Here is a 72,089-nt window from a genome sequence, read left to right as displayed (position 1 = left end):
TTCTGTCTAATAAGCTTTTAAAATTTATTGTTGTGGGGGAGGGGCACACATCCGTATCTGCCAGGATGTGTGAAGGTCTGAGGACAACTCTATGGAGTTAGTCTTCTCCTTCCTCCTTTCCTGGGGTCTGGGAATCAAATTCAGTTCATCAGGTTTGCGAAACACAACTTTACCTACTGAGCCATTCACTAGCCCTACTTCAAGATTTTTGTTCTTTGACCACCATCTCCCCAACTTTCTTCCATCTCTATCTCAGATCTCTGATGATGACTCTCTCTCTCTCCTCCCTGTTCCTGTGAGTTCCATTTTACTAGGCACCATATATAAGTAAGGTCATGTGCCTCCTCGTGCAGAGGAAGGGTTTCTGTTCCCCCTAGAGACAGTGAACCGCTCACAAGCCCACAGAGGCCATTACCCTTGTGTTTTGATTATTTCCAACATGCATTTTCTAGGACAATGATCATTTCGTCCAAAAGGTTTACCAAGATGGGTAGTAACTGAACATTCCTGTTGCTGTTTCCAGCCAAGGCTCACAGGAAGAGCACACTCCAGGTGAGAAGAAGCTGCCAGTTCCAGGCCTATCCCAGCCAATAACCAGCTGTGCAGTGAAAAGCAAGAGAAAATGTGTTGGAACCCCAAGTGTCTTTGTATGTACAGAAAAACAACTATGGCATCTGTCAGATAAATTCAACCAAGCAAAAAAAACATAAAGACTCACAAAAGATTACCAAATACTGGAAATTTTAGACCAGTCAACAGCCCAATTCTCCTATAAACTTGAGCATTATGATTCACTGGAAGAGGGAAAAAAATCTCTTTGTAATGTTCTCCGATTTGTAGAGCAGAAGCTGTGATCATTCTTTGAACAGTGAGGAAAAAGAAACCAAAATAAATATAGGAAGATGAGGGAAACACTGAAAGGAAGCAGTGAGAGTTACCCCGAGGGGTAGGGAAGAGAGGCAAAACTTGGAGACATTGCTTCTTGAAGCAGAGGTTGTAAAAATAAACATCACAGAAACTCAGAAAAAAATCAACAAAAGCACAATGAGGGACACAGCACTACCATAGATCTCTCAATGCCTTTTCATTTCTTAACAGGCAAAAACCAGCTTGACACATGCACAGAGGGCTCAGATCTGCCATGTTTCTTTTGTACCTACAGACAAGAGTTTAAGATTTTATATAGGTCCCCGATGCTTGGCCATTCTCAGGATATTACCATTAAGCTTCTCCCCCATACCCCCTCGAAACAAAATTCCGCGTTATAATATTGCAAGGATAAGCTTGGAGCCTTGATGCTTGACTAAAATAAATAAATAGTTTTATTTATAAGAAAACAGGTAACCGTGCAGCTTATGAAGACACTGTATCATTCCCAGGCTCCATGTGTATGGAAAAATGAAAACGATAAATTGAGGAGTATCAGGAGACAGACAAATGCAAAAACCAGTGAATGATCAATATTTCAGAAGGCAGCAGAAGTACAAGAAGGCTTAAAGGACACAGGGCTTTGAAATTCAACAAGTGGTCACAGACTGAGGAATGACGACGTAGACAGCCTGCAGCTGCTTTGGATTCATGTGCTTTTAAAGACTTCATATAGTGACATCGCCTGAACACGGAACCCACAACCTCTGGGACAAATCAAATCATAAAGGCCTTGTGTATGTCCATACCTTCCTCTCTCTTATTTCCTTAACCAAAGAAAGTTGCCTGAAATACTATTATTTCAGTGTCTTTGGCTCAAAATTTATATGCTTTTTAGAATACACAAATTACACAGAAAGCTATATTCTAGAAAGTCTAGCTAATATAATTCTTTCAACTCAGTTTCTTGTAAAATAAATAAAAGCAAAACATGGGACCGTTCTGGCAGAGGGGTTGGGAGGAAGTTGCAGCAAGCCATGCGAGTTTGGTGTTCAGGCAGCCAGAGGAATGGGACTGAAATAGAGTTCGAGGAAGGCATGTGTAAACTGTTATGAGTTCTGTGAATGGGGACGTCTGCAGGGAAGCTGTGTACAAAGGCTCATTGATGGAACAGACCGCTGCAGACCACTGTGGAGAGGTCAGAAAGTTGCAGGCCTAGAATCTAAGCACATTTGATCTTGGGCCATCTTTGGCTCCATAAATAGCCATCCCTTCCTTCCATCTGTGTCAGACCTAATAGCCTCTGGCTGACACTGGCAGATGACAGGAGACACATATCAGATATGCTATATATTACATATTTATGTTACAATTCATAACAGGAGGAGAATTACAGTTATGAATTAGCAATTAAATAATTTTGTGGTTGGGGGTCACCACACCATGAGGAACTGTATTAAATGGTCACAGCATTAGGAAGGTTAAGAACTACTGAGTTAACCGATAAAAACCTCTTGGAAGGGCTGGAGATGGTTCAGTGATCAAGAGTACTTGCTGTTCTTGCAAAGGATGCAGGTTCAATTCCCGACACCCACACAATTGTTAATATCCATCTATAGCTCTAAGTTACAGGGAATCCAACATGCTCTTCTGGTCTCTGTGGACCCAGGCATGCATGGTGTGTGTATACATACACACAGAAAAAAATATGAAAATTTTTAATTAAAAAAAAACCTTTAACCCAAACTTCCACCAACCCAAAATCTAAAACCGTCAAGATGGCATCTGAGGCCTATAGCTGAGACTTCTCTACTTTGCTGTAACCAGCCTCTCTGATGTCTCTACTACTGTTTTTAAAATGTGTCTTGACTTATGACTTTGTTATATTACTGTAAAACTTTTCATGAAACTGCTTCCATAGTGGAATATAGAATTTGGGGTAACTTTTAAGTCGCTTCAGAATAAACTCTCTCTTATACCCTTTGAGGAGAGGGTTGTGATTTTTCATCCCCAGCTCTATAAGGATTGTTAGATGCGACAATGAGTCTACAAAGACAGGGTTCTGAAAGAAGGTGGAAGGTGTGTCGAAGCCTAACTTCCTGGAGGTCATAATTCCTCTACAGTCAAGGCTTAGTGGTCACACAGCACTGAGAAATTGAAACACGATACCAACCGGTATGCAGTACTCATCACTTGGGGTTAACAGATGGAATATAGTTGGATTTGAACAGACAGTCAGAATTAAGAAAACACATGTGATAAATCATCGGCTTCTAACCAGAAAACAATAAAATAAGATAAAATGGCATTGTGCGCTAATGTATTCATTTCTAAAGCAGGGTGTGGGGCCCGGAGGAGACAGAATAAGTGTGGCTAACATTCTCCCTCAGTCTTGAGCCCATTATCAAAAATGATTTCTTGTAAGAAAAGAAAAAGGTAAGTGGGGGGAGAGAGAGAGAGAGAGAGAGAGAGAGAGAGAGAGAGACTCAGTTGAAATTAGGAACAGCAGAGCTAGTGGAGAGGGGAGGTGTCTAGAAACCAGGTCAGAAGACCATTTAGCACACTGATTACATGCAGTGGCCAAGTGTGATCTAATGATTCTGGCAACTTCCACTAAAGCTATGAAAGTCCTCTCAGGACTGTGCTTTTTCTCCCACAGCCAGTTTATCTCCAAGCTTTCCTCCTTTGTAAGGAAGTACAGTTCCTCAATGGCAAAGGGATAAGACAGGATCTGCATAGACTGTGTGTTTGGAAATGAGATCACAAAGTCATTAACCTTGGGAAATTCTGAGGGGTGAGGTTAAGGCTTGTGGGTGCAGCCTGAAATCCCCAGAAAGGCTTCTGTCGTTCATGATATAGGAAGACTGTAAGTGTACTCTGCTTGCAAAGGAAATAGTGGCATGAGTGAGGGAATTGGATTGCCAACTTGACAGTTCTATGAAGAATTTGATAAGCACGTTTTAAAGCAATTTTCAAGCTTTCTCAGACTAATTTCTTGAAACTAATAACTTCATTCTCCATTTCTGTATGCAAATTCATTCTCTGACTATCTTAGAAAGAACATGTATATGAAAGTGCCTGTTCACCCTCAGATATTACAGCTTTGGGAAAACAAAGGGAAGAAAAACTTTATATAATCCTCATCACAGGGCTGGATTTCCACAAAGGAGGAAGTATGAACTAATGTGTGCCTGTTACTTTACACATCTTAAGCTTGACATTTGGTGTTCTGAGACTCGTTTCCCAGCCCACTGGAACAAATGCATTAAAAAAAATAAATCGTGGTATCTCCTTTCTCTGGCTTATAAATAACATTCCACTTAGTCTATTCAAATAGGGAAACAAACTTCTAATGGCATCCATTTGCACTGTTGCTAACGACGACTCCCAAACTTTTAAGAACATACAGGCTTGTGTATATTTAAACAAACTTAATATGCTCCAGAGAATCCCTAAGGCATTTCTGTATTTGGAACTCTTCATTACTTAGCCGTCATAAAATTATAATTTCTCTTTTTATTTTTTTTCTGCCTCTCAAGTTGTCTCCCATAGCACTTTTCACCAGAGCATCTCTGTTAGCTATGAACTTTGGAAGGTTTATTTTTAACCCCTGCACTTGTACCCTCCTGCATTTATAGACCAAAAAAGCATCCTATATAACAAACCCATTCTTTTAGTTTCATGCCGGCATTTCAGACTGCGGCCAGTTGGACAAACACTTCATTCAGTCACTGACAGTTCATTCTGGCCAGACTAGTGCAGCTGGGGGATTAGAATTTCTTAGTCATTGAGTAGTTTTTTTTTTCCTGGAGAAAGATTTGCTGTCTTTAAAAATGGGCTAATTTATCCCATATACCTTTACAATGCCATAAGTAAGCTGGCAATTACCCCATCAGTACAGTGTTCTTATTACCAAGGAGGGGAATGTATGCCACTAACAAAGAATAAGACAAAAAAAATACTTGGGAAAGAATATCTACAGTGATTTATGTATGACCTATTTTCCTTAACTCTCAACTTTCACTTGGGGATAACTACCCTTGAAAAATTCAAATAAGCCTTTCCAGCTAGAGTGCGTATAACTCCAACAATTAATTATGCTGAAAGTTATACAATAGAAAATGGGAATGTACAATAGAAGAAGGTATTTGTTCCCATTCTAAAAACCATTAAGAAAAATCAGTAGATTTTTTCCATTGATAATCCAGCGATTCCCACTGTAGCGTTTACTGAGTGCTGTGGAAGTACAAAGATGGAGTGAGGCCAAGTTGGCTTAAGTGGACTAGGAGTCATCTCTGAAATAGCTTTTTAAAGAAGAATGGAGTGCCAGTCCCTTACAGTGAAGGAAAGACAATGAGAAAAGAACACTACCCAAAAATAAGAGATTGGCACAATACAACAGAATTTGGAAGCAGTATTTGATTTACAGGGAACTGCATATGGGTCAGAGGTTCTAGAACTTCCAACAGGTGACATTTCCTGTGAGAGCAGAACTGAGTCAATTAGACTAGGAAACTGGGGGCTTGTTTGGAGATTAGAAAATCAGTGGATGGATAGGCATGTGTTTCAGAGATCACACAAGTAATAAAGCAAGTCCTAGAGGAGTAAGACTGAAGCCAAAGACTCTACTAGGCAAGGTCTTGCAAAAAAAATACTAAATAAAGTAGGGTAAGTAGGTATGAACAAATGAGAAGAGTACGTACCTGGAAAGAAAATAAAGCTAACTGTATTGATTCATCCTACAGCAAGGTGCTTGGTGATTCTGAGTGGATACAGATGTGAGTGGATACAGATGTTGCTCTAAGGTTAAGGAGAATGTTATAACAAAGAAGCCTCTTGAAGATGATAGCTTTATTAAACTTAGAGAAGCCCAAAAGGAAGCCGGCTTTCTTAAGGTATATCCTTGGATAGAAGTCATATGTGCTGGGTCAGTCATGCAAAGAAAATAAATTGGTGGCTATACTGCGATCATAGATCAGAGGGGAGCAGAACTGAAATTAGAGATGGGTACAGATAGGGACATCAGGAGGGGAAGGGATACATTTTAGATGAGACGTCCAGAGAAGCAGAGTGAGTTACAGAAAACAATGGAATGCTGAAGTCACGGGGATAGTGTGGGAAAATTACTGCAGAAGCATCTTCATCTTCTTCCTGGCAAGTGACAGTTGGAGCCATTTACTTTGCCACTTAGGGGTTGAGGAGTCACTGGCATTGGGGCATCTTCAGTGCAACACAACTGAAAAGTCTACGGTCAATAAAATATATATTCTCCAACTAACCAACATACAATGAATGAGTTCTTCTCCACACCCCACCTTCCTCTTGAAGAGCCCACACACTAGTCTATGCTTTGGAATGGGAGGTGTGGAGCAAATTCACTGGGTGATAGGAACGAGCCTAAGGAGGAAAGCACTGATTACAGAGAGGAACCAGGGAATAATTAAGTGGGAAGAAGAAATCAGTTCAAGAACAAATGTAGAGGAATGTGTTTTTCCTTGAAGAGAACTGCAGGTAAAGAGTGACTGACGTGGACTGAGGTGTATGCTTTCATGGGTTAACCTGTTGGAATTCAGTTTACAGGTATTACTATGGACCTTCAAGAGAATCAAAGGCACAAGTTTGAGCATGAGTGGGTAAAACAGCAAAGTCAAGTTGTACTAACAAAATAAAACTAAGTAAGAGTGATAAGGGCTGGAGAGATGGCTCAGAGGTTAAGAGCACTGACTGCTCTTCCAGAGGTCCTGAGTTCAATTCCCAGCAACCACATGGTGGCTCACAGCCATCTGAAATAAGATCTGGTGCCCTCTTCTGGCCAGCAAGCATACAGACAGACAGAACACTGTATACATAATAAATAAATAAATCTAAAAAAAAAAGAGTGCTAAAACCAACCACAGACTAAGATAGAGCATGAAGATAAAGCACTATTAACTTTCTTCTGACTTCAGAAATATGTGTTTTACACAATAAAATTGTATTTCAAATAAGTGGAGAAATACAAGTAACGTTCCACACAGATGGCTAAGGAACTCGTCAGAAGTGTGAGGCAGACATTGAAAGTTGTCGGTGATACCTAAACCTTGATCCCGGAAACTGTCAATTCGGCATCATCGTGGCTTACCTTAAATGGATACAATATATGCTGTTTCCCTTCTATGTCTTATGGGTTGACTAACTAGTTGATCAGCTTGCATTTTGAAGTTACATTTTATTTTCATAAGAATAGGAACTTCAAACTTCATACACAAGTTCTCTTGATCTATAAGGTCAGCGATATATACAGATTCTGACTATGTTGGAAAATATAGGCTGGAAACTGTGAATGCTATCTGGAATTGGTGATGAGGGTGCTACAGTGTGTTAAATGTGTCCATCCAACACCATTATGGAGAAGTAGTGGTGGAACAGGAAAAGAGAGATACCAGGGCAATCGGGAGACCTTGCTGTCTCTAACGTTGGAACACAGATTTCAGCAGAATAGTCCTTAGGACAGCACGTTTCTTTCTGTCCTCTCGGTCACTGTTTTCGTTCCCCCTCTGTTTAGGGGTTTAACCTGACACCGTTGAATTTCCTGGCCATCCTGTAGAGAGGCCTCTTTTAAACTCTCCTCTCATGGAGGGTAAGGAGAGGTTTTTCTCTTCAACAGGAAAGGGAGTTACCAGTTTCAGTTCGTTCTGAGGGCTCAATGACATGTCTTTCTCTGCTTTAATTGGAAAAGATAAAATTTTTCCTACTTTCACTTGAATCTCTGATGATACAAAGAAGTAAAATCAACTCTCAAGACCTCTTGATTCCCAGAAATGTAAAGAGCTACTTAAGTTGAAAGGTTTGCGGATCTTAGCATTTTTAGTAATTTTCCAGTGAGCCTCACGTCTCTACTGCCTAGGCTGATAACACAAAATACCAATCTACATCATTTCCACTCATTCTCCAAATTGAGAGGACAGAAGCAGTCGTGTCCTTTTTGAACTATTGACTTTTCCTCTTCCACACTCACAACTGTCTTGGAAATAAGGGTTCTGTGGAGGTTCTTCTGGAAGCAGGCTTAGTAACTTAGTAAGAGGCTTTTAGAAGACAATATTTAATTTAAATGCCTAATGATTTGATTGTCATTGGAAAAGCTTTTCTGAAAAACTGAATTACTGAAGTCATTTTATAGAGCAACTCAACTTGAAATCTGCCCTGTAATGGAAATTAGGTTAAAACATGTAATTCCAACACAAATTTTGATCTTCAATCTCTAGAAATAGCTTTAAAAAGTTTGAAACTATAATTCCCTGTGTCAACTTTTTACTCCCATCTAATATAGATGTATTTTTATATCAGGACAAGATCGCTGTGCTTAGGACACATCCTTGGGTAATAATCCTCCTAGGAATTACATGCTAAATGATCCCTATTTTATTGGTTTCAAGACACAATTACATTTTGTATAGAGTCATGTATATACTTTTGCACTACATGGCCATTAAATAATAATAAGAGCACATTGATTGGTTCCTATTAAATTTATGTGAGGCAGTATTGTGGTTTATGGAGGGTTTTCTTAGATAGCTGAACAATTGGTTATATTTGTTTTTTGGTTAATTGCCCTACATAGATTGATGTCTGCTATAGATGTGGTTATTTCTTTTCTTTTATGCATTTAGTAAAACAAATTTTTAAGATGTGTCATAATCCAGAAAAATTACTCCATGGGAAAAGGAAGAAAAGAAATTATGAAGAGACAGAAATTATTGACTTACAATATCATATTAAAAGAATGAAATGTGTATCACCTGACCTCACAATAAGCAAGCTAATTTCTGAGTAAAAGAGGAAATAAAGAATGAAGGTAAATTTATTTGCATAATAAAAGCTAAAACTGTCTCTTTTATCTAAAATTAATGGTAAGATGTTTGTATATTACATTATGTAAATAGTTTCTACAAGTCTGTCATTGATAATGAATCTCTAATTTATCCTGTAGTTTCACACCTTGTCCTAGTTTCATTCTTTTGCTGTGTCAAAAACATGACCCAAAGCAAAAGTGGGAGAGAAAAGGTTTCAATGGATTATACTTCCGGGTCATGATCCATCAGAGAGCATGGGAAGAAAAGGTTTAAATGGTTTATACTTCCAGGTCATAATCCATCAGAGTGTGTGGGGGAGAAAAAGTTTAAATGGATTATACTTCCAGGTCATGATCCATCAGAGAGGGAAGTCAGGGCTGGAATTCAATCAGAAGCCATGGAGCAAGGCTACTTACTTACTGCCTAGCTCACTGCTCATGTTCAGTCAGCTTTCTTATATAGTCCAGCCCTACCTGCCTGGGGATAGTGCCATCCTGCCGTGGGCTGGACCCTCCACCTCAATCATCAGTCAAGACAATCTCAAGAGTTGCACAGGCCCATCTGATCAGAGAAATCCCCCAACTAGTCCCTCAGATGACTCCAGGCTGTGTCAAGTGGACAGCTGGGGATAACTAGGACTTTATTTAAAGAAAGATATTGAGACTGTTTCGGGAAGCCAAAACAGACAGAAAGTAGTTGACTAAATATATAGTAGGAAAGGCCACATGTAAAGGAAGGTACTACAAAATTAGAAGCTGTTGGAGAATGAAAACGTTAGCTTAACCAATTGGTTTCTAAGGGATTTCTTAAGAAACCAAATACATAGACTGTTTATGTCTACTGTGAATGAACTGATCTACAAAGAGCACACAACATACATGTATAGGACTTCTTTCTTTTCATCTGAGGCCAACAGACTGACAAGCATCTCCTATCCCCATCACAGACCTGTAATGTGTTTTCCCTGGGTCAGTACGAAACATGGGCTTCCTGTTGATTTCTTGATTACCTAACTTCAATTCTTGCTGGTTTTCCTCATTCCAAAATTGTTGTTCTATCTTGAACTATTAATACCATGAATAGTTTATGGATACCAACTTTACTCTGACCCTCTCTGTATCCTCTACATGAACTATCACTCTCAGTGCATGGAGGCCAGCCCCTGAATATGAGTTGCCAACATGTGCAACATCTTTCCACCAAGAGCAGCAAAGGACAATTGCCAATATTTTATATACTAACCACCAACTAGAAACATTCTTATTATTCAGAACAGGGCTTTCCAATAGCCACATTTGGCACTTTTCGTCTCCCAGATGCCAGTAGAAACTTATGCCTACCCTCAATCAGTTGCTCTTTTACTGACTGAAAAACATGATGTCACACACTCAAAACTATTCACGGGCATTTATTAGCATTCATGAGCCAGCATTTGCATGACTTTGAGGTGTGAGATACCCAGGGAAGAGAATGCTTATTTAATGATGCTTAACAAGTAAAGTTGTAACTAATGGTAGTTTAAATAGACACCATAGTGACTGTACACCTCATTTCACGAGTAATACATATTGATTTCACCATGTAAAAACTCACAGGCTGACTCCTTGAGCCCTTAAAAAGGTCAAGAGAAACATGAAAACCAACTAGGAACCCAAAAGGCCACCCAAGTATACCTGAGAAAGCAAAACAGGAAGAAATAATAGTTGTCTCTTCCTTCACAGACTATGCAAACCAAAACACATGGAGGCCGCTGAAGTATTTTTAGCATGCTATATTAGGAACTCTAGATCACATTTTAAACAAGCAGTTTGGGTCCCAGAAGCTAAGATCCATAATAATGACATGGTCCTTCACAGAGGCTTAGCAACATGCCCCCTTTTGGTCAATGGACACTCTAGCTTGAAGGACTGTTCCTCCGAACACACCTTTTGATTGGCTAAGGAGATGTCTCTGTGGGAAGAGGAAGACCTGCCACCAAACATAGCAATCTACATCCTATCTCTGGACCCTATGGGTAGAAGATGGGAGTCAGACCCTACAAACAGTCCTTGCTCCTCCGCAAGCACACACCCCACACATACAGTAAATAAAAGCATAATAAAAATACCTGAAAAAAGTCATGCAGTGAGTGATTGGCCTTGAAACAGGATCCTTTAATAAGAGCTATACACCTTTTAAAACCTATCTATTGTTTTTAATGTGTATTTTATACTGAAATAAAATGAAATGACATATAAAGTTGACTCTGATTTAGTACGCTGCATTATATATACACACTCACATAGTGTGGTTAGGAGAACGGAGATATGCGATGATACGCTTGCCTGAAAGCATCTGTGTGTGTTTTCCTTAAACTTCTGTTATATTTCATTGCTGCATCATCTTTAATAGCAATGCCTAAATCAACATCCGAGGAGTTATCCACAAGAACCTCACGGCTCTTCTATGAGATGGGCAGTCGGGCTTATGGGACAAACTTACTACCTGACTGAAGTGTTAGTCTTGTACAGTCAGTCAAAGCTCTTCCTGTCTCCTGTATGAGATGTCCTTCTTTTGTGGCGGCCATTAGCAAAACAAAAGGGGGGAAGGTCCAGGGAGGCCCCATTCTGGATGTCATTTGTACAGTCTGTCTACACACCACCACATTCCCACTTCCCTTCCCACCTATACTCAGGATCATCCCTCCAGAGCAGAGAACTGGGTTGGGGTGAACTATTCTAAGGACAGCATCCTAAAACGGGAAGGAGCAGATGCAGCTTTCTCGAATGACAGCATTCCACAGCGAATGCTCTTGTTCAACCAGAATCTGCGTAGGCAGCTTCGCATATGTATTTATAAGTTACATGAATGGGTGCGCAATTCCAAACTGCTTGTTCTTTTAGTATTTTCCCCTCTCCCTCTTTCCCAGAAGAAAGAGATGCTTAGGCCTCAGAGCTGACCCAATGGGATAGTGTTTGAGCACCGAGAGGAGACGACAGCCTCACCCGCTTCTCAAGGAGACAGACTTCCATCTGTTGGTACCACCCATCGTCCTGTGTATTAGTCCAGCTTAGGCACTGAAATCACTCGGTATTTAGAGACCTCCCTCATTAGTGCCAGACTCTCACTAGTAGGCAGTTTTATGTCACAGTTTAGAGTCCTGTGTAGGGAAAGTAGTTAAGGTCACAATAGAATATACATGACAGATTGTCCAAACAAGGACATTTCTCCTGCCTCAGGATATGGAAAGAAAAGAGGCATGCTGGGTGAGTGTTTTTCTGGGTGATAAATCAAGGACAGAGGCAGGAATAGGACATGGACTTTCTAGTTCTCACCTATGACAATGCCAAGAAGTCGCACAAAAGACGTTTTATTGCTTATGACGGTCGCCAAGTAAAATAAGACACAGCACGCATCTGCAGCTTACGCCTTTACCGTTGCCAACACCCTTCCCACAATTGTTTCAAGCAGTATCATTTGGTATTAATCAACTCTTTCAAAAACCACCCATCTTTTTGTAAAGAGATGATTGTCTACTATTCTCTACAGGCAAGTCCTTGCACAGACTGTCCATGGTGGAACTTGGGAAGAGGAGGAGGAAGGTCTCCTCGCCAGTCGTAATTGAGAAAGCATCACTGAAAAGCAAGCCAGTAATCTCTGGAGCTTGGCAGAGCACGTAAAAGAGAATCTTTGTGTGAGCTGGTGGTCTTCAAAGCTGTAGAAGAAGGGACTGGCTGGAATATGCATTCATGGGAAGTTTAGAATTCAAAGGAAAAGACAGATGAGATTGAACCTATCTCTATAGCGATAGCAACATAGTCAGTGAAAGATTTCCCCACTTCTCATATTTAAGAAAATGGAAAACAGACAGCTGGCCCCTGATGGGTGCTGTTCTCCGTTTCTTCTGACACAGCATCTTTTGGGGATGAGATACGCAGGGAATAATTCTTCTAGCCAGTGGCATCACATCCTTCACTAAATCTACACGAGATCCGGGGAACTTACCGTTGTGCCTCCTCCATTTGGGCCCTTCTAAACTTGCTTCTGAGAGTAGCTCTGGTTGAATACTAATTAGGACATATCCTGAAATTAATACAGTCCCTCCCTTATTGATAAGGGCTCCTCATTCATGTGGAATTTTGTGTCTGAAGGACAGGGTATACAGGACACAGTGACAACTATGGAGTGTAAAGCGAGGTAGCCACATCCTGATGGTCAGTCTGCCTCCACAAGTACCAGACAAGACACAAGGTCCTTTACTCCTTTGTATGACTTCTTCTCAAGGATGTTTCTGAGGTGTGAGTGCCTTTGTGTATGCAGTACTCAGAACTGTGACACCCTGCCTATTGCCACCCGGTTCTTAGTGTCTGCAGGAACAGACTGCGTTTAAGAGGTCCTCAGTATATATCTTGCAGAATGCTATTAACATTTACTAATAACTTACAACTTTGTAACTGTGGAAATTAAGATGACAGGGTAATGTAGGAAGCAGACAATTAGTATTCAAAATTAGTTCATTGCTATACATTTCCGGGTGTCAGTTCTTCTACATGTAACACGGGGATAACAATGCCCAATTTTGCGATGTTCAGTGACAGATGAGGTATTAGTTGGCATGTGTAACTCTGTATGCCTAAGGAGCCAACTAAGATCAACTTATGAATAGCTCATTTCATATCCCCAATTACAAACTATTTCCAAGGCAGAAAAAAACCTAGACAGAATTCCTTCTTCCGTGTTCCAAACAACTGTCTCCCAATCCGAGCTGTCACACTTGTGCACCAGAAGTGAACAAAGCTCAGGCCATGCAGAGCGTCTGTAGCCTGGAATCCGCGGCAGCTGTTGGCTATCAGATGAGAACTAGGACTCTTATCCCACAACAAGGACACTGACAGTACCTTCCAGACATTTCTCTTCTCTTAGGTTTTGATTCGTTGGTTGTGGTTTGAATTTTATCATCTACAGAACTCCTCTGACCACTCTTCTTCCCATGCAGATTTTTGGCCTCATATTCTGTAGCTGACAGTTCACTGCTATCTCATCTTTGGAATACAAAATTCAGCATAAGAAGTTAGCTCTTCTCTCTAGGTCTCCCAAATTTACACAGCCTAAGCAATCAAGGATACTGCATACCCATGCTTTCCCGCTCCATGACAGTCTTTAATCAACAAGTCCAATTTGTCATTATAAGAATTTTCACATTATTTAGTATAATATTTGTCTCATATTAAATAGTTACATTGTGATAACTGTACAGAAAAATAAAACTGTAGTTATAGAAAGCTGAGCAGTGTCTCCTGTCCACAACGATGTCTGGATTAGTAAATCACCATAGGTTAACTCTAATCAGAAGCTCATGAAACTACATGCCTATAAGAATGCACTGTGGCCATGTGCGAGAATAATGCTTTTTAATTCTACTGGTGCTGTGTGGCACTTATTTCTTTGCAGAGGGCAAACACTTCAAAGAAACAGATTGTCCTACATTTTTACAGTACACACATTCTCAATTTAGCTAGATAGACTCTATCTTCTAATAATGCAATAAAAACCTCATCTGGGATTTAACCCAGCCTTTCACAGCACACACACTGTTCATTTCTTAAGCAGATTCATGGCAGGTATGCAACAAGCTTGCAAACAATCCCCTGTCCTTAATCAAGTTACTGCCGGTGTGTATGTGTTCCCAAATTCAATCTCGAGTGAAATTGGCAAAAGTGGTTTGCAAATGCATTTTCTCAAAAAGAAAGAAATGAGACATGGCTTGGCGCTTCCTGACTTCATCCTCCAGCAAACTCTTCTCCAGATGCACTTTCTCCACCCTGTCGCAGGAAGCCCTCGTCATTGTGTCTGTGCTCCTATAATTAAGGCTTTAGGAATGTGGGGGAAAGCTGCTTGGTGTATTTAATTAAAGTTAGTAGGGAATTTAAAGCCAAGAAAGCCTTGTCAGAACTTAGTGTTTAATACAAAGAAACCCAGGTGCTTAGAAATCAATGCCAGGAGAAAGTAGAGGGTTCTTATACTCAGAAAGAACATTCTATGTTCAGCTATCAGATCCCTCAAAAACCACCATAAAGTATCAGATGCTAAGTGGGTAGCAAACACAAAAAGCAAAGACTTACCCAAACTAGAGTAATTTGCATAGTTACTCCTGAGATTTAAGTCTTCATCTTAAAAGTAAAAAGAAAATTACAGTGATACAGGAACTAATATGAGAGATGAAACTGGAGAACAAACAAACCTAAAGAATAGTTTTTTTAAAAATGAGACTATTCAAGTTCAAAGGTCGCATGTAACAGGAATTCGACAGAGTCACCAGGAGAAATGTCACTGCTTGGCACATGGCAAGGTTATGAGGACAAGAAGTAAATGCACAGCCTCCCAGGGGCTAAATCTGGGGAAATTTAAATGAATAATGGTCATGTAATTACAGTAGTAGATTATAAGAAAAGAAAATATTAGAAATGAGCTCATATTAACATTAAAAGTTTTAAAATAAGTAAATGAGAGAGGAGGGAATTCTGGCAAGATTCGTCTTTGGAATTTAACAGTGAGCAGATGTCCAAGAAGAAAAATGACATTTGTGTGATTTCAGTTCAACCATACACAAAGCTCTTAATTATTACAAAAGAAGAAATAGTTCCTCATTTCCACTGAACAAATTACATCTGCAATGACCCTAGTTGAGTATAAGGTCGCATTTGATGTTACTGTAATGAAACACCGGAGTCTGAGCACTGTGTCATACAAAGATGCTAATTGCTCTTAGAGCTCAATATTTGATGATGTTCCCCTAAAATCTAGTTTTTACAACTTCAGAATGTGACTCAGAAAGTAGTTTGGATGTACTTTCTCCCCTGGAGGCTCATATTTTGGAAGGTTAAAGGCAAATAGGACTTTTAAGAGTAGGAGGAACTCAACAACACATGGTTAGTTCATTTAGGGATGTGAACCACTGAAGGGATTAAGGAAGGTCACAGGAACCCTGAGTACAAGCTCTCTCGAGGATCGCTGTATAGAGAATACAACTGGCCCTTCACCCACCCCCTTCTGTCTTCTTCATGTGATCATCGCCTCTCAGAAACCATTCTACTATGGTGCTTTCCACCATGAGACCTTCACCAGAGCCAAGGCAATGTTGGCTCTGTGCTCTTGAGCCTGTAAAACTGTGGCCTTCATAAACTGTGTCCCATTACTTCTTTTGTCTTGAAGCAGTGCCAGAACTCAGAGCTTTCTACATGTTAAGGAAGAGCTCTAACACTGAGCTATATTCCTAGTGCTATAAACATCTTTGCTTTATTCAGTACAAAGCCTCTTGTGTTTCATTACAGTAACAAGGAAAAAAAAGGGGATAGCTTACACAAAAATAGAGTCATTGCAGATGCAATATGTTAAATGAAACTGAGGTCACACCAGAAGAGAAGCTTAATCCAGTAATAATGGTATCTACACAGAAGAAAAAAAAGACAACACACACACACACACACACACACAAGAGAGTACTATGTATCTATGATGACAGAAACTGGTATTTCACTGTGAAACCCCAGGAAATGCCTTAGGATACCAGGGACTGGAAAGTGCAAGAAAGGACCACTCTCCCTCAAAGGCTGAACAGGGAACAAGAAAGGTTGATTTCCTGCTCCAGAGTAAAGAACTGTGAGAAAACAAATCTCGGTTACCCTAAGTCATGTAGCCTCTAGAGCTTTAGTAGATGAACAGAGTAATTTAACTTACAAAACCATTGCAGATATCACCTTAATAAGGTGAGCAAAATGAACATTATTACCAAATACCATGACCTCCTGACACACCCAACTGGGATGGACTCAACCTCATGCTCACAATACTCTTGACAAAAGTGCGTATTATCAATTTGATATTGAGAAAATATTAAATTCAAAATTATGAAGTCTACCAAGATAATAGCTGATACTTAAAAAATAAAAATGACCATAGTGATTAAGAGAAAAAATGCTCCCTCTCCCAAAAAAGAAAAAAAAAGCCAGAAGCAAAAGACCAAGATTAGGAAAACCTAGGTCACTAGAGTCAAAAGAAAAATGAAATGTGGGAAACGGGATTAAGGTAAAATTCAGAAATCTTTTTGAGATTTATTTATTTATTATGAGTGTAAAATTTTTGTTTCATATATTTATGTGCACTGAGCGTATGCTTTGTGCCTGTAGAAGTCAGAAGGTGGCATCAGATCTCCTGGATGGGACATTACAGTTAGTTGTAAACTGCCATGTAGGTGGTAGGAATTGAACTCAGATCCTCTGAAAAGGCAGCCAGTGCTATTAACCACTGAGCCGTTTCTCCTGGGCCTAAGTCAGATTCTTTCTTAAGGATATGGTCAAAAAAATACTAACTGAATATTAATGGAGTTTTGAGTTTATCGATTACTGTACTGTGTTTGCATAAACGTTGTCACTCTAGGAAGTGTGGGTAACTCAGTGTGGTGGGTTTTTTTTTTTTGCATTTTTTAATATACCTCATGTAGGCCAGGCTGGCTTCAAATTCTCAGTGCAACAAAGGCTGACCTTCAATTCCTGATCCCTGGCCTCCACCTCCCTCAGTTTTACAACTTGCTTTAAGTTTAAAAGTATTCCAAAATGAACTAGTTTTAAAGAGAATTGCAAATAAAATATAATAGATAATATAGGACAAACTGTGCAAGAAAGCTGAAAGAAATACCCTTTGCCATAGAAGAGGCAGGCTTGAAGAAAATAAATGAAAGTAATGTGAGGTGCTAAGCCAATTAAGATAACTTCGCTAAGCTGATTGATAATGTAGACAAAAGAAATGGAAAAAAATCCCATTTATGGGTCTAGTATGCCCCCAAGCATAGGCAGTAACTTAGTAACTTTACAGCAAGGGTCTAGGTGTGCCAGAACCATCCACACTGCCCTTTGCTACTCAGCCTAAAGCAGGCTCCAGTCCCGTCCTTAGTCCAGTCTTGCTTCACTGGCTTTCTCAAATTCCAGCCACAAGGAATCCTGCAGTTTGGCATCCTGTGAATCCTTCAGACTCAGACCTCTTTCATCTCCACCAGCGAAGCATTGTGGGTAATTCATTAGAAGTCCTGCTTTCCATTATATTAAAATTTCAGCCTCTCTGCGACCTTAACATTTTATCCTACTGTCCCCATCGTCAGTCATTGGAGAGCTCATATCATACTATAATAAAAACCTTTGAGAAACAATTTAAATGTGTTTTTCCCTTTGTTCATGTTTCACATTAAACTAAGCATAAACATCTCAACAGACAAATATAAGCAAGGATTTGGGAGGAGAGGGGAAGGGGTATGAAGCTCTGAGGCTCTATGAGAATCAAGCGCCCTGCAGTTTACAATGAATAGAGGAGAATATTCCTCAGAAACAAATAACAACTTAGATTCCAGGAAGTTCTTCTAGAAATTAAGGGAGGAGAGAAAAGAAAAGAAAAGAAAAGAAAAGAAAAGAAAAGAAAAGAAAAGAAAAGAAAAGAAAAGAAAAGAAAGGAAAAGAAAAGACACAGAAATATGAGAACAATAAACAAGGCATCTATCCAAGCTCCCACACCAAACTAGAAAAGAACTCTCTCACTGTGTAGGGGGAAGGACCTAAGTGACAAACAGTTGATCTGCCTTCTTTCTTCTATTTCCTAATTTAGTAAAATTCCACTGTTCAAAAAACAAATGGGTTGTTGCCCACAACGGGCTCTTTTGAGTACCCAGGCTCCCCTGAGCCTGTCCTTGGAGAAGAGCCTAAATCGTTGCAGCTGGGCCCAGCTCTTCTTTCCTGGGCTCAGTTTTTAGCCGTTCTCTGACAAGGACCCATGTTGCTGAGTGAGTCCCTGCAGATCTACACAGCCAGATCCCTGTCCTCAAACTCCCAACGCAGCGGTAGCATAGAGAAGTGCAATACACTAATGCACCATGCCTTAAACTAATTCCACTGTAGACTCAAACCCTGCAGTATGTCTCACTTTCCCAACAATCCCTTTAGGAGAAAATTCTGGAACTTGTTCAACAATGTGCTTACCGGCCTATGGGAGCTCTGTCTGTCATTTCTTTGTTCCCTCAGGTATGTGTGTTTAGAGTTCTTGGTGGTAATGAAGGCTCAAGAGAAGGCTTAAGTTATTCTTGGCTTTCACTGTTGGAGGGCAACAGAACCGCTGACAGGGGGCTTCGTAATTGGGTGTCCCTGGGAACTACCTAAGTGCCTCGCTTTACGAAATGCATGCTTTCCTACACACGCATGAATCAAAAGAAATTCTGCCTGGAAAAATCCAACACTGGTGCTTAAAAAAAAAAAATAGTCACTGGTCTCTGGACAGTTGTGAAGCAACCATTATGCTTCACGGGTCTCAAACTCCTGAGAAATGGCTTACAAAGCTTTCAAGAAAGCATGTCACTGGTGCAGTCTAAGAAGTCAAAAGATATTGGCCCTTTATAAACAATGATACTTTTACTGCCTACATTGTTTGAGTTATGGGACTTATAAACTTTTAGAAAACCAACATTAACATACCTGTTTCCCAGGAACATTTTCATTATACAAAATAGAAGCCTGATTCAAATTGGCTCAATTCATGGCTAGGAAGAGACGTGTAAAGAGTAGATCAGAAATGGAAGCATACATGGCTATAAATAAAAAAAAACTTTTACATTTGCTATTATTAATCATTGCTATACCATAGCAAATGATGCTGTCTATGATCAACCTGTTTGGCAGGTCCATCATCTTTGTGGATTAAATTTTCACACAAGTTTCCTAAATGGTAGTAAATATAGCTTCTAAAGTTTCAAGATACATAAAACTAAACCTGAATGGCAGATACACAAATACACCACATTGCCACTACCATCACTGTTAGCGATGGCAAATGCTCACATTTCAGTTACATGCCATTCACTGTGGCTAAGGGTAGGAAGCAGTCCTCTTGGATTTGTGGTATGTGTGTTCCACATAAGAGCAGGAATGAAAGCAACCTGCCTGACACGTGGTGAGGGAAGTTCTCAAAGAGAAGCTCAGAGTAGATATACTAAATGTAAGAAGACATGTTCCAAGCCAAATTCTTCACGTTGTTGGAAATCACAGCGTCCCTAACAGTGTCTATTGGTGCCTAGCATGGACCCTGCAAGGAGACACAAGTCATTTCATTTTTTAAAAGTTTCTCCAGTGCGATATTTGTATGAACCATTATGATAAAATATCCAGTTTTACAACCAGAAATTGCAAGAACCCATCTGTGGATGAATAAATGAATAGCCACAGGGAGTTAATTGCCATTAACCAGGAACTCTTCTGTATCAATTTGAGTTTACACGCCTCTGAGCCTTTATGAAATTACAGAGCTCCTGTTTTCTAAATTTAGCTGAAGGCACAAAATTGAAAAACTGTTCTGTTCAGACAACGTGGAATTCTGCATTCTGAAGACTTCTGAACACAGTGGGCGAGCTGCAGACCCGGCGTCCTCCAGGATGAGTGTTCGTGCCGATCGTGCACCTTACTTTTCAAAGGACATTTCAATCATCTGGGAACTGTGATGTGCGGCTTATGGTAAAGCCGGATGGTGGCCAAGAACAATGCTGAGTCCTAACCACTGGGAACTAAATGTTGTATTATGAAGGGAAAGATGTACTTGCAGGCATGATTTATTCAAAGGCCCTGAATTAGAAAGATTAACCTGGATTATTTGGATAGGCCACAAATTTAGCACCAAGGGAGCTTTTAAGATGGAGCAAGACAGAGATCTGAACTGAGGTAGAGATGGTTGTCTGACTGAGAGTGCTGGCAAGGTGGTGTAAGAGCAGTGGAAGCCCCTAGAAGCTGAAAGAGTGGAGCTAATCTTACCCCTGCAGCCTCCAGGAGAGCCCAGTTGTCAATATTGTGGGATCATCAACAGCCCGACCTGTAGTAACTAATTACATTGGTTAGGGATGCAGTTAAACAGCAAATAACAGCAAGAAATAATGCAAGAATGTCTACATCTCAAGCAGGTTGAGGCTGAAGCACCTCAGTCATGCTCTGGTTATTGCCTCCTTACCTCTCTTTCCATATTACAGATCCACTTACAGTGATAGATAGGTTAAAAAACAAAAAGAGGGGGGATGGAGAGATAGCTCAGAGGTTAAGAGCACTGGCTGCTGTTCAAGGGGTCCTGAGTTCAATTCCCAGCACCCACATGGTGGTTCCAAATCATGTATAATGAGATCTGGTGCCTCTTCTGGCATGCAGGTGCACATGCAGGCAGATCACTATATACATAAATAAATCTTAAAAAAGGAGGGGTAGGAAAAAAGTCTTCCCAAGTCTAGAAAAACCAAAACAACCAGTTGTTGGTTCATGAAATGAAGCAGATAGATATAAATCAAAATGAAGCAGATGGTTCTAAGGAAAGATATGAGAAGAAATTAAAGGGGTCCTGCTACAGTTAGGTCCGCTGTGCACCTTGCACCCTATGAGGGGTGAATTCTGATGATCCTCGCTGTGAGAAAAAGACTTCCTTTAAATAGTCTAACCGATCCATTAAGCACACACATAATAAGCAAACAATAGAGATAATCCCTAAAATGTTGACCCTGAAAGAATTTTCAACAAACCAGCATGAGAAATGCCAAAATCTAAAGCAACGCACACAGGGACATGGGAAACTTTCATTAGGAAAGTGTAGCAAAAAGAATCTAACAGTGGCAAGAGCTCATACGTGAAAGGCAGTAGCAAAAACTTCCAAGGAGTCGTCATAAATATGCCGAGAAGCTAAAGGAGCTGTAGTGAAGGACATAAGCAGGTAACAATACGACATCTAAGAGGGGCTACCAGTGATGTTATAATTGTCGCACTGAGAAAGTATAATAGAAATTCTTGCATTGAAAACTTGAAACCCAAGCTTGAAAACTACAAATCCAAATTTACAAATGGACTAAAAGGGGTCTATAGAAGAGTCAGCAAAGCAGAATATTCTCTGAGAGGTCGTATGACTTTAAAAACTAAGAGGAAAAATAAGTATTAAAAGTTAAGAGAGCCTTGGAGAAATAAAGATGTCACTGAACCAATATATAATAGGAGTCCCAGAGAGGCAGAAGAAAGAAAAAGGAAAAAAAGATAGTATGTTTCCAACGTGAAGAAATATATTCAATTGTGTAGAGCCACGCCGTTGCCTGAACTCAGATTAAGGTAACACAGGTGCACTGTCAGAAGCATCAAAAGACAAACGGTGAAAGTCGAGCTAAACTGAAACGTTGACAGCAATATGAAGACCCATCTCATTCAAGGGACCCCAGTGGGATAAACAGGCACCCCCTCCCCAGAAACAGAAGCTAGCAGAAATGGGATGTCACTGTTAAGAGTAAAAAAGTGGCAGTCAAGAATCTTTTATACCCAATACATTTATCTTTCAAAACTAAAGGCAAAATAAAGACATTTTCAAACACATAAAATAGACAATGTGTTGCTAAAAGCCCCAGCTTGCAAGAAATACTGAAGGGCTCTCTTAAGGATGACGTGAAAAATACTCACATGCTAAGGGAGTGAATGATAGGAAATATATGCATATGTACTCTTTCCTTTCTCAGCTACTTTAACTGACATCAAATGTAAAGTAAAACATTGTAACTATGCCTCCTTGAAATGACATCAGCATAAACCTGAAAAGGTTTGATAAATAAAAGCGTATCTTTAAATCCTAAGAGTAACTTCACAAAAGAAAAACCTCAATGAAGGTATTAATGATCTATCACTATAACATATCTCTTTAAACACATATATTTATAAATAATGAAATATATATTTAATATACTTGATATACTTCTAAAATGTCTGAAAGAATTCATGTGCTAGAATCTTAGTTTCAAATGTGACGGTGTTTGGAAGAATAAGGTTATGGATTCAAAGCTCTTGTGCTGTTTGATATTAAGGACTCTGTAGAATATGTTTATTCTGTGGCAGACTCATTGTTACTCTTCTGTGGCACCGTGGCATCTCAAGGTCTCAATGCCCTGCTTGAGCTTGCCAGCCTCTAGAGCTAGGAGCCAGGGACTAGCATTTCACTGTAGCTATCCAGTCTCAGGGTCCTTTTTTATATAGCGCCACAAACCCATTAAATGATGCAATAAGTGGGCTAAGCGACAGAGATGGAACGAAAAAGATTTCATGAGGTGCATGAAAAATGTAAAAAAGTCAAATGGCATATACCATACCAATAACTATATGAATAATATTATGTGTGAATGGATTAAATAAATCAAGCAAACACAGAGATTGCCAAACTAGATTGTGAATAGAAAACTGGACCCAACTATATATCCTTGTCTATACGAGACGAGTTTTGTTTATTTTTGTTGCAAAAAAAAAGTTTAATAATGGTTTTTACTAATATATATGTATATAATTGTGCATTGTTCATATTTGTCCCTGGCAAACACCTTTCCCATCTTTTTTCAATCACCCTCAATGGCCTTCTTCTTCCTCCCCACAAATACACCCCTTCTGCTTTCATGTTATAACATATACACTTAAGTCTAGGGTCTGTATATGAGGGAAATATACAATATTTTGTCTTTCTTCCTCCACATATTACCTTCTCTATTCCTTGTACTTCTTCTCTCCTCTCATAGGCTCGATTCTACTTTCATGTCATACACACACACACACACACACACACACACACACATGCACATGTGAGCACACACATACCTATACACACATATATTCAACTATACTTTCTGTTTATAAGAAATATATGGTATTTCTCTTTCTGAGTGTGGATTATTTCATTATTATGGTAGTCCCCAATCCTTGCACATTATCTAAAATTACAGAATTTAATTTTTCTTCATGGTTAAATAAAACTCCCTTGTATGTACCACATCCTTTTTAGCTACTCTCCTGTTGAAAGGCATAGGCAGTTGTAGACCACTGGTATTGTGAATAATGTATTAATAGACCTTGATGTGCAAGTATCTATATGTTAATGTGGTTTACTGACAGATTCTTTGGGGAATAAATACAGGTATGATATAGAAAATGTGATATCCCTAGTTTTAGATTCTGAGGGAAATCTGTACTGAGTCTATCATGGTTTATATCATTCACCAAAAACAAATAAGGGTTCCTCTTTTGCCACATCTTTACCAGAATCTGCTGCCATATGTATTCTTGCTGATAACCATTCCAAATGAGGATAAGATTGAATCTCAGTGCAGTTTAATTTGCATTTTTCTAGATGGCTAAGGATGCTGAACACTTCAAGTATCATTGGCAATTTGTATTTCTTCTTTTGAGAAGTGAGGAGATATGTTTTAGATTCCAATATTAGTACTTTGAAAATAAAGGATGATAGGGGGTTTGTTATGGAAGTATCAAACATAAGAAATTGTGGATAACTATTCTAATGGACAGAAAAGATTCTACAAATAAAATCTAGAGAAAATAAGGACATTTATTGTGAGAATAGGGCCAGTACATGAGAAATATATACAATGGTTATAAACATTTATGCACAAACAACATGGCAGATGAATTAGAAACAGAATTAAGAGAAAATACACAGTTCCAAATAATAGTGGATACTTAATTCCCATTTACCTTAATGACAGGAAAGAAACAAGAACTGGAAGAATTTGACAGTCCTGTAAACCAGCTAGACCTTTCAGATATCCCATAGAAAATTAAGCTCAATAGTTTCAAACTATTTCCTCTAAAGAACAAGGGACAAGCAAGATTACTCAATGGGCAAAGATACTTGTTGCCAAGCCTGACAACCTGGGTTTAGTCTCATAATCCATATGATGGAGAGATAGAAAAGAGTCCTAACAGGCTGTCCTCTGACCTATAAACATGTACTGTTGTACAAACACACCCACACACAAGTAATATATAAATGAAAAGATAAGCCTAAAGGAAAATAGATGATAGATAAATAGGTAATAGATGGATAGATGGTAGATAGATAGATAAGATAGATAAGATGATAGATTATATGATAGATAGATAGATAGATAGATAGATAGATAGATAGATAGATAGATAGATAGACAGATGATAGGATAGATGGATAGATAGGTGGATAGAGAGAGAGAGAGAGAGAGAGAGAGAGAGAGAGAGAGAGAGAGATGAAAGAACACCTGAAGGTGGGCTTAGTATCATAAGCGCTTGTAATCCAAGATACTTGGAAGGCTGAGGGAGGAGCTGTAAATGCAAATCTTGCCTGGACCACAGAGGAGGTCAAGAACAACTCAGGTAACTTAGACAGGCCCTGTTTGAAAATCTTAGAAAAGATATGTTCTCGAGCTATGCCTTAGTGATGGCGTTATTACCTACCATGCATAGAAGGCATCAATAAAGACAGAAATTCATTCTCTAAACAGAGAAATGGAAAAATTTCAGCTAGACAAACAGTACAAAAGAAAGAACCATCAAATTACTGAAGCAATACACAAAGGAATAGTTATCTATTCCTGACGTTACGGAAGAGAAGTGTGAGCAACTTTACCATCTTGTGAAAATCTAAATACAGAGTTATGTAGATGTGTACAAGGCCGCAGAAAGACACTGACTTCTAAACCACAGGAGCAAAAAAGAATATCTAAATCAACTTGACAAGTGAAAACACAGAAAAGAATTAATCATCACAGAAATACATATATATGTGTGTTTTTCCTTTAAATTTTCTGGGTCAGCAAACTAGTTTAGTCAGTAAAGACATCTGCAGTCAAGCCTGACCACTGAGTCTGACCCTGTGTTCACACAGTGTAAAAAGATTGTCCTCTACATCCACAGGTTGTCCTCAAACACCAACACATGCAGTTGCACAGATGCCACACACACACACACACACACACACACACACACACACACTCACATGTGTGAGTGCAAAACAAATGAGTAAATAAATAAATGTACTCTAAACTTTTTTAACTGAACATTTGAATTTATATTTTTGTATGTGAATGAATATGTAGGCTCATGCTTATACCCTAGCATAATGAACAACTTTTGAAAGTCAAGTGCAATGAACTCCAGGCTACTTTGCCCACAAGATCCTATCTCCACCATGATCATGTTGAAGGACCCTTGGGATGACAAACTCATGAGCACTGCATCTAGCTTGCCACTTAGGTTCTGGAAGCCAAGCTCATGTCTGATTTACTAGACTTTTACCACCCAGCTATCTCACCATTTCCCTAAACCCAAGAATTTAATTTATTTTTAGTCAAAAAAAACTGTTTACAACAAAAAGAAAAAAATGAGGCCTAGCTGGCTTCTGTGGTGGAAAAAAATAAGATGATTTGCTATTGCAGAGAGAGAGGAAGGAGCAGAGAGTGGAGAAAATCCAGAGGTTTTTAGAGCATAATTCTCCTGTAACACTAGGAAGATAGTTCACTATGCATTTTTGAAAACTCGAAGGACAGACACCAAGACTGAACCTTAAGAAACTCAGGACTTCGGGTGAGGGGACATGCGGGTGACAGCACAGCCTGTGTCATGGCTTGTCCGTGGAGGAGAGGTGATGCAATCTAACGCGATGAGATTCCCTGTAATTTCTCCTCAATTTTATTAATTATGAAATCAAGAATAAAAGAGAAACTAAGGTACTGATATGTATTAAATACTGTACAGCTGAGCCCCCAAACGCTTAGCTAAATCGAAAGAGAATTTTTAAAGATTGCACATTGTCTGATCTCATTGATGTGAATGTTCAAAATAGGTAAATCCACAGGGACTGAAAGTAGATTACTGCCTGCCTGGGATCCCAGAAGATGGGGAAATTGCAGCGATGGCCAAATGGTCCGCAGCTTCTTTTAAGATAATGAAAAGACTCCGGTGGTGAAGGTTGTTCAACTCCATCAAAGTATTAAAACCCAGAATGATCATTTTAAGTGAATTTATGGCAGATGGATAATATCTTTAAAAGCTACTTTAAATTACTTAAAAGCACAAACAATCTCTGAAAATTCGGAAAAGTAAATCCATACAGGACAAAACAAAGCAAAAGCAGAGCAAGTTTATTGCGGCTGTAGCTTTCCTGGGTAGGATTGCTGGTCTCTTCTAAATCCTGATGTTTAGAAACCAGGAAGAAATGAGCATGTCATAGGAAAAGTGGGGTTTGGGAATCACACTGTCCCTGCATTAAATCGGCTCTTGTAGTCAGGGTCGCGTAAAATACCCGCCAGCTTAAGACACTCTCAACAAATCACATCTAGGACTGACGTGGAATTCATAAGAACAATCTTAACAGTTGGAATTAAATACACTACATATGCATGGCTCATAAATCTTCAATCTAAAAATAATATACGTAAAAATGTGGCCTAAGTTACCCAGAACGCAATTGGAGCAAAAAAAAAAAAAAAAAAAAAAGGAAAGAAAGAAAGAAAGAAAGAAAGAAAGAAAGAAAGAAAGAAAGAAAAAGAAAACACGGGTCAGTCTTCCTCACATCAAAATTCCAATTTAGGACAAGCTCATATCCTCAAGTGACAAAGCACAGTAAGACACAATCCTCACAGACAGAGAAGTAAGGGCTAGAATAAATAGCTAGCACACTCAACCTTAAAATATCAAGTTATATGACAACAACAAAAATGGCTTTAATTGTTGACATGTCAAGCCCGAACTGTTAGTGCAAACTCAAGAAGAAAAACCAATACAAAATGAAATAATGCTATCCAGGGAATTATCCTGTCATATAGAGAACCAAAAATTAATTGAACTATACTCTTAAAAGCTGTAATTTTTACTATATGCCTGTTACAAAAGAATTTTTATTTTGATATTATTTTTAGTAATGTGCAAAAGTATCTAGGTGCTGAGACCCATAGCCAAACACTAGGCAAAGTCAGGGAAACTGCAGAAGAGGGGAGGAAGGATTGTAGGAACCAAGGACAAATGTGGACATTGGCCACAGAATCAACTAGGCAGGGTTCATGGGGGTCACAGAGTCTTAAGAGACAAACACAGACCCTGAATGGGTCTGAACAAGGTCTTCTACATATATCTATGGTTGTGTAGCTTGGTGTTTTTGTGGGACTCCCAACAGTGGGAGAGGGGGTGTCTCTGACTCTTTGGACTATGCTTGGAGCCATTTTCTACCTACTGGGTTATCATGTCCAGCTGGATTCTGAGGCTTTGTGCCCAGTCTTGTTAGGCCATGTTCAGTGGAGATCTCTGGGATACCTGTTTTTATTTTTTTTATTTTTTTAAGGAAACAGAGGAGGAATTATGCTAGGGGGCAGGGAATGGGAGAAGTTGAGGGAGAGGAAATCATAGTTGGAATGTAATATATGAGAGAAGAATAAAAGTTGGTTGGTGGTTTTTTGGGGTTGTTTGTTTGTTTGTTTGTTTTATACCTAGGAAGAACTCCCAGACATTGGGATGGAGATAATTTCATGTAAACTACATGGCAGCAACATATATAAGAAGAGTTAAGGATGCAGTCACAAAACTTTCTGCAGTATTAGATAGCCAGATAGCAGCATGGGGTGATTTAAATGTCATTGATAATATAATTCAACTACCCATAGAGGTGGGGACTAAATGTCGCCCTAACAGTAAACCTGGAAAGTATGTTGAAGATTGAAAGATTGATCTTTTTACTTCTTCCTAGTATTCCTGATTCATCCATCCAGCCACCATCTTTGACTACCACAGACATGAAAAAGAAACCTGAATGTTAATTCCTGTTCTCCTTACCTTCTCAGCCCTAAGAGTGTGAGTGCTTATACAGTATGTCTAGTGAGATTTGGACCTAGAAAACTGCCTTCCTCTAGGGGATGGTGTCTAACACACATTAGAAGGAAGGAACTGGGTGGGAAGGACAACAGCCAGTAGTGAAACTGGGAAGGGATTTCAACCAATATAAGCAGAGGACATTGACAGATATAGAAAAGAAGGACAAAGGGGGATTGTGTGCAGTCAATTGAAAATAGTGTCATAATACTCCTGTTACACAGTAGAGTGCATCATCGTGTGAGCTGCCATGCGGGTGCCGGGAATTGAACCAAGGTTCTCTGAAAGAGCAGCCAGCGCTCTTAACTGCTAAACCATCTTTCCAGCCCTAAACAGCATCATTATGAAGAGAGATTCCTTCAGCTCTTCATATCACCCAGTAGCAACACAATTGCCCGATGCTTGTATTTAGCAAATGCAAAGGTTTGCATCAGGAAGCTTTGTCTTAGATTTGACAGGCAGCCAACTGAATTCTGTAGAAAGAAAGGAGTCAGAGGGAGCAGTTACCTCAATAAGGATGGTGCTATATAATAAACCTGGATCTAAAGGAGCCAAACGGTAGCCAGGAGCAGGGATTTTTCTGCAAGATATGCTGCATGCAGTTCCCAAGTTGACAAATACTTGATTAGGGTCAAGTGTCTGCAAAAGAGTTCAATTTTCATCTGACATTGCAAGCTTGCACCTGGAACATGGAGAAAAGGGGGGAAAATTCCACAGAGATGGAAGATAATAGAGATGATGAATGTGTGGAGCAAAAGCGCTGCTTTAAAGCGCATTAACTCAGAGGCGGTGGATGGTTTCTGAGCGCGTACATTCTGTAACCGAGTGTGCGGAAACACCTGGTTTCCCTACATCCTACCACGGCTCTTCTGTTCTCTGAAGGACTTAGGAAGAGTCTGATGCTCTCGGAGTCTGTAGAGAAGAAGAGACATTGCTTCAGAACAAAAACCTCGATGCTTTAAATTGCCACTTGACAGATAAAAGAGAAACGGGATGCCGTGCTGCCGACATGCATGCTGTGTCAGAAAGCTTATACCCACGTCTCACTTTACAACATAAAAGTTTCATTAGCAAGCTTGAACCTGCGAACTGTTGAGTAGATACAGCAAATAGGCATGTTTTATACCATGAGCTTTTAAGAAAGAAAAATGGTGTGTGTCCTGAGTCACAACTGGCTGCAGAGGACAGGGAGAGAATTTTCTGACACCATATCAGGAAGTCAGGGACACCATCATTTGTCCCTGATCTCATGTCCTGGATGCTGAAACTTACCAGAGATAAGCCCCTAACCCTTTTTTTTTTTATGGTGCTGCTATTGCCTAAATAACAACCACTGTACTGAATATCAGTAACCTAAAGGTCATTACAATAAAGTTTCCACGTAGCGCCATCTCACCCAGTAAGAACATTAGTAGTATTCTTATCTTTTAGGAAGCCCTCAGGGGATGTCTTGGTAAAGTTCCACAGCTGCTGAATATCGGATCTAAAATTCATATCCACTTCAGTTTGATTTCAAAGCCAATGTTGTGAATGACTGTGTAATATCTTGACTAACCATGTATTTCATTTTAGCCCTCTACCTAGTCTGACATCCATCCTGTATTGCTATTAATAAGAGCATAGGTACTTACTACATTTTGCATGAATAGGCCACAACCATAGTTGAATCACTCATAAAACTGTTTGACCAACCAAGCATTAACACGATATTAATATTTAAAAAATACTGAGACAATGTCCACCCACAAAACCTCTGTATCAATTTATTTCTACTGCACACACTGAGAGTTCCTTGTGATCTCAGAACCGTGCTTGGGTCTACCAGACCTAAGGGGCTCCCAGAGGAGTTGAGGGAGTGGTTACAAACAAACGACACAGAAGCTGCTCTCTTGACATCCTGTGCCCTCTTCCCTGATGCAGAAATATCAAGAGACACCCCCTAAGCTGGTGGTGCTCAATCATCCTAATGCTGCTACCCTTCTATACAGTACCTCACGTTGTGGTGACCTCCAAACATAAAATTATTTTTGTCGTTACTTCAGAACTCTTATTTTGCTACTGTTAAGAATCATAATATAAATGCCTATATTTTCCGATGGCCTTATGTGTTTGACCCACAAAGGGGCTGGGACCCGCAGGTGAAAAACTCCTGCTCTAGGCCTTAACTCCCTGAGGGTTCCAGCTCCCATAACTGAGCATGCTCAGCACCACTCCTTGAAATGACTTCTTCTTTGCTACTCCCCTACCTGCATATCATGTCTCCAACAAAATTATTCAGATTCAGTTCCTTTGTTAGATGAAGTTTTTTATTTGGATTCAGACATGGTTTAACACGTGAACTGAAAACAGCAACTGTTTCCTGTTTTTCTATATGTGACAACAATAGCTTGTTTGCCCTTCCTCCCTTATAATAAGTTTGTCTCCAAAGGATAATGACTTATTTATTTATTTATTTATATTTATTTATTTATTTTCATTGTCACTTGGACCTTGTGACCCAGATGGAGCTACTCTTGATGCTGAGGCAGAAGGATCTCAAACTCAAGGCCTTTGGGAGCAATATAGGGAGGACTTGTTTCTAAAACAATAACAATAATAACAATACAAAAGGTTCTGCGGCTGTAGCTCAGTGGTAGGGCACAGGCCCTAGGTTCAATCCTCAGAGCACATAGACATGATAGAGCTAGAGAGAGCTAGAAAGATAGAGAAAGGGAGATGGGAAGAGGTAGTAGAGGGAGGGAGATAAGAAAAGAAAAGAAAAGAAAAGAAAAGAAAAGAAAAGAAAAGAGAAATAGAGACAGAGAAAATAACAGTAGAATCCTTCCCCTTTCACGTAATAATTAATGTCAAAAGAATCCCTCGTACCTCTAATGTGACCTTGTTTCTCTTTTCTCTTTCCCTCTCATCCTCTCTCAAGAGCATGAACATGAAAGCAATAATTAAGCTAAACTTAGGTTCTATAACTCGTGAGAGTCTGAAATCAGGTATCAGTAGGGTTGGCCTCTCCTGAAAACCCTGCTCAATCCCTTTCCTCCTGTGCACAGCGTCTTCTTACCTTGTCTTCACACAGCCTTTCTATTGTATATGTCTGGGCCTACATTTCCATAAAAGCAGAAGCAATGGGATTTTCTCTCACATCAGTGTTATAAGCCACGTCAATCAGAATAGCTGATTCTACTATCATGCTGTTACTAATGCACAGTCAAAGATTCGTAATTATTTTCTCTCTTACTTAGTTTCTACATTTGTTCAAATGTGAAATTCTACCTACAAGTAAGAGAATATGCTATGGAATTACAAGAAGATAAACCCTAGGAGGCTGCTAAGATTCTGCTTTGATGTCTTTGAAGGCAAACAAAGAAGAAAAATTGAGAGGCCCATAATTATTCATGCCATGGTTGAAGCCACTCATCAAGACAGGCAGCCACACACAGCCGCCTTCATCATAGTTACTGGTATTTCATTCTCTTCCACCATGAGCACAAAGCCATTCTTGCTCAGCCCCTCTCTGCAAGCGACGCAATGTCAACCTAATCAGCCAACAATGGGGAATTACAAATGTACAGGGGCTCATGATTCATCACTCAGGGGACAGCTTCTGCAGTCCTCATCAGTGATTAAATATTTAGGGCCAGGAATGTCAGCCACAGAGAAAAGAAAACACTGTATTTCCTAAATGTCTTGGAAAGAACACTAAAGGCTGCGGGTCAATCAGTCAATCATGGGAAAGGCAGAGTCTGGCTACATCATTGAAAGTGACAAAGCATAGACCATGCTCCAGGTCCCACTCCCTTGCTTTCTCCCTATTAGACAATACTGGGACACCTGTGTTTGATTTTAGGCCAAACTTGAAGTAAATCTCATCACCAAGGATGAAGAACTACAGATATTATATAAACAGTATGCTTTCTCACACACCCTAGGTGAACATGATATGTTTGTTGTTGGGGGTTCTGCGGGTGTAGGGAACCGGGGACTGTCACCCTACGCTGGTTCAGAACAAAAGACAGCATCCCTACAGTTTCATGGCATAACAAAAGAAAAATCTGCCTCCAACCGCTCATGAACAAAGGCAACAACTGCAAACATCCTGATGGCACTGACGTTTCTAAGTTGGATCCGAAATTGTTTTAATAGGATATAGACATTTGTGCTTAAAGTTTCATTTCTTCTGTTCAATGCCAGGGTTCCAGGCCTGAGTCTGAAATACTGAGTTCTCCTGCCCGATTTAGACCTCTCCAGTTTCAGCTGGGAACAGACTTGACCCAGACATGAAAAGGGAGCCTAGGGTACATTTGCATTTCTTAAATCAAATACCTGTGCTCCAGCTGCTGACTAAACATTGCACAGACTCTCATGACTTGACCTCGAAATACTGTGCCGACTGGCATGACTCGGTGTGTAGGCCTCATTAGATGGACGGCCTCTCATCGGGAGAGCCTTGCGCCATACACTAGAACTCTCTACAGCTGCGTAGATTTGATGAGGAGTTCAGCTGGTCCCTCCTGCCACTCGTTCTCACATCTGTGAACTAACATCATCTCTCTGTCGGGACAAACTGATGCAACAGAGGTCCTCCACTCCAGACCTTGGCGGTTTCCCGCTACACCAACAGAGAAGCAGTGATTACTCCAGGCCCTGCTCCCGCTTGGCTATTAAGATGGATCTTTCTTTTCATCAAGTGTTCATAGAAGCCCCTGGTCACCTGATCCAACATGGAAAGCCTTCATAAGCCAGAAGCGGCAGGACAAAGGGCTGCCGCCCTAGAGCCTGAGCACACTCTCCCCACCTATTTTCAGAACAATATGGGATGGATCACATGACCAGCCTGGGCTTAATCTCCCAATCTATTATTCTCCACCCTTTCCTGATGGCCAGATTTGAACCACTCCTCCAGGTTTGACTTTCTAATGCTGCTGAATGGATTGCTAATTTTTCTCTGACCCTAATAACCATGTCTATTTTAGCGATAAAAAAAATAAATGATTTTAAGTCATCTATGAAGCATACCTGTAAAAATTAATGAATGTCTCTGTAATTTCATTTTCTGAAACTCTTGTGTCATTTTTCTAGAATCTTCCTGGAGTCCAAAAAGGTTCCATAGCACACAGTTTGGGGTGCATGCAGCTACTGTCTGAACATAAAATGCCTGGTCACTGCGTGCACCATGTTCCAACAGAGGAAGAAGGGACTCGAAATATAGGTCCACTATGCAGCCCTATTTTTAATCACATACGTGACTTATTCTGAAGTAAAAACTCTAGACCTAAAACTGCATATAGGGTGAATAGAAATAAGTAGTAATTATGAGATAAACATTGTATAAATTGTGTACATGCAAAAAGGAAAGCGGAATGAACCGACTTAGGGCAGCAGCAGTGCTAAATGCTCCCTTGTTAAATATTACCCGGAAATCCACCTTTCTTAAAGTTCTGAAAGCTACAAGGAAAGAGGTTTTTCACTGAAGGATCCGTAATACATTTACATTTTAAATCACATCCCTGGGGGAGCTGAAAGAAAGTGGTGATTTCTTACATTCAGTTGTCACTTGGTATTCCCTTTACTGCTCTCTCTCTCTGTAGGTCAGGACAGGAGAAAGGTCTGGAAATGGAAACCACCTGATGGCAAAGATAAAGAAGTCATAAAGTGACAGACGCAGCTACTTATCGTGTGCATTGGCCGAGGTGGACCGGGGCATGATGAAGGCTCCCTTGCCAAGAGAATTAAACAAATTACCATCTTGATTCCGAGCTGCTTCTTTCCAAGCTGTGGAATGAAGGTGTTTGAGTACAAATGACACCCTGCAGTCAAAATGAAAAAGCTCACTCCTTCAGGGAGGAAGTCGCTCTAATGGGTTTTTAAATGTGCCGGGTTGTTTTTTGCCAAGGAGCCTGCATTGTCCCACCGGAGCAGAAATGCTGTTTTTCTTCAGTGTGACCCATTGCTGGGCTGACCCATCGCCCCAGGGTCCAGCTTTGGACCTGAATGGAGTCTTGTGTGGCTGCTTCCCATGCTCAGCCGCACAGTCATGTGGCAAAACCGAATTGTTTTGATGAGAGCTAGAGAACAGGCTATGTTTAGACAGACTGGGTCTGTTTTTACCCATTAAAGGGGGCTCCTAAAACTGCTGAGCTGTCATTAAAGCACATAGTGAGGTGCCCAAGACAAAACAGCAAGAAGTAAATTGGCTTTGTGCAGCCAGGCACTCTGAGTCCGGAAAGACATGCAGTGTTCCACAAACTCCATTTAATGGTGCAGAGGAGAAACCAACACTTAAATCAGTTGTGACTGAGAGGATCACCTTGAATTAAACTCCGGGAAACAAAGTAGGGAAAAGTTTTGAGTTGCAAGCACTGGCCAGCAAATTGGGCAATGTTCTTGAGTTCGTTAGCTAGAACAACAAAAATTCATGAATTTGGCATAATCAGAAATAAAAAATAAAGGACGTGTTAGGCCTTCCAAATCAAAACAAGAATTATACAATACTTTTCAATACTTCTTGGACTCCTGCCCTTGTCTTATAGCCCCAAGCTGAAAACTTTTACAAACAAAGATTTTATTTAATGTCTGAATTCCAAAAGAGCAATTTGTGATTATCACACCATCCTTGGTATGAAAACAAACATCTTCAGTGGGATAACACTCCTCCCAAATTCTCTTTACACTACTGATTTCATTGGCCTTGAAATGAAAATGTTTTAATAAAATGTGTCTCAAAGATAAATAATATTTCCTACCCCATTTAATTAATCCTAAATTCTGAATTATAAACTGGCGAAGCCAGATATTGCTGTGATTTGAAACAGAAGAGGCTTCTGTGACTATTTTGATGAGCAGACATGCAATGAGAAGAGTTCCCTCTCATTCAGTTGATAGCTTACGTGACCTGCCTTAGAGAGGGGAAGAATCTCTAGGGCAATGCTGGGCAGATGTTGGAAGAGCAGGCATCTTATAGAGCTCTAAACTGACAAAGGAATGCTACTCTTTCCCCATCCAAATTATATTAGCTGAATATCCAAATAAGAGCCTCAGCATGTCTCCCTACAAGTGGCCTAGGACTTCCAGCGGTGAAGAGCCTCTGCTGCTTGCAATCGGGGCCATCGGTGCAGGCACTTCTGTGGTGAAGCAGTGGATGAAGAGAGAAACTGGGGAATAGGCATAGAATGAACCATCCTGCAAAGTGAGACAAAGATTCATGTACTTGGTTGTGTTTGGTTGGTCCATCCTCTTGCTACTTTTCTAGAACTTTTTTCATACTTAATGCACAATCCTGATCAAGTGAACAAACTCCCTTTAATGTTGTATAACAACACTCCCTCTGAGTTGAAGTATCCCATCTTGAGCAGATTCCTTAGGGCTCAGAAAGGTCCAAGTTAGAATATTTTCTTCAAAAAGGAGTATATAGGGTTGGAGGGGGTGGAGTGGTGGTCATGAGACCTCTTAGGAAGTAAACAACTCACAAGTCTCAAGAAATTCCTAAAATGAACAAGAAATAGAAGTCCCTTCCAGGGTTAAAAAGGCAATAAACAGTTGGTGGGGGAAGAAACTCTCCAATCTGTTGAGCTGTGTGCGAGTCGTGCAGAAAGCCTTGTCTTTGTTTACAGTAATAAAGGTGCCTTTTGGTCATACTTGTTCCTCTAAGTAATCTTCATTCAAATTCTTCTAACACCGGTAATCCCAATTGGTTCACCAAATTGGACTTCAGTAGAATTAATAGTTTAGTCTATGGCCGGTGCTCTATCCAGAGCGAGCATGTGTTTGCTCATCTCTCCCCAGGAAAAATTTCACATAGAACTATCACAACTTGGATTTCAGTAGCATCCTTATGTCTCCAACTGCTCCTCTCTCCACACGAAGCAGATAAACAAATGTTTCACCCACATCTGTGCCTCATGGGATTTTCCCTCACCATTTTCTAAGGAGCAATCTCTGAATGAATGACTAATATGGATGCGAAATAGTTTTTCTTCTCTGGAAAAACATATTGTGAGCACATGAGGTAGGGCTAGAGTAATGAAAGTAGGGACATCTGGGTACAGTCTACCTGTTTATGTAACTTATTAGTGTCTCTGACTCTACAGAGGCTTAATGCCAAATATGCCCATTTTCACCTCGCAGTGGATTATTGTTGCCTTGCCTAATTTCATTTCTTGAGGCATCTGGTAATGCGTAGCTCATGGTAGGTAGCTCTGGTTGTATAGATAATGGGTGAGTCCAACCAGTTTCTCAGGCGCTACGAAAGTCACCATGCCAGGAACCGTCTTTAAATAAAGAACATTTGTTTACTTCAAAAGGCATAACATTACTCAAGAACCAAGCATGTTGGTTCTGCAGTTGTTTTTTTGTTTTTTTTTTTTTTTTCTGATAGAAATTTGGATGGGAATTTTCCTGAGATGCTTCCTAGATTCTTTATCCGTAATAGACACATTTGACATCATCCAACCTGTTGACTAATAACAAATTGAGAGGCAGGACACACTGTCTTGCTATGCAAATGTCTTGGTCTACATTCTACTCCAATGTGGTACCCTTAAGGGTCACTGAAGAATAAAACAAATCTTGGAGATATACATATATATGTGTGTGTGTGTGTGTGTGTGTGTGTGTGTGTGTGTGTGTGTGTGTGTGTGTATGTATGTTTCTATATCCACAGAGATCTAACCATAGAAGATATAACAAATTATCCCTTACAGTGACTTGTATATTCACTCCAGTAACCAAACGTTTTATCAACATGGGTTACTTCAGTATAACTGTTGTTATAAACACATTGCTGTCAAGTTAGTGGCCTAAAACAACATTTTTTTAGAAATTATCTGACATTTTCTTTTAGGGATCCAGAATCCAGACATGGCTTAATTGAGTTCTCCACTTTTGGGTTTCAGGAGGCTAAAATCTAAGCATGATAAGACCTGAAATTTCATTCAAGGTTTGAGAATATCCACTCTCAATCTCCCTAGAGTTGTTAAGAGAATCCCTGTCCATGTATCTAAATGGTCAGGTTGTTCCCATCTTCTTTTTTTTTTTTTTTTTTTTTTTTTGGTTTTTCGAGACAGGGTTTCCCTGTAGTTTCTAGAGCCTGTCCTGGAACTAGCTCTTGTAGACCAGGCTGGCCTCGAACTCAGAGATCCACCTGCCTCTGCCTCCCGAGTGCTGGGATTAAAGGCGTGCGCCACCACCGCCCGGCCTGTTCCCATCTTCTCATTGACTGTTATCTGGTACCCACTCTTAGTTCTAGAACATACTTTCAGTTCCCTGCCAAATGCAGTCTTTCACTTCTACACAGTTAGTAGGTGACTCATTCTTCTGAAGGAGAATCTAATTTTTCTATTAAAAGCATCCATCTGACTAAGTCCCATCCAACTAAAAGAAGTTTTTTACCTCTCTTACTTCCTATTTATTTATAATTCTGGGACTCCAACTGGAAGCATTTCTAAATTAAGCATAGACTCTATGAATGAGCTACACTCCCAGGCATTGGCAAATTCCATTTTATTAACTAAAAATATCTGACTTGGTACCTTCATCACATCTGCAAACCTAAATCTTTACTATAAAACACATTCTAAACCATGAGAGTAAAGCCCGATCACATTCACAGGTCTCAGCCAATTCAGCAAAGATAATACGGCTAGTATTCAGCAAGGAGAGAATCATGAGGTTCAATTTCAATTTGTCTGGCACTGCCTATTTCTCTTTTAGGCTTTTTCCATTCACCCATTTTGAAAATTCTCAGCCTTTATGTACTTTTAGAGTACCCATTGAAAAAATTAGAAATTCTCATTCAGTTCTTTCTTTATGCCTCTTTTAACTATTATCTCAGGCAAGAGGCGATGACTCAGCAGGTAAAGGCACTTGCTGCCAAAACAGATGACCTGAATACCACCCTTGGGACTGCTAGGAGTGAAGGAAGAAACTGGCGTCCACAGTTTGTTCTCTGGTGCACAGAAACTACAGCATATGTCTGTGCACGCACACGCGAGCACACACGCTGGGGGAAGGACATAAATGTAACTGCTAACAATTAAACTCATATCCTATTTAACTAGTATCCTATTTTTTTAGTTTCTTTTTCTCTGCTTTGTTTGAGGTCATACGTTTCTATTGAAATTGCAAATAATATCCTTTTGGGTAATGATCTGATTATAAAACACAAAAGAGAAGGCCGTTGTGATAAAATAATAAAGACTAGGAAAAAAAGGCACAATTGCAACAGAAATTTTGTGAAAAAGTAAAAATAAAAGACACCTGTGGTAGAGAGCTTAAATTATCGGTCCTATGCCCTTTAAAACCATGCAAAGGAGCAAGAAAACTAAATATTAACATGAGAACTATCAACTCTCACTCATAACTTAAATCAGAGTCCTTTACAGGTGCCACTAAGGTAACCTCTGGCTATCAAGTCTTCCCACCCACATTTACATTGTTTTATCTCCAGTACAGTGGCTGCGCCTGAATCGACTATTTCAGCCAGTAATTGCAGCTTAATAGTTACTGGCCCGCTACTCTGGTAGCTGCCAGGTGGGTGTTTTACATCCAGCAAGATCCGCCTCCTGCCACCAAATCCCGTTTTAACTAAATCTCTATCATTCTATTTATCAATAATACTCAGGAATCAGAGGCTAGGGTGAAAACCCACTAACTCAGAGAGGTCGTTGAGGAGCAAAAAGCTGACCTTCCCTCTCAGCTAGAGTCTCAGAAAGGTGGGTTCCTTCCATTTGCTCTGCCAAACCAAGAAAAAAAAAAGAAGAAGAAAAAGGAAAAAAAATGTCACACTCAAAGTTCCTTCCTACTACTTCCTGTGCATCTCTCTGTCCATCTCCCAGATTCCCTCTGACTCTCTTCGATTAATTTCTATCAACTACTTGTTAGCTTCTCCTCCTGACCCAAGGCTGATTTTACAAACTCTGCATTCACAGTGTTACCATATATCCCTTGACGCACTTGGGCATTCCTGGATTTGGAAGCTTTAAGTACTATTTAATAAGAAAATGAAATGCCTTGAAAAAGAAGAAAGTCACCTGGTCTAGGTACAAAAAGCAAGAATCTTGAACATGTTTTTATTGCCAGAAAAGGTGAAAATTTCAAAATTGTTTGGAGACACAGGACAATGATCTAGTATGACTATTGTGCTTACGTAACCAAAAAAGAACAGGTGCCACAGCTGGTGGAGGCAGAACAGATAGAAAGTAGTCAACAATGTGTTTTAAAATCAAATAAAAATATTCTAAAAGATAAACACAGGAGATGAAATACAGCAGAAAAGGTTTTTTACTCTTAATAACTAAAAAAAAAAACTCACTTTAAAACAATAATAAAGATCTTACTTTATATATACTTATATATATAAAGGAGGGTAGGTAGAGAAAACAGTGAGTTCCCTAAAAGAGAAAGCATAAACTATTGTGACATGAAGAGGCTCTCCTCAGGAAAGATAAGTATTCAAATGTCCACGATAAGGTGTTGTGCACACTAGCCACTCACTTCTGAAAGATATATTTCCTAAAAAAAATCTAATAAAACATCATCAAACATCCTGAAGACTGAGAAGGGACTAAAAGAAGGCATATCTTGTTCTAGAGCAATGGTTCTCAACCCTCCTAAAGCCGTGAGCTTTTAACACAGTTCTACATGCTGTGGTGACCTTCAACCATAAAATTGCTAGCTCATAACTAATTTTTGCCACTGTTATGAATCAAAATGTAAATATCTGTGATTTTCAATGACCTTAGGCAACCCTTGTGAAAGGGTTATTCAACTCCTATCCCAAGGGGGTTGTAATCCACAAGTTGAGAACCATTGTTTCAGAGGGAAATATAATTTTGAAAGTTCTACTGAAGAAGTAAATGACCAGAGAAGAGTCTAAGAAGAAATTCATGCCGCAGATCTTTGGTTGATATTTATAGAAGAAGAAGAGATGAAGAAGAAGAAAGAAGAAGGAAAAGAAGAAGATGAAGAAGTAGAAGAAAAAATCCACTATTCAATAATGTTTAATTTACAAACTTTGTAGTGGTATAAGCTAATTTTTTTCCCAGTACAGTTCAGGAGATGGAAAATAATAAAACCTTAAGAAAGCACAATGTGAGGTTTCAATCATTCATACATCAATTCAAACTAACTGTACCCAAACAGTGGTCATGGTTTACAATTATTGATAGCAATGTATCCTAACCATTACTGGAAGGCAGATGTGTGGTCACAAGACATCTAAGGACTAATTGTAATGGTGGCACATTATCAGATTCAGAGAATATTTTAAAAGTTTAAAAGTTTTGCAAAGATCAGTGTGTATTTAGGAATGTCTTTGCAAATGTCTGCATTTTCATTATTAGTAGAACTTAAATATTTAGATGTTTCTGTGCAGAATATTTTAATATTGGGTAAGCAAACAGCACACAGTAAAAGTATTAATGTATCAAACATTAATTATCTTAGCAATTTTATTTCTGATTATGAATTACATTTATAGCAACTTGTTTTATTGTTTCCAGAAGCTGTGAATTCTTTAGAAATCTAAAAGTTCTTCCACTGTGTAATCTACTATTTGTATCAAATCACTTATAACTTATTTATTTCAGATTATTACCAAGTCCTTAGGTCCATAAATGAGCTACCTCAGTTTTCCTGTGTTAAAAACAAAGAAATTAGTAAGTGAAAATGATTTACTGTTGGTCATAAATGAGGAGGACCCAAATTTCTTGCCCAGTATTTCTGTGGCCATTGCAAAATCTGCAGAAGTCACAAGATGACAGTTATGGTCTATGCATATTTTAGTTGTAGGCTGGTTATCTAGTCTTCTCCTAAGAGCGGCAGGACCTGGGCTCTAGATGGCATCCACTGTCTGTTTTAGAGACAGTTTCATAGAGTCTGAGCCAAAGCAAATATGATCTTAAATAGCCTTAGGTTTTGGAGAGGTGGTTGGAGGTGCTGTATGTATTCATGTGTGTTTACATGTGTACATATGTTTATGGAAGCCAGTGGTCAACAACGATTATCTTTCTCAGTTAGCTGTTTGGCTGTTCACCTTTTATGAATGTTTTATAAAGTCAGATCTCTCAACTGAATCTGGAGCTACACAATTCAGGTACTAGCTGGCCAGTAAGCTCTAGAGACCCTCTGAATCCAGATGCTGGAATTATGCAGTAGCATATGTCACTGTGCTGGTATATTTTTACTGTGGTTCTAAGGCACTGGGCTTTACTAACTAACCTATCTCCTTAGCTCCAAGATGCTTCATTTTCAAAAGAGAAGACTTGACAACATTTGAAGGATAGAGATTCCCACCAATCCATGCCCAGAAGACAGACCTCTGTGAGGTTCATTTCTTTGATTCTACAGAGGGAAATATTGTTGCATCTGTTTTTGTATTAGCTCCAAACTACAGACTCCCACATTAAACACGCTAGCTAATATTTTGAGGGGGAAATAAGTAACAGTCTGTGCTCCAAAGGAGGGGCATTCTTGTCACCTCTGCTTCATCGTGTGGTTCGTGATGATACATCTTTCCTTATTGTGAGTTTATCTCCGCTACTGCCCAAGCTTCCCAGCCCATCCTCCAGCACATTGCCTGCCTGATTTCCAAGGTACCCTAGCCCTCACACATACAGTACTAGATCAAACATAGTTTTTCGTGCTACATAAATAATGTACATTAGAATATGTATATAGGAATTGAAGTAGTACTGTTCTCATCCTATGGATCTCTCTCTGTCTCTGTCTGTCTCTCTCTCTGTCTCTCTGTCTCTCTCTCTGTTTCTTCTGCAACTTCTTGTTCTTTTGCTTTATTAGTTAGAGAATACTTCCTTGAAATGAATGGGAAAACCTCTTCTACCTTCCACCTTTACATAAATGTTTCAAGCCCCTGCCTCTGGTCAGTCTAAGACCACAGGTACTGTCTCTCCAAGACTGACAAACTCCTTGATGTTCATGAAGAATAAAAAAACTCCACAAACAAACTGTAGCTTCAACTTCTGCCTAAGAGTTCCATACTGCCCTGGCTATGTCCCACGATTTTGGTTATGGTTTCTATTGATGCAAAAAGACACCATAACCATGGTAACTCTTATAAAGGAAAACATTTGAGGTGACAGCTTACACTTCAGAGGTTCAGTCCATTATCATCATGGCAGGACATGGCAGCATGAAGGCAGACATGATGCTGGAGAAGTAACTGAGAGTCCTACATCTTGCATACAACAGGAAGTGAAGTATGACACTGGGAAGTATCTTGAACATATATGAGACCTTCAACCTTGCCTCCACAGTGACACACTTCCTCGAACAAGGCTGTACCTACTCCAGCAAGTCTACCCCTTCTGATAGTGCTACTCAATGTGAGATTATGGGGGCCAATTACATTCAAGCTGCCACAGCCACCTTACAGATTTCAGACTTGCCAGCCTCTGCAAAGGTATGAGCCAATACTTCTTATAGACCTTATTCTCTTGCCATATTTATTTGGGTACATGTATTAACACATATGCAATATTTGTACCATATTTTATTTAATATATGTGTAAATAAACTACCTGTAAATATTGAAATGGGGAAAGAAGGATTTCAGTACCTTAAACATGTACTGGGAAATGAATCCATACATTAACCTTTTCTAATACAAGGAGTCGGTCTGCTTCCACAGTCTAGGAGCAAACACAATCTATATGAGCAGTACTCTGTGGATAGGGGCTCTGTTTCCTCAATTACTATTTCATTTCCTGGTAAGCCTCAGTTTTCTGGCAAACAATCTAAATTAGTAGTCTCTCAATTAGCCTTCATTCCTTCAATTCTCAATTCAGGGAGAAATGGGACATCAGCGTGAAAATGCAAAGAGGACTGAAAACGCAAAGGGTCAGGAATCAAAGGACTGGCTGGATCTATCTGGTCCATAAAGAAGGCAGCTTGACAGATACTGTGACACAGTCCATAGATGTCTGTGGTTACTGACCATGTATACGGCACAAGGGACCTGCTTGCTATGGAAGAAACTGCAAAAACAACTGTTTAGACAGCAAAATGAAAAGGGTTTTGAGCATATGAAATTAAGTATATGAAAATGTGTGCTGCTACATAAGCCGTTCTCAGAAACGGTGAGACGAGCCCCCGCTGAGTTGGTATATAACGAGGTACTGTCAGGGATGCAAGAACATTTCGACTGGAGTCGCACATTACTGTAAAAAAAAATGCAATAAAAATGAAACAGAAACTCAAGGAAAGACTTCATTTTCAACCACTGACTTCAAGCAGATTGGAAGTTTCTGCACACCAGGCTGGCTTTTAAGCTAGGAGTCGCTCCACCCACAGAGAACCCCAGTAACACCATCACTCCTAAAAATGGCCTCAGCATCAGCTGCAGATAACAAAAGCTTGTTCGAAATGCAGAATCTCAGACCAGGAATATAGCACAGCTGGTGACTGCTTGCCTAACATGAAGCAAAGGCCTGAGTTTGATTCCCAGCACCGCAGTAAGACAGGTAAATAAAGGAGCAGATGCCTGCAATCTCAGAACTTGGGAAGTGGAGGCGGGAGATAAGACATATATTATCTTTGGATGAATAGAAAGTCTGGGGCCAGCCTGGGCTAAATGAGACCCTCTCCACAAAAGGAAGGAGTTTGAAAAGGAAGAAGAGGGACTAGAGATGGAAAAGAGAAGAAGGAAGAAGGAAGGCAGGGAGGCAGGCAGGCAGGCAGGCAGGCAGGCAGGCAGGCAGGCAGGAAGGAAGGAAGGAAGGAAGGAAGGAAGGAAGGAAGGAAGGAAGGAAGGAAGGAAGGGAAATTCTAGTTCCATATTTACTCCTTAGAATCTACATTTTAACAAAACCCCCTATGCACTAGAAAAAAGTGGTAATGTCTTCATATCTTTGAGCTCCTGGAGAAACTTAAAAGATATAAATTTCTTTAGTGATGGACCTCATCATCTAATTATTTTTTGTGTCAAAATGATGTATTGACCTGTTAAGTATGAAATGACCTTCTGATCAATACTATTAACATCAACAGCTAGATTAATATGCTTTAAATAGCATATATTCTCTGCAATATTAGGAAAAGCAGGGTCTGTCATTGGTTGAATTTGCTTTATTAATAATTTAATTTTTAATTTCCCACTGCCACTAGACCCATACAGTAACAGTTGTCAAAAGTAGTAATCAGGCTAAGAAAGGGGTTACTCTGCAATTGGATTATGTCTCTACATATCGGTTCTTTGTATGGCCTTGTGGGAGTTTAGGGGGAAAGAGTTAGATTTCATCTGTGGTCCTTCTGGAAAACGTGGGATGGTTTGAAATAAAAGCCCTTGGGCTGGGGGCTACAAACCAAAAGTCATTACTTCCCAGCCACGTAAACAGACTTGATGATTCACTTGGTGAGCCTTATTTTCTTTTCATGTACCAGCGATATTTATTTTCCAAGACTAGACACTAATGAAGCAATGCATCTAGGAGGTCTTGTGAGACATAGAGGTCACGAGAGGGTGAAGGGTTCATCAGCATCTCCACGGAGATGAACTCTGTGACCACACATCACTTATTAGGTCGTTTCTAATCGCTGCTGCTTTCATTGCAGGATTCTTTGGTTCCTGTTTTCTCAGAGATCAAGCAGACTTTCTGTAAACTCAGTTCCCAGAACTCAGTGCAGCTTCTGCTCAACCCAAAGAATTCCTTGCTGGAAATCCAACATCTGGGGAATAGAATTTGGGCACCAGTACCTGCTTTTCCTTCTGGAAAAAAAAAATAAGCTTCTGCCCCTCAGCTAACCATCAAAACCTGTATATTTGACTCCATCAGGCATGCTTTTAGGAGGTAGCAATACAAGACAGACTGGGATACACAGGTAAGAATTATTTGGTAAGTGGGGAAGATAGGGTTTCTCTATGTAACAGCTCTGTCAATCCAGTCACTATGTATACCAGGCTGGCCTCAGACTCACAGAGATCTGCCTGCCTCTGCCTCCTGAGTGCTGGGATTAAAGGCATGTGCCACCACCGCCCTGCATGGATTCTTAATCTAAGACCTACAACTTGGAATTTCATTTTTATCATTTATTTGGATCACAATGTTTTAAAAAATATTATTGTCGTTTAACAACAAATTCCCATTGAAATATGAAATTGTCCTAAATCAAGCTATCTGTCAGTCATAAATTTAGTTATCAAGAGACAGCCCACAATAAACTGATCAAGTATATTTAGGCCCCCAAAGCATGGTGTCCCTTTCTAAAATCTACTCATTTATTGGTCCTATTTGGTTGTTAACCAGCCTGGGAACCTCTTCAAGCTGCAAAGTGGCCTTATGTTGATCCTAACTGATTTGAAGTTCTCTTGCAAGGTCAGACTGTGTGACTCTGTGGCTAGCCTAGGTAACTTGTCAGTTCACTGATATTCATGTCTCCAGGAAGAGAAATCAGGACTCTAAGCATCAAAGAGGAAGACCCTGAGCTGTACTTGAACCTTAATTCAGTTCCCAAGGGTAAATTGTTCCTCTAGTGCCTGGGTGTTTGTGGAGAGCCTCAGGGACATTCCCAACTCTAGAAGTGTCTTCCCTCTTCCATGTGGATTTGTGTCTCTGGGTCTTTCTCCTCCTAAGCACAATAGACAGACTTTGATTCCGGAATGAAAAGTGTTTAGGATTGGAGGTGTGTCTGATGGAAAGGAAGTGAGTTCCCTGAGGAAGGAGGATCTGTGGGGAAGAGGGACCTGCCAGTGGGGAAGCTATTCTCCTGGTATCCTGTCACTAACGTGCAAATGTGGTCACAGCCACTGGAGCTACTTTCTAGTTCCCATCACCAGGATGTAGACTTACCATCAAACAGAAGTGACTTCCAGGTCAATTGCTCACATATTTGATTTCAGTTCTACCCCATAAAACTGAATCAGGTGGCCATATTTTTACTGTCAAATAATTATCTTTACAATAACAAAAAAATTAAAGATAACTCCAAGAGAATATTAGACTGGCATGCAGCTGATCCCACAGATCTGGTAAAAGGTGGTCTCATGGGGAACTGATACTCTCCCCCACGAGTTTCCTATCACCGGAGTCAAGATAAATTTGGTGAACTACTTGATTTAACTATGTCTATGGGTTTTATCAGAGCTGGTAATAACAATCTAGATTTGCTCCAGTTGCTAAAATGCTGATAGCAGCACATGGCTCTTCTATTTGACTATTTGGGTGCACATAGACAGGCTTGTGGAGAATGAATTCTGGATTAGCCACCAGCTCTAAGGATGTGCACAGGAGTTGATGGAACGTGACGGGGAAAATGTTGTCTCTGCCAACTGCTATCACGCTGACTGTCTTATTACCACTAGAAAGAATCTGAATAGATTGAACTCGCTCTAAATGAAAAGCACCTACAGTTCGTACTGCTCCAGATGTGACCCAGTGAACACATTGCTGTTGTGCTAAGTCCTTCACCAGGTACCAAGGGCACATTAACTCTGTTCTCTAGAGCTTGTCCATATGGGTTGAGATGAGAGAGATTCTCTACACACTTGACCCATAGCCCTGCCCTTGGCATCTGTAACCCATGGAAGCAGCAGCTTTTCCATCTTCAACACAGCCATAGTTTGAGGTACGTGACAAATGTTCAATAAGCATGTAATAATTGGATGAAAGAATGTGTAGATGAAGTTTCTTGTCCTGACTACTGGCTCCAAAATAACCAAAAAGAGGCTTAATATTATTTTCAAATTCTCAGCTAATATCCCAGGCTTATTACTAACTAGTTCTTACAACTTAAATTAGCCCATTTCTATTAATCTATATATTGCCATGTGACTCATGGCTTTACAAGTTCTCCAGCAGGTCTTGCTCTCTCTTAGCGTACTGCTGTCTCCCCTAACTCTGTCCTTGTTCATGGCATCATCTTCAGTTTAATTGTCCTGTCTATATTTCCTGCCTGGCTATTGGTCAATCAGCTTTTTAAGTAAAGCAATCTGAGTGACACATCTTCACAGCTTATGAAAGGGCTATTCCATAATAGGAATGGATGGAAGAATAAATGTGTAATACAGTCTAACAAAATCCAAATGGGAGATATTGTCACTAAGAAGCAAATGGTGAAGCTGTAAATACTTAGCCACGTAACTGGCAGGTCCTGTGAAATTGATAAAGTCTCAGACTGGTCCTCCACCAAATGTCCTCTCCTGTATAGGATCACACACACTCTCCTCTCTTTAGCGAAAGACTTGTCAACAACACCATCCTCACTCCCTGATGACTTTAGAAACTGCGAGAAAGAAAATTACTTTCTATTCTGAGAAAGAAGAGATTTTTCAGAGATTTACCACAAGCCTAATAGCCAAAATTTTTGAAATATCTATTAATTGTGTTATTCTGCAATAACGCAGGCCAGAAGTCTCCTCTGTGCCATTTTAATTTCATAGTCACGGGGGCACAATCCTGAAGAGAAAATCTCAAACCCGAGTGTTGATATACATGCGGTCACACTTCCCCAAGCCAGTTCTCCCCTTCCTGAAGAAGACAGTCCACCCCTTTCACCGGTTTCTGAAAAACAACTCGTAGATGGTGGCAAAAGACCACTTCCCAAACAATACACCTCTGAAGGGTTGCGAAGCAAGAACCCTGTGTCACACAGCTTCAAAATTCTCAATCTGGTCACCACAGTCAAACCCCAGCTTAAGAAATAATCCATAACCCTGTCCCAGATGGTTTAAAGACCCCAGTGAACCACTGAACTACAGGCTCTAGGAGTTCCAGAAGCCTCATGCTTAACCCTAACCCTTTCATTGTTTTTCTTATTTTGGGGTTTTTTGTTTGTTTGGTTGGTTGGTTGGTTGGTTGGTTGGTTGGTTGGTTTGGTTTGGGTTTTTTCTGTTGTTTTATTTTTCTAACATGATTTAAAACTTTATCTTGGATGGAATATCATCTTTTGAACTTCTAATTCTGCTTATTTAATTCAATAAATATAATCTTTTTTTAATACGGCATTTCCATGCACTTAAAAATGGGCTTTCTGCCTCTTCCTTACACATCTGTTGATTTGGTCTAGAAACTGGAAAATCTTGGATTTTGTAAAAATTGTACCAGCTTAATAAATTGGGGAAAAAAAGTCAACACAGCCCATTGGACTGATTGTTTTCTGTAGACACACAGAACAGTGACTAAAAATGATTTTCCTCATAACTCTTGCTGATTTCAGAAAATAATCAAATGGTGCAGTTTTGACTAATCCAGGGCCCAGTTCACATAGGCACATGTGCAGAGCTCTGATAAGGTGAAGAAAGATGTGTTTCCATGTCAACAATTTAAAGGCTTGAACTATTTTGAGCTGTTAATATAAACTTTGATATTTGCACACTGACTTTCACAGTTTTGCAAAGAATAAATCCTAACACAATTGCAATGACTGTTAAAATATATTAAATCTTTAGAGAAAGTGGAAAAATGTACACATCTGACAGGTATGTCAATCATTTCTTGCCCTGATTTGGTGATATTAGCATGTATTTTTTGTTGTTGTTGTTGTTAACTGGAAAAAATGACAACCTAATATGTCATTATGGCTCCAAACTAAAACATTGTTTAAGTTTTTATTGATTCCTATATTTTTAAGTAATGAGCAAAAATAATGTATAATAAAAAATTAATCCCAGTAGCTGTATCTTAAAGTTTTTTATCATCTTATCAGCTCATTAATATGTAGAAATTCTAGTGGCATTATCATAACCACAGACAATAATGCCCTTAGTGATAATCCAGGAGTCATGAAACATCTAGTCCCTGAAACATTAGACCAGGCAGCGTTCTAGTTTCCTTTTCTGGGACTTCCTTGCTCAGAGATGAAATGATAGCCATTTTGTGCCAGTACTCTATTAATAGGAAAAACAAGACACAAAATAAAGGTAATTTGTCAACAGACTTCCCAGCCCAGCATCATCCTTAGAGACTTGTGGTGTCGCAAGCATCAAGAGTGGGAAGAAGAGATGGCCAAGGACAGAGGCAGGGCCTAGCAAGGAAGGAAAGGGGTCTAGATGTCGAAACTGAGCTTGGGGGTAGGGATATAATGTTTCTGAGAAGAAATGTAAATATTACTGGAAAGTCCTTCTAAAAATCCTGCTTTCTCTTACCTACCCACTGACCAGTGACAGCTACTGGTGAGACAGGTGATTCCTGTGACAGAAAATTTTAGCTCTAGGACTCCTGAAACCTTAGCAGATTTTCACAGACTTGCATGATGATCTAAACACTCCCATCTAATTTCTCTCAGAAACATCACCATTAAAAGTTATTATCGCATTAATTTCATTTTCTTACCTGCAGATTTGAGGATCTGGACTCATTTATTTCCAAAAAGGCTTTCTATAACCTCAGTGAAAATTTTAGAATATGGAACAGAACTTTCTGAAAACCCATTGTATGCCAAGTTCTTTACAAATACATAATTTAATTCTTCATCAACTCTGTCCTATGTGTGATATGCAAAAAAAATTTAGGAACTGTACTGAACCACATGAAATTTTGAACTTGTGAAGAGATTGGACATTGGCTGCCTCAAATGATGTTGCTACATAGTGTACAAAGGTGACAGAACCATAAAATGAACAGACAACAATTTGAATTTCTGCCTTCTTCCAAAGCCCATTCTTGAGCCCAGTCTCCCATAATACTTAAGGGAACTCAATAAAGAGGGAAAGTGTGCATAAATAGCACCCATACATTCATCCTATGACATGTTTGACAAAGTATATATTGAAGGTATCCTGGAACATCAGATATCCTTGGGGCAGAATGGTAATGTGAAACAATCTCTTGTTCTCAATTTCTCCTTGACTCTCATAATAACAAAAGTTACAAAACATGAATAATATATATGCACTGTAAAAGTCTATATGCCATGGGTGATGGAATATGGAACGCTTTTGCTATGTTTTTGTTCATCTATTGTTTTATGTTCCCTGCAATGGATGTGTATTACTTATACAATAAAAAAGTTATTAAAATAAAACATAAAATTGTCTTGCTCGAGAATTATTCTCCAAACACATCTATGATCCCGGCACTATTAGTCATACGCTGTAGTCAGCGAGTAGACTCATAACCAGGGAAAAAGATGAATCCTTCTTGCTCTTTCGCGAACTCTGTCTGGTCACGTACCTTTCTGGCTTTACCTTAGGTTTTTTCATGCACTAGGGGACATAGACCCCTTTCTGTCAGGAGTTATATGTTCCCATGAGACTAGGGCTCAAGAATACATACACTAGCCAGTCATACAAAGATCTGGAGGAATTCAACCCCCTTAGGGACCCAGGGAGACTGAGCTCACTTGAATTCCTAACTTTATGGTTCACCTAATTGAGTGCATTTATTAAACTACAGGTATATTAAAAGAATAATTCAGGCTTCACAAATATCTGCTTGCTACCATAAGATTAAAACAGACATTTGTGATGTGGCATGCAAGCACAGACAATAAACACTGGTCCAAGTAAAGCCTAGACCAACACTTACCCAGGTAATTAATCCTGATATTAAGACAATCCAGATTTATTTCATGCCAAAAGTATGATCCATACACAGTCAGTGGTATTGTTTTTAATATGGTACAAAGAGAGAGAGAGTAACAGCTTGCTTCAGGAATGAATTATAAAAAAACAAAGTCTAGAACTCTGTCCCTCATTATTAAAAGAAAGCAGCATTATGAATAAACTCTGGCTTCACACAAAAGAAATTGATGACTTGCTCAGATAGACCAATAATCAGAAAAAAAAAGAAGGGAGTGGAAAGAGTGAGAGGCCAGCTTCACAGTGGCTCCAGAGACGCAAGACTGTGACACCTTCAACATATGGATTCTGAGACTGGCCGTATAATAGTCAGTCAGGGAGAGGGGTGGGACATCTGCTTCTTAACATCCCTGCCTCTAAATTGATTGACATCATCTGTATATCATCTACTGATAGGGACTTGCAAAGAGAATGGTGGACGCATCTCATCTTATCATTGACTCACATTCTGACAGTCACTCTGGGGCAGCAGGCAGATGTGATTCATTTCAACCAGCGATCTATCAAACTGTAAAACCAAGACTCCACACTTCCTCAGTGTATTTCTTCTTCTATAATTGGGGGTTGAAATCCAGGGATCAACATATTCCCCAATTACAGGAACCTATGTGACGAGGTGTATTTCATACAAAATATATCATTTAAGACAAGGCATACTAAATATATCATTTAAATCTAAAGATAGAATGTTATTTTTCTTATTAGAAAAACAACCGTGGGCTGTTTACCCATCTACCTTTTGATTATTAATTCTCTTTTCTTCTCTTAGGTATCAACTGATTGAGCACTGATAGTCAGTGGCAATCAATACTGGGCTAAAAGCACCATGTTTAATGTCAATTCCATGGAAAAGACTCTCTGCAAAAAATAGTATGCCCATCAATTGCATGTCACATGACAATTCTAAACTTTAAAGTGGGTAGATGCTATGTGAAACATTAATAATGAAATTTGTAAGGATGGGAATACAGTTCAGTAATGGCACATTTTTCCTAGCATGCCTAAGACTCCAGATCTGTTCTGCCAAATCAGAAAAAACATCAAAAACCAAACCCAAATAATAATGCTTCATATTAGTATACAAACACTCTGATATATACAAGTCCCTTATAGTTGGCATATTTAGTCTTCATAACAACCTAGTAACTGCTCCTTTTTCTATTAAGGCATGTGGGGAAATATATTGTGGAAGATATAACTCACAACTGGTGACAAACCAGGAATCGGGCATCTTAATGCTGTTTTTAACAAGCCAACATCTTCTCCCTGCCCTGGGCCTCCAGCTACCATGAGCTCCCTTCCCACTGTATCTCCTCTGCCCGGGTGAGCCTTTCCCTGATGCCTGTTCACTGTGTTCACTGTGGGCAGCTGCTTCCCCAATACATAGTTAATTTCCCATCCTTTTCAGTGAGCAGATGTTCCCAGGGAACCAAGCTGCTCTCCTTCCCTGGCACTCTATCCAGCAGATGACTAGATTGAGCACAGTAGTTGCTAGCCATCCTTTTGATCTGAAAAGAAAAGATTTCCCCACTGGATATTCCTCAAGATGATGCAATTAGTTTCCCGGACATACCTAACAAATTTATTTCTAATCACAAGGGATGGGGGAAAGAGGAGGACCAGCCATTCATCGTGGATTGTGTGCAGTTGCCGCAGTTAATATGCACTGCTGCCACCCTCCTGGTGCAGTGTCTTCGTCGCGATTGTTCAAAGATTCTAGGGCAATAGGCTGCCCCTCAAAAACAGTGGGGAACTTCACATTCATAAAGAGGTCTCGGGCACTATTAAATTGCTTTTTCAAACTTGGCAAAATCATTAGCACTGGAAATCCCTTCAGATTCACACTGTCCGCAGCATTAAGAACAGGCGAAGCTCTTAATAAGTTTGTGAAGATTGTGTTTGATTCAAAGTCACAACATGGAACATTCTGAACAAATAAATCCAGCTGTTCAAGATTTCCAACCTTGAAAGTATTTCCACAGTATATTTTTTAACAGGTAAAGGTTTCGTGGAATATTTTGTACAAGTACTTTTGTATTGTTTTTTTTTACTTTTTTTTCCAGTTTATTTATTTTTTATTAAAAATTGCCATCTCCTCCCCTTCTCCTCCCCTCCCCTCCACCCATACCCCCACTCCCTCCCTCTTGAGGCCAAACAGCCATCAGGGTTCTCTACACTATGTTGAGACCAAGGTCCTCCCAACTCCCCCCAGGTCCAGAAAGGTGAGCAACCGAACTGACGAGGCTCACACAGAGCCCGTCCATAGAGTACGTCCATGTCGTAGAGACCAAGCCCATCGCCATTGTCCTTGGCTCCTCGGTCAGCCTCCACCATCAGCCACCCTCAGAGAGTCCGATTTGGTCGCATGTTCCATCAGTCCCATTCCAAGTGGACTTGGTGGTCTCCCATTAGTTCTGTCCTGCCGTCTCAGTGGGTGAACGCGTCCCTCATGGTTTTGACTTTCTCATGATCTCTCTCCATCCGCTCCTCATCAGAACTTTGGGAGCTCAGTCTGGTGCTCCAATGTGGGGCTCTGTCTCTATCTCCATCCATTGCCAGGTGAAGGTTAAGGCTCACAGTGAGCCCGTCCATGCTGTAGAGTTCACATTCATTGCCGTTGTCCTTGGTTTCTCAGTCCTCCTCCACCGTCAGCCACACTCAGAGAGCCCGGTTTGGTCCCCTATTCCATCAGTTCCATTCCAACTGGACTTGGTGGTCTCCCGTTAGATCTGTCCCACTGTCTCAATGGGTAAACGCACTCCTCACGGTCCTGACTTCCTTGCTCATGATCTCCCTCCTTTTGCTCCTCATCGGGACCTTGGGAGCTCAGTCCGGTGCTCCTATGTGGGGCTCTGTCATTTTCTCCATCCAATGCCAGGTGAAGGTTCTATGGTGATATGCAAGATATTCATGAGTATGGCAATAGGATCTGGCCATTTCTGGCACCCTCTCCTCAGCTGCCCAAGGACCTAGCTGGGGGCGTCTTCCTGGACACCTGGGAACCCCTTTAGAGTCAAGCCTCTGCCAACCCTAGAATGATAAAAACCCTATTTTTTATCACACATAAAAATTATTTTTAGCAAAATAATTGTTCGTTATAGTTTTAAAACACTTTACTATAAAAAAAACTTGAGAATTTAAAATACAATCACACAGTAAGATTAATCTAAGCACCCAAACAAGCACTGCCTAGACCCAAAGTCTTTAATTCTCAGTGAACTTCTATTCCTTTATGTAGTAAGAGGCCGCTTGTTGGTTTCCAGCTGCTCGGCCCCAAAATAATCACACAGATACTGTATTAATTAAATCACTGCTTGACCCATTAGCTCTAACTTCTTATTGGCTAACTCTTACATATTAATTTAACCCATCTCCATTAATCTGTGTATTGCCACAAGGCTGTGGCTTACTGGATAAAGTTCCAGAGTTTGTCTCCAGTGGGAGCTAAATGGTTTCTCTCTGACTCTGCCTTCTTCCTCCCAGCATTCAGTTCAGTTTTCCCTGCCTAGCTAAGTTCTGCCATGCTATATGCCCAAAGCAGTTTTTTTATTCATTAATGGTAATCACAGCATACAGAGGGAAATTCCACATCACCTCCCCTTTTCTGTTTAAATAAAAAAAGAAGGTTTTAACTTTAGCATAGTAAAATTACATGTAACAAAACAGGTATCAAGTAAAAATTATAGTTACAATATTTATATCTACTTTATCTTTTATCATAACTAAGGAAAACTATAAGTATAAATTCTTCAACTCCATCACAGACTCCATAAGGATATAATATTACCTAAGTAAACAGGAAATGCATTGTAAACAACTTGCAAAACTCTAGAATTGACAGAGATATCTCACTGCCTAGATAATCACCCAAAGTTCTTCTGTAACATCGGGGCATCCAATCTTCAGCCCACAGGCCCATAGTGTCCAGCAAACTTTTCCATGAAGCAGGACATTTCAAAGACAGTTCCATCTATATTGGCAGTTTGTCAGTCACTTTTTTCTTTGTCCTGCAGAATGTCTAGCAGACTCTTTCATGAAGCATCAACCCCAAAGGATCATCTTACCTTTAGGCAAATTCACCAGTCATTTCTCTGTGGGTGTTACATGTCTAGTTCATCAAACAGTTAAGGCAAAAGCAGTTTCTTGCCCAAATGGCCAACTAACTCCATAAGTAGACTCTTCAATTCCCATCTTTCTCTTAAAGTAGACTGGTACTGCCAGAAGCAGATGTGTCTCATTGTCATGATAAGCCCAAAATTTTTAAACATTTAAATGTCATATTCTGTAGTCTTTGAAAGGTTTGAAGAATACCTATCCATCTGAAATACATCTCTGTACATCTAGATAATTGAACTAATATGACTACAAGCTTGACTATTATAGATGGTTATCTATTAACCTGTATTTCTTAATCATACATTACATTTTTAAATGAGCTGTACAACACCCTACCTTAATTGAGAGCAGAAATGTACATTTAACAAAATTGATCTTAAATTTGTATCAATAAACCAAGATCCATACTAATCCAAATCTTTATAGCATTTCCCCCTTTAAATGTAAACAATCATTTATAAACAATCATTTAGGGAATTTGGGCATAGTTCTCTTTAAACTGCTTCCTGTTGTTTATTGAGCAATGCAATTTTTGGGGGGTGTTCACAGTGACCTCTCAGGGGATCATGGTTCATCAAACCACATTAGCCTGGAATGAATCCACAGGTTCTCATCCTCTGTGAAAACAAAAGAAGAACCTCTTTTCCAAAGCAACATATCCTTAGACACAATTCTGAAGTCAAAATACCTTTACGTTGGTTTAATTTAACAGCCCATACAATGAAATGTCCCTCTGTACTTAGCTCCTACACAATCAAAAAATTCAAAGAAAACGCAATAATATACATAATCCAGACTCTCTGTTGTATATTCCATCTTTATGTGCCTAAGTTCTTTTTTTTTACTTTATTACTTATTACTGTCTCTTTAAAGACTTTGTTTTTTTAAAAAAAAAAACATTTATTTCTTTTTATAACTCTCTATACTCATTTTCTTCTCACTACCAAGCCTACATACATTAATCCAACACTGTGACCCATTTAGAGGTCTTTTTATTTTAATCTGTCTTTATTGCATATCTGTAATTATTTTCTAACCAGAAGTGCTTCTTAAAATGCTAAACCCTTCTTATGAACTTAAGCAGTACCACTGCTAGGGGAACTATGGCACTTCCTGCTTGCCCCATCCAGCCCAGCATGGTGAAGCTGTTTGCTGCCTCAGAAAGCCATGCTCAAAGCCCCAGTTTTAGCCACACAGCCATTCTATGTTGCCATTAAGCACATTGTAGCACTCTGCTCGCAAAACCCATTTAAATGCTCCATAGCTGGACCTCATCAGAGTTTGCACTGGCAGCTTAGCCCAGGAAGCCACAGTTTCAAAACAGTGCAGCTTTTTTTCTGATACTGCTGAATCAGGAAAACCTCTCTTAAAGGAGCTGTGGCACACTGCCAGCAAACAGCAAGAAGCTCTGGTAAACTTTATGTTTTGTGTCTACAATTCTTTTTCAAGATCTCTTGGGTTTTTAAGTGGATTTTAGTTGGCCATGTGGGTGCCAACTACAGTAGGAGGCCACCTGTTGGTTCTCAGCTGCTCAGCCCCAAAATAATCACACAGAAACTGTATTAATTAAATCACTGCTTGATCCATTCGCTCTAGCTTTTTATTGGCTAACTCTTACATATGAGTTTAACCCATCTCCATTAATCTGTGTATTGCAACAAGACTGTGGCTTAGTGGATAAAGTTCCAGCGCTTACTCCAGTGGGGCTACATGGCTTCTCTCTGACTCTGACTTCTTCTTCCCACATTCTGTTTAGTTTTCCCCACCTAGCTAAGTTCTGTCCTGTTATATGCCCAAAGCAGTTTTTTTTTATTCATTAATGGTAATCACAGCATACATAGGGAAATCCCATATCACATTTAGAATCATGATTCCAAACTGTATACCTTTGCCTTTGATTTTGTACATTTACTGTCAATTACATTTTTATGTAATAATATGTGACAGAAAAGAAAGGAAGGATGGAAAATGAAAGAAAAAAAGAAAAAAGGAAAAATCCATGACAGAGTTAAAACTAGAAACTAGTTAAAACTAGTTAAAACTAGTTTTATAAATCATTCAGTACTTACCTGCCCTCCACTTACATTTTGTCCTTTCTTGTCACCTAACATTACCCTTCCTTGACCTCCTTTCTTCAAGTTATACCACACTCACAGTTATTTACATAGGTATTGTGGTAGTTTGAGCAAGAAAGTTCCCATATAGGCTCATATATTTGAATGCTTAGTCATCAAGAAGTGGCACTATTTTGAGAAGGATTAGCAGGTGCCCTCTTACTAGAGCAGGTGTATCCTTGTTGGAAGAAGTGTCTCACTGGGGGTGGGCTTTGGGGTTTTAAAAACCCACACAGGCTGAGTACTCCCCCCTCTCTGCTTGTGGATCAGGATAAAGCTCTCACTTACTGTTCCAGTGACATGTGTGCTCATACCATGACGAAAATATACTAAAGCTTTGAACAGTAAGCAAGCCCCAATTAAATGTTTTCACTTTAAGAGTTGCCTTAATCATGGTGTCTTATCACAGCAATAGAACAGTGACCAAGACATACATGTGTACACTAGTCTGCATATGAAAGAAACATGTGGATTTCTTATTTATTTATTTTAAAACTGAAAGACCTCACTTTATATCACACATTTTAATTCCATCCAATTTACTGCCAATTTTATCTCATTTTCCTTAGAATGGAATAGTATTCTAACTTAAATATTTGCAAAATTTCCACTATTCATTCATCTGCTTATGGACAATTATGTTGGTTCCATTTTATAGCTATAATAAACAGTGCATCAATAAAAATGGGAAACAAATATTTCTGTGATGAGGTAAGAAGTTCACTAAGTATACCCCAGGTGTGGAAGAGCTGAATAATACAGATCACCAAGTTTAAATTTGGGGGGGGATGTTCCAAAATGCTTTCCATAGTGGCTATATTAAATTGTATTCCCACTTGCTAGCAATGAATAAGGATTTTTCTTCCCCACATCCTTTCCAACATTTGTTGTCATATTTCTTCATGACAGTTATACTTACAGGGGTGAAGAGGTATTTCAAAATAATTCCATTTTTCATCTCTTGTATATCTAGGTGTTAAACATTTTAAAATATAGTTATTAAACATTGGAGTTTTTTATTTTTTATCTTGTCTATTCAACTCATTTGCCTATTTGTTGCTAGCCATTTTTAGTTCCTTTTTCACATACTTAGAAAAAGCAATCCAAAAATTCATATGAAACCACAAAAGATGAAGAATAGCCAAAGCAGTAATAAGGAGTAAGAACCATGCTGGATGTATTGCAAGACCTAGCCTCAAATAATACTACAGAGACACAGTGATAAAGATAGCCAGTTATTGTCATAAAAACAGATAGGCCAACAAAAAATAATTTAGTTTCAAGAAATTAATGCAAGCTAAGCCCACTTAATTATTTAGAAAAGAGACAGAAACATACATTGTAAAAGAAAAGATAAACTATTCAGCAAATGAGGATGGCAAACTGGATATCCATCTAAAGAAGACTATAATTAGATTCATTATCTCCCAAACTGTATAAAAAAAATAAATTCAAAAGGGGCCAAAATCTTAAATTTTAAACCTGAACCATTAAGCTTTTAGACAAAGGCCTAGAGAATGATCTTGAAGACGTTGGGTCAGAAAGGACTTTCTGAACAGAGCGTCAACAGCACCAAGTATCAACAGATGGGACTGTATGAAAATTAAGTTTATGTACAACAAAGGAAATCATAAACAGAGCAATCAGACATGCACCGGCAGGACAGGATTAAATCTTTACCAGCTATTCTTCAGTCAAGAGGCTAATATCCAAATTTGCAAAAAAAGTTGCAGAAATTATTTACTTGTTTGAATAAGGAGTCAGAAATATAACCTATGGTCTGCCATTTTCTATTAATGCAGAGGCCAGAGAGTGATTTGAACAAATAGTTACAATCAAAAGGAGAGGAGAAGGAAAGTGGCCAGACATAGTCGATCCATGATACAGCCAACCATTTGTTTGAGATTCAAATAATGGGCAACACGACCTCCATTCAAAGCCATGTTTAAAACAGACATCTCATAAAAATTGATTCAAAACGTGGCAGGTCATACTAGTTAAAATGAGGGCTATGAGAAAAGGACACAGCCTACATCTAACTTCCACTTATCTGCATATGACATTAGCTGCTATCAGAGATGTGAACGCCCTGGGTGAGAAGGCCATCCAAAAGAGCCAGAAGATTAGAGACAGGCCTGAAAGGTATCAACTGAGAAAAAAATAACACTTGAAGACAATTTAGATTGCTATTTCTACAAATAATATAGCTTGGAATATGCGTTTGAAGTTGTAAGTTTATCTTATTGAGATAATTTTTTTCTTTATATTTGTTCTTCTCTTACACAGGACATCCCAACTGCAGTTTCCCCTTCCTTCCCTCCTCCTATTTCCCCTTTCTTCCTCTCCCCCCAGCAGATTAACTGCTCCTCCATTTCCCTTCAGAAAAAAAAAAGCAAGCCTTCCAGGGCCCTCTACTAAACACAGGATATCAATTAACAATGGCATAAAGATTTAATAATAGACACAGACACATATCAAGGATGAACAAACCTAGTTGGGAAGGAAAGGGTCCCAAGAGTAGGCAAAGGAATTAGAGGCATCCCCATTCTCACTGTTAGGAGACCCCTACATAACCCTCATCTAAAGAAGAGATAAAGAAAATGTGCTATATTTACACAATGTAGTATTACTCAGCTGTTAGAAGAAAAAAAATGACATTATAAAATTTGCAGGCAAATTGATAGAATTAGAAAAAAAATCATCCTGAGTGAGGCAACACAGACCGAGAAAGATAAACATGTCATGTATACACTTAGAAGTGGATATTAGCTGTTAAGTAAAGGGTAAGCATGCTACAACCCTCAGACCCAGGAGGACTCTGGTGGTGGCGGGGGTGGGGGGAGAATTCATGAATCTCCCTAAAAAGGGGAAATAGAATAGATTTTGTGGGTAGACTAGGGGCAAGTGGGAATGGGAACATGAGAGGTCAGGTGGGGTGGGGGATAAAGAAAGAGAATACAGGGAGAGGTGACTCGAAATGGGAGGGGAATTTAGGGGGTGATGTGGAAAAGTGGAGTAGAAACTCCCTGGAGCCTATGAAGGTGATCCTAGTGAGGATTACTAGTAATACAGGATGTGGAGCCTGAAACAGCCATCTTCTGTAGCCAGGTAAGGCTTCCAGTGGTGGGATGGGGCACCACCCAGAGACAAAACTTTTGACCTTCCTGCCTGCAAGATGTGCTAGGGCAATGGTGGCTCAGAGCTTATGGGAGTGGCCAGCCAATGACTAATCTAACTTGAAGATGGTGCCATGAGAGGAGCCTGTCAGACCCTGTATTGATAGATGGACAGTAGATGGCTGAGAGAGAGAGAGAGAGAGAGAGAGAGAGAGAGAGAGACAGAGACAGAGAGAGAGAGAGAGACAGAGAGTCAGTGAATGATTCCCAATGACATTTTTGTTTTGTTTTGTTTTGTTTTTCGAGACAGGGTTTCTCTGTAGCTTTGGAGCCTGTCCTGGAACTAGCTCTTGTAGACCAGGCTGGTCTCGAACTCACAGACCCAATGACATTTTGCCAAACTCATAGGTCAGTGCTTAGCCAATTGTCATCAGAGAGGCTTTTTCCAGCAGCCGATGAAAGCAAATGGGAAGACCCAGAATAAGACATTAGGCAGAGATTGAGGTACATTTTTTAAAAATAACATGGCCTAATCAAACTATATAGTTGTTCATTCTCCTGTAAGACAGTAGAATCAGGGGGGAAAATTAAAAAAGACTGTAATAGTTCCTCAATCCTAACAACTCTGAATGTGACGCTCAGGAAGTTTCTTCTTCGAAGTCCACCATGCAGGCTTGAAACAACCATGTTTTTGGTACTGCTTAATATATGTAGTGTGGAGCTACTCTGGAGTCTACTCCACCCACCTAAAGGCTGGCCAATCAAATGGGCCAGGCAGTTTCTTTATTAGCCAATGGGAGCCCTCCATCATTTCCCCTTTTTCTGTTTAAACAAAAAAGGCTTTAACTTTAACATAGTAAAATTACATATAACAAAACAGTTATCAAGTAAGAATTATAGTTACAATATTTATATCTACTTTATCTTTTATCATAACAAAGGAAAACAACTATAATTATCTATCTATTCTTCTTCAGCTCCATCAAAGACTCCAGAAGGACACAATATTACCTAAGTAAATAAGAAATATGCAATTTCCAAACTCTAGAAATGATAGAGACATCTTGCTGCCTGGACAGTCACCCAAAGTTCTTTTGTATTTTTGGGGCATCTATCTTCGGCCTATAGGTCCACAGTATCCAGCAGACTTTCCCATGAAGCAGGAAATTTCAAAGACAGTTCAGTCAGTATCTGCTGTGTCCTGCAGAATGTCTCGCAGACTCTTTCATGAATCAGGAACCCAGAGAGATCATCTCACCTATAGGCAAGTTCAGCAATCCTCTCTCTGAGGGTTCTCTGTGTCCAGTTTATGCAATAGTCCAGGCAAGAGCAATTTCTTGCCCAAATGGCTATCAAACTCCATAAGTAGCCTCTTCGATGCCCATCTTCCTCTTGAAGTAGATTGGTGCTGCCAGGAGCAGATGTGTCTCATTGTCATGAAAAGCCCTAAGTTATTAAAACATTTAAAATGCCATATTCTATAGTCTTTGAAAGATATGAAGAATGCATATTTAACTTAAATATATCTCTATATATCTAGAAAATCTAACTAACATGACTACAAGCTTTACTATTATTGATGACTATTCATTAACAACCTATATACATTACATTTTTAAAATGAACTACACAATCACAATACCTTAATCAAGATCAGACATACATATACATATAACAAAATTGACCTTAAAATCCATACCAATGCAAATTATTCATATCTATATCATATCCCCCTTTAAATGTAAAAGAATATTTATAAGCAATATTTGGGAATATGGGCACAGTTATTTCTCTCCTAACTGCTTCCTGCTGAATGGGGATGCTGTTAATCAGATCTTTCATGGTGTAACCTGTGTGCCAGGTTCATCTCAGTCATCAGTTGGGTAAAGTAATTTTCTGAAGGTGTTCACAGCAACCTTTCAGGAGGGCGTGGTCTATCATACCATACTGGGATAGAAGCAATCCACAGGGTCTCATTTTCTGTAAAAACAAAAGAAGAATCTCTTTTCCAAAGTATCATATCCTTAGATCCAAATTCTGAAGTCAAGGTATTTCCAAAATATCTATGTTGTGTTAGTTCAGCAGCATTTATAAACAAATATCTTTTAGCAGCTGTTGCTCCTTCCTCAGCATTCAAACAATCCAAAGAGAGCATAATAGTATACAGTATCAAGGTTCTCTGTATATTTTCCATCTTTGTGCAGCTTTGTTTTAACCTCTATTTCGTTTATTTTTACTTTTACTTTTTGAGACAGGTTCTCTGTATATCTTTGTCCTGGAATAACTCTATAGACCAGGCTGTCCTTGAACTCTCAGAGATCCACTTGCCTTTGCATCCCAAGTGCTGGGATTAAAGGCGTATGCTACCACACCTTGAACTCACAGAGATCTGTCTGTCTCTGCCTCCCAGGCATTGGGATTAAAGGTGTGTGCTGCCACACCTTGAAGTCACAGAGGTCAATCTACCTCTGCCTCCCAAGTGTTGGGATTAAAGGTGTGTACCACCACAACAAACTGCTTCCTTTTTTTTTAAGAACTTTAACCTTTAGCCTGTATATATTTTTAACACATCATAAATCATTTAGACATTTTCTTCGACTTTGAATCTTTCTTTTACTGTATATCTCTCTTTTTCTGACGACATGAGTCTTTAATTTACCAAACAATATGGGTAGGAATAAAGCTGTGACTTTGGCAGCTGGATCCAGCCCATTCCTTAGCTTTCCAGCCTCATGACAGAGGTACTTGCTAGAGCCATTTTTATTACCACAACTCTGTGGTGTTTCAAGGTCCCTGCCAGCAAGCAAGCTGCAACAGTGTTAAACAACAATCAAAAGCTCCATAGTCAGGACCGCCTGCTTGAAAGAGTAAGAGTTTGCTCTGGCAGGACGGCCCAGAAAGCTTTTTAAAACGGCACAGCTTTTTTCCTGCTACAGCTGAAAACTGAAAAACACGCATTCAGTTTTTCATCAACACTATGTAAATGTTTCATGGCAGGACCTCTTAAAAGAGCTCCAGGGTTTTGCAGCTGAAGCTGAGTCAGGAAGCCTCTCTTAGATGAGAGCGCTTGCTCAGACCCGAGAAATTGCTGCTATCAAGAAAACATGCCGGGCGGTGGTGGCGCACGCCTTTAATCCCAGCACTCGGGAGGCAGAGGCAGGCGGATCTCTGTGAGTTCGAGACCAGCCTGGTCTACAAGAGCTAGTTCCAGGACAGGCTCCAAAGCCACAGAGAAACCCTGTCTCGAAAAACCAAAAAAAAAAAAAAAAAAAGAAAAAAAAAAAAAAAAAAACATGCTTTACTCTATTCTTTCCCAAGCATTCTCAAGCTTTCTGTGGATTCAGTTGTCCACGCTGAGCGCCACTCTGTAGTGTGGAGCTGCGGGCCGCCTTCCCGCCGCCCCAGCTCCCGGCCACCGGCTAGCTTTACCCGAAATAATTACATGGAAACTGTATTCTTTTAAATACTGCCTGGCCCATTATTTTCTGCCTCTTACTCACATCTTGATTAACCCATATCTAATAATCTGTGTAGCACCACAAAGTGGTGCCTTACCGGGAAGTTTCTAGCGTACATCCATCTTGGGCTGGAGCTTCATTGCGTCTGGCATCTCTCTCAGGAGAGGCATGGTGGTCTGTCTCACTTAGGAGAGGCGTGGCATCTGACTGAGCCATCTACCTCACTTCCTTCTTCCTGTTCTGTCTACTCCGCCCACCTAAAGGCTGGCCAATCAAATGGGCCAGGCAGTTTCTTTATTAGCCAATGGGAGCCCTCCATCAAATATACATATACATATACATATATACACACATACATACACTGACTTTCCTCTCATAATATATTCAGGGTCTCCTAAGAGTTATTTTTGAATTCATCACTTGATAATTTATTAGTAAATTAAATGTGATATCTCACTCAGTGGTTTGTCCGACGTACCAAGTCAACACATATCAGCTTTCTTACACTTTTTTCTTTGTACCTTTGTGGATTCTTAGGTAACGCTAAGTCGTCCAGGCCAATTGTGGGGTAATGGATTAAGATACCAGGAAGCATCACAAGAAAGGCAGTTCCCAAGGTGGAGCTGAAGGCGGAGAAGATGGATTTCCTACTGTCCCCAGCTGCCCCTCCATTATCTTTCCCCCACACCTCCACAAATCACCTGCTTTTCTTGCATTTTGGCCCTCCAGAGACATGGCTCCACCCTCTAGGACATACTTTCTCTGCCATCATATTTAAGACACCTGCTTTTAACCCAACTTAGTAATCATTTCTGAATGAAAATATATTTCCATTAGGATAATAGAAAATATTTCCATATGATTAATAAAAAGTATCTATATATCAGGAGTCCCCAAGAAATCATTGTCTGATCAGGGCACAACATCCTTCCACCAGTTGGGGGGTTCAAACAGGACCCTGGAAACTTCCGTGAGAAGATGGGATCGGTCAGACTCTAGGGTTGAGGATTTAGAGGTCAGAAAGGCTCACATGCTACTTAAATCAAAATACTGCTTCCAAAATAACAAGTTTAGCTGGTGAAATATCACTGCCATGCTTGCTCGATCGGTTCTCTTCCTGACATTAAAAGAATAAATTGAATGAAAATGCATGAGATTGCTGCAGTAGTTTTTCTCTGGAAAACAGACATTTCAGCTTGGACCGTCACAAAATTGTCTGGAAAAACTGGCTTGCACCCAACTTGGTGGATGAATTTGGATTAAAGAACGGAGGAAATGATAAATAAATGGAAATTAAAATTGAGTTAACATCCACCTTCCAGACATTTCTCTGGATGGCATTTATCATCAAATGCACAGTTACTTTTTATCCAAGGAATGAAGGATTGGAAAGTAAATTATCTATGTAAATATACACAGCAACCCATACAAAAAATAAAATGAATTATCTAGCAGAATGTGAATAGTTGGATCCAGTTAAGGCTTCCATGGGCTTTATTTCTCTTCCTAACTAAGAGCCCTGGGATCTGTGGCTCATTGCTAACAATTCTATACTGTAAATCTGTGCAGAAACATCAATGTGAAATTAAAAGCGTTTCATGATACAAAAAAAAAATGTGCTAGATTATAAAGAAGAAAACCCAATCAATGAGAAAACATTTCAGCTTTGCATATATAAAAGGAGGTAAAGGTAATTGTTTTCACATAAAGGTGAGCCATGCCTTATCCTGACACTATCTGCACCAAGAGATAGCTTTGTGTAAGGAGAGAGAACACCGGAGGGCCTCGGAAGAAAATTCCTGCATTTCTGCTTCAGATTCTATACAACATTTCTTTCAATAAATTATCTCCCCCAATGAATTCCTTACCAAATAAATCTCTTTTGAACTGATGCCTCATAGCTAAGATACAGATTATCAACCTCACATCTCTTAATGGAGATGAATAGCTTTCGGTCTAAATAGTGTGCACTGGAACCTGCTGTGACCGTGTACCTATGACTCTACTGTGGAGAGAAAATCAGATCTTAGAGAAAAAATGAAATAAGAATTGAAAAGGGGTCCCCTCAGCCTTCTTGTCGCTGGCATGATGAAGGTGGCACATGAGTAGTAGTGACACGATTTAGCACTTAGACCCAACTAAAGACCAGCCAAGCACAGTTCAGATCCAGCTGATCATTTGCATGTGCGACTTCCATAGTCCCATGAGCTATGATAAAACTTCATAAGCAATTTCACTGCATTCAATTTTTTCTGAACTAAATAGAAAGCTGCATAATCTCAATTATGCCAAAACATAATGGAGAACACCCGTTCTCTCAGCCATGCCATCCCAACACAACAATAATTACCTAGCAACAAACCCTGCCCGGAGCTGTTCTGAACATTTTTTCCCATGACCTGTAACAGCTGCATATACTGTTCTCCTAGTCTCTCACTTTCCCCTTGCTCTAAGCCTCTTAGAACACTGCCAAAGATTCTTGCACATGCTGTGCCCCATGGTCTGCTCTATGGGTTGTTAGAAAGTTCGGAAACTTAGAATCACATAGAGTAAATGAGTAATGAAGGAACCAAGCCCTACAAAGCCAGAAGGATGCTGTCATTGAGGGGAGCTAGAGAAAACTAGCAATGTAAGTCTGAATGTCTCCCTTGTTCAATCTCCCTAATGCAAGAAGGCTGAGAACCAAGGAGACAGGATCTCACTGTGTTCCCGATAAGATGACTTCTTTCACTAGTGATCTGGTTTCTCATTCATTAGGACACTATCTAAAGGACAGTTACAAGATGAGTTTCCTTAAGTATCCTAGTAAACACATAACTATTCAGCTCAAATACTTTATGTTCTTTCATTATTAAATCAACCTAAGTGTGGTAGTCTGAATATATTTGGCCCCCATGAGATCATAGGCAGCGGCACTATTAGGAGGTGTGGCCTTGTGGAGGAAGTGTTGTCTTGTTGGAGGAGGTTGGGTGACACAGGCCTTTAGTTCAGACTTCGAGGTTTGAGGGTACACCTTTAATCCATGCTCCCCACTTTCTGTTGGAAGTGTGCCACTGCGGAGGCAGCATTCAAGTCTTCTCCCCAAGATTCACGCTGAGTGACAGCTGATTTCCTGTTGCCTGCAGGATGTAGCAGTCTCCGGTCCAGCAACACCTCTGCCTACACACTGCATGCTCCCTGCCGTGATGATAATGGACTGAACTTCTGAAACTATAAGCAAGCCCCCTCAATTAAATGTTTTCTTTATAAGAGTTGCTGTGATCATGGTGTCTGTTCACAGCAATAGGAAACCCTAACTAAGACACTAGGCTTCCATGTAAGACCTACCCTGTTTAATGGCAACTGCCACTGCTACATTGCTCTTCATGCGGATTCTTTTCAATGGGACTCCCTGTGTTTACTCACAATGTTGCCCTACCCGAAGCTGAAGGAAGAAACAGGTCTCCACATTAAACAAACCTATAAAGCACTTAGAAAGTTGGACAAAAGACCAACAACCAAATGCTCATTGGTAAATTAAAAATATGCAGAAAAATTTAAAGACTCCAACAACTACTAACTCTCCTAACTCAAATGTCTAATAAATTCCTCTCTAAATATTCAAATCCTCTTATTTTTCCTCATTTATAAGTGCCACTCTTGATTCTGTTCATTGAGAAAACTAAGGCAGACTGAAGACAGCATTTGGACTACACCAATCTTATCCGATTACAATCATCAGCCATACCCAGAACCTCTGCTTCTAGCTGGAATGAATCTGTATTATTCCTTAAACAAAATCCCTGTATCTGAGTCAGTTACCTTCTAATTGCTGAGATAAAATACCATGACCAAAGCAATTTATAAAAGGAAGGGTTTATTTGAGGCTCATATTATACCTATGTATATTATAGATGGCAACATAAAGGGTAGAAGGTACTTCTATGCCAATAAAGTTCATATTTTTATGAAATGATAACAATTAACACAGTAATTTGACAAACTTAATATATAGATATAGTAGAGATAGATAGATATGAGTCATTGGCCAATCACACAGAAACTATATTAATTACAACATTGCTTGGCCAATGACTCAGGTGTATTTCTAGCTAGCTCTTATATCTTGAATTAACCCATTTCTATTAATTTGTGTATCACTACAAGGCTGTGGCCTAACGGTAAGGGTTCAGATGCCTGTCTCCTTCAGCAGCTACATGGTGTCTCCTTGACTCCACCCACTCTCTCTAGATGTCTCTGTTCAGATTTTCTGCCTGGCTTTAATCTGTTAACCCACTGACTGAACAGCTTCTTTATTAACCAGTAAATATATATGTAATAAAACATATTCACAGCACACAGAGGGGGAATTACACATCACAGTATAGGCAAGGCTGACAGATTTTTTTAAATTGAATATAAAAAGAATATTGAAGACATCTAAGTGGAGACAGAAAAACAAAAAAGTAACAGTAGAAGTTAGGAATGTAGCTCAGTGGGTAGTGATTCGAGCACCATATTAAACAGGTGTGATGGCACATGTCAGTAATGTCAGCATGTGGGAATTTGGGACAGAAGGGACAGAGGTTCAAGGTTAGGCTTAGAAGTTGCTCAGTGATTAAGAGCTCTTGTTACCCTTCCAGAGGATGAAAGTTAAGTTCAGTTGACAGCTCCCATGTCAGATACCTTACAAGCTACCTCTAATTCCAGTTTCAGGTATATAAAGGAGATTTGTTAGAATGGCTTCTGGGCTGTGGTCCAGCTACTTTAACAATGGCTATCAACCAATGGAAAGTTCAAGAATCCAGTAGCTGTTTAAGTCCAAGAAACTGAATGTCTGAGCTGATCTTCAGTATATGCCAGAATCCTGAAGAAGTAGATGCTAATGCCAGTGGAGGAATGAACTTGCTAGTGAGGGGGAGAGCAAACAGACAGAGAGAAAACAAGATTCCTTCTTCCCTGAAGTTTATATATGCTGCCAGGAGAAGATGTGGTCCAGATTAAAGGTGGGTCTTTCCACGTCAGAAGATCTGGATTAATGGTGAATTTCCCATCTCAAAAGATCAGGATTAGAAGTGGATCTTTCCACTTCAAATGAGTTAAATAAAAAGGAAACATCCTCAAAGGCATGTATAGCCATTTGGGTTTTAGTTAATCCCAGGTGTAGCTAAGTTGACAACCAAGAATAGCTTAGAACTACTGTCACAGGAGTGAAACCTAGAACTGCCATAATGGAGTGCAGCCTAGAACTGCCATAATGGAGTATAACCTAAAACTGCCATAATGGAGTATAACCTAGAACTGCCATAATGGAGTGTAACCTAGAACTGCCATAATGGAGTATAACCTAGAACTGCCATAATGGAGTGTAACCTAGAACTGCCATAATGGAGTATAACCTAGAACTGCCATAATGGAGTGTAACCTAGAACTGCCATAATGGAGTATAACTTAGAACTGCCATAATGGAGTATAGCCTAGAACTCCATAATGGAGTGCAGCCTAGAACTTTAAGGTAAATGGGCCCTTTCTCCTCAGGGGTATTATAGGTGATCAGCCAGCAAACAAACTGGTTCATAACAAGAGCTCTAGAAGCAGAGAAATAAAATGTTGAGAAAGAGTCTACATAGAAATAATAACTGGAATTTCCCAAAATCTGGGCCAAGATACAGCATCCAACACAGAAAGACTACCCATAAATTTCTACCCTAAGACAAAGGAGGAGTATAAAATGAAGCAAGAGGCAGCATTTATTTTGCTCTTGGGAAAGTCCTGACACATCTGTTAGTAGGTATGACTAGAACAGTCCTCAAACAGATGAGACCATACAAGAGCCAAATGGATGAAGCATTTTTTTATTTTGTTTTCTTTTTTAAAGATAGATTCCTATTATAAATCTAGACTTGCCTGGAACTTTCTGTGCAGTAGAAGTGGCCCTTGAACTACCTACCCTCCTGCGTCCATCTCTTGTGTTCTGGAATTACAGGCATGTCTGTTCTCCAAAGACAATCTTGAACTAAACACAAAGCTATTGCATCCCCAATTACAAAATAAATAATAGAGTAGTTATGACCCAAATCAGCATAAAACATATTAACTAATGAAGCAGGAATAGAATCTGGAAATAGACTTAAACAATGATCAATTAATTTCTGACAAAGGAGCTATGGATACATAATAAAGAAAACATAGTCTTTTCAATAAATATGTTGGGGAAAATGCTTATCCATATGCATGAAATTAGATTCTTACCTCATGTGAACAGATATTGGCATCGGCTCTAAAATGGGTTAAAGACATGCACCTAAGAGCTGAAATGTAAAATTGCTACAACCACATAGAAGAAAATGCTGTCACAATATTCTCTGCAGTAGCTCTGTGGCTATGCGATCAGAGCAAATTCACAGTCTGAAGAACAGTGTCTAGCAAACATTTAACATGTTTACACCACTGAAAAGTCAACAGAGCCTAAGTTCAGCCGGTGTAAATTAGAGTCACCTCGGTTTGAATTGCTTGTTCCCTCCCCAAGGATCAAAAGTCCCCCAAATCAGCAATATTTTTATGTCTAAATAAATAAATATTCATGCATAGAATACTACAATTATTCAAGTGACAAAGTTGTTTCTACGCTAACCTTCAGTTGGGAGGAAAGGAGCCATCTTATCCTGTCTTTGACTTCAGTTGCTATTCTGAAAGTGGCCCACTGTCCTCCCAATTACAAACTACTATAACAATGAGGCTGGTGTTCTTACCTTTCTGTCACACAGCTGCCACAGGCAAGTGTCTTCATACAATAAAATAAGAGGTTTGTGAAACATATTCAACATAGACTTAATAGTCATAAAGATAGTAGGATGGATTTCATCACCCTCTGAGGCTTTTTACTCTCTGAAAATTAAGCAGCTACAACAAGTTATACTATAATTATATATTAAGAAGTATTATATACTAATTATATAGTCATATATTAATTAATACAATATTTTGATAGCAACATAATAAGAAGCTATCATATACTTTGGATAACATGGAAAAATAAACTCAGAAATGTTGCAGTTACATAAAGTCAAGTTCAATAACAGAACTGCGGAAAGAATATGCCACAAAAGCAATCTGCAAACCCATCTTCTAAATGCCAGTCTGTGAAACTCCATTTATACTTATTACCTGCAGAGTGTGTGTGTGTGTGTGTGTGTGTGTGTGTGTGTGTATGAGAGAGAGAGAGAGAGAGAGAGAGAGAGAGAGAGAGAGAGAGAGAGAGAGAATTTTCTTCCACCACCTTTTCAAGGGTCCTGGGAATCAAACAAAAGTTGGCATATCTGTATAAGCCTTTTACTTGCTGAGATCGCCTTAAAACTCAGTTTAAAAAGATATATTTACTTTCCTGCCATTTCATAGCTGATAAGACCAGAAATGGCTTTCCAAGAATATTTAGGAAATAATTCCAGGTATTCAAGTTTATCAAATATAATTCACTCCTTTTATAATTTTATCTCCCTTTCCTCACTTTTCTAGTGCAATTTCACTCCATTTTCAACCAGCTCCCAAAACAATTTTTCCAAGTAATTTACTTTGAACAATTAAAAATGTCCCAAATCTTTCTAGGCATTTTAAATCAGTTGCTAATAGATGACTCATGAGAAAATTTAATTGGCTTAGGGAAAATATGTTAGCCGATATAAAATTTGGTTAAAACTAAAAGCAAATATTTTGAATCTGGGACTTTCCTTGAATCCAGTATATTGCCTGGAAATTAAGTGAATGGTCAGAGCCACGGCATTGCCTAACTACAGGGCACACACATTTGGGTAGAGAAAAATAATTTCTGCTGGGTGCCCCACATCCCTGTCTACCATAGAATAGAAAGCCTCAATGCTCCTTCCACACACCCACCAAAATTCATCCCCCCATTATGTCTCTGACCTCTTCTCACACTACTTCTTGAGTCACTCTAGTCTAAACACAATGACCTCCTCATGCACCCTTGAATATACCAAGGATGCTTCCAGCCTAGAGCCAATAACATCCCCATTCCCAGCCTCAACCCCTAGAAGACCTCCTCAGCCCACTCCTTCATTCACATCATTCAACTTGGTTTACACTCAGCCTTCCCTGGCCAACATAATCTACATAGTACATACATGCCATAGTCTTTGCCTTGTTCTAGATTTTTATGTTTTCATATTTAATTGATCCATTTTTTAAAAATGTCTATTATTTATATTGCCAGAATGTAAACTATATGACAAACTACCATTGTTTTACAACCTGATCTACCCTCAAGAACCCAGAGAGGAAAGGGGACTATGCTAATTGGTCAAGAAGAATTTATTGGCTGTTTTTCAAAGAAAGCCTTTCTGTATCCTCTTTCTTATTTTCTTTAATGAAAATTTTAAT

The sequence above is a fragment of the Arvicola amphibius genome, chromosome 5 (assembly GCF_903992535.2).
Source record: "Arvicola amphibius chromosome 5, mArvAmp1.2, whole genome shotgun sequence".
In the NCBI taxonomy this organism is placed as follows: Eukaryota; Metazoa; Chordata; class Mammalia; order Rodentia; family Cricetidae; genus Arvicola; species Arvicola amphibius.
This window is presented reverse-complemented; position numbering follows the sequence as displayed.